This window comes from Adiantum capillus-veneris, chromosome 10 (genome assembly GCF_014529385.1).
Source record: "Adiantum capillus-veneris isolate H3 chromosome 10, ASM1452938v2, whole genome shotgun sequence".
NCBI lineage: Eukaryota > Viridiplantae > Streptophyta > Polypodiopsida > Polypodiales > Pteridaceae > Adiantum > Adiantum capillus-veneris.
The window spans coordinates 73,092,648-73,153,595 of NC_140940.1; the positions used below are offsets into that span (position 1 = coordinate 73,092,648).

The 60,948-nt window shown below is 41.2% G+C and overlaps 2 protein-coding genes across 2 annotated transcripts; one reads left to right on the plus strand and one right to left on the minus strand.

The window, feature by feature from the left end:
• Positions 1-27,282: 27,282 nt before the first annotated feature.
• Positions 27,283-29,317, plus strand: LOC147449058 (small ribosomal subunit protein uS12). The gene is made up of 4 exons (XM_086521556.1): positions 27,283-27,419; positions 28,555-28,710; positions 28,799-28,925; positions 29,018-29,317. Exons 1-4 carry the CDS (start codon positions 27,415-27,417, stop codon positions 29,156-29,158), a joined length of 429 nt encoding a protein of 142 aa, XP_086377682.1. The 5' UTR covers positions 27,283-27,414; the 3' UTR covers positions 29,159-29,317.
• Positions 29,318-56,025: 26,708 nt separating this feature from the next.
• Positions 56,026-59,500, minus strand: LOC147449059 (HMG1/2-like protein). The gene is made up of 9 exons (XM_086521557.1): positions 59,363-59,500; positions 59,032-59,089; positions 58,045-58,176; positions 57,901-57,958; positions 57,263-57,307; positions 57,104-57,184; positions 56,934-56,999; positions 56,307-56,369; positions 56,026-56,224 (listed from the first exon to the last, which is right to left on the minus strand). The coding sequence occupies exons 2-8, from the start codon at positions 59,079-59,081 to the stop codon at positions 56,349-56,351; spliced, it is 453 nt and encodes a 150-aa protein (XP_086377683.1). The 5' UTR covers positions 59,082-59,089; positions 59,363-59,500; the 3' UTR covers positions 56,026-56,224; positions 56,307-56,348.
• Between the last annotated feature and the right edge of the window lie 1,448 nt (positions 59,501-60,948).

A 60,948-nucleotide genomic window follows, 5' to 3' on the forward strand; every position in this document is an offset into this window, starting at 1 on the left:
TTCTTCTACTCAAGTTCTCTTATATGTCCTAAGAGCCCTTTTACATGTAAAACCTTTTCTTCAAGCATAAAATCTCTACGCTTAGGCCTTCATAACCACATAAAGCATACACTTTTAGGATCTCCTTGCTTGTTTTCGAGCCCTGGTTACTGCTCAATAAACGTGTGAGCTTCAAATAGACTTTTTCTGCTTCTCTTTACTCTTTTTTCCATCGTGGAAGCGGAGCAGCACGACATCCACCCCCTCTGAACCTGCACAGCCTCCGGTCTGTGCCAACCGTTCTTAAATCTATATCTGCTATAATCACCTTAAGCGGCTTGCCATCAAGATCACATAACTGGTAAGTATATGTAAAACAAAATAAGGCTTAAACCATATCATCAATGGTCTAGCTCAATTATTTGGTAGCTGTCCATCGCAAATCTTTGAACCATGTATGACGTGTTTCCAAAGCATTCAATTATGAAAAACTTGTTTAGTGAACCCTACCAGACTCAAGTGCTCTAGTTAATGATGCACACGACTTGACCATTAAGCTCACTTTAGGGAACCCTGTCAAGCTCAAGTATGCCTTACTCTGTCTGCACAAGGAATAGCGGTCAAGTCCATTACTTCAAGTTCTGGTAGCAGAACCAACTCAAAAGATGTGAAGATACTTTATCAATTGTCCAAAGATGTCAACTAGAAGCTAGCCATATATCATTACTGACCACAAAATCCAATACTCTTTTCTTGACAACATAAATCCAAAAACAAAACCTAGTGCCAGGTAACCTGCTATAGGAAAATAAATGATATCTCTGAATCTGCAAGTTGCTCTTCAATAGCTCCCAGGATCAAATGGGATAATAAGAAATTGCCCCAATAGTGGAGCAGCATAGTATCCACATAAGCACACACATCCTGTATCAATCAACTTCAAGAGTTTTTGCTCCAAATATGCTATTCCAGGATCTAGCAGAAAGATACCACAATATATACTCAAAAATACCACAATATATACCACAATATATACTAAAAAATACCCATCCATAATGAACCTGCCTTTGAAGATCTGTCGAATCTCCTGGATCAAATACCATTAAGATCACATAGCATTGTTGGCCTCCGCAATATACTAGAGCTTCTCCTGAAGCATAGTGCAGCAGCCATATCTCACAAACTTTTGATAACTTAAGGTCGTTACCAGCAAGAATTAAAGAATTTTGACTCCCTTTTACTGGTAGCCAGGACATCATTGACATAGTAATTACTAGGAATAGTATCCAAATCCAGCCACATTTGGCACATTGCCCAAGAAAACAAAAAATCCTGTGCACTTTATGTTGTATTAGGGATGATTTAGCAGTGTCACTCCCTCTAGCTTCATATCCATAACGAAAAACCTTAGGACTTCCTGGACTTGTATCATCAGAGAGATTTTTACATGGTTTTTGAGGTTGATAATGCATAATAGCTTTATCCTGAAGATCTTCATCCATAACATCCTTGGGAAAATCACCCTTGGAAGTCTCAACATTCAACAAAGCTTTAGGAGTTGGCTCCTCTTGCAGCCCGTGTATAAGCATAGATGTAAAATCCATGTCAATATCCTGTTCATAATCAACATAATCTAAGCAATCTTCATACTCATCCATATAATTCTCTGCTTCCTCATCTACATCCATGTTACTTATCAATACATCATAGCATTGCAAAGGCTCATCTGGCACCCCCTCTGAAGAGGTACACACATCAGAAAGCTCTTCTATACTGTCATAACCATCTCCTTTAGATCTAGACAAGAAATGCTCAATTATGGCATCTTCTTCCATGATACTAGCATCTACAAACATATGGTTAGTAGCAATCATAGGTTCATTGACATCCTCAGGCTCATCCTGTGCTGGGTCCACAATCTTGGTTACTTCATCAACTACTGTGTATATAATAGCTTTGTTTATGAACTCATCTGCGACAAACATGTTGTCCTGCTCAGCTATAGTGCAAATAGTTTCAGTAATATCCTGTAGAAGCTCATCTGCTTGACAAACTCCTTCGGAATAACCCATATCAAGGTCAGCAGCTTGTAAACCACTTGTTGTATAGTCTTTGTTTTCACCGAAACCATTATTGGAGGCAGCATCCATGCGAGCAATCTTTGAAAAAAATTCATATAATTTTGTTTCAACATTAAATTCATCGTTTACCTTTTCTTCGTTGCTCAAAATAAGTTCCTCTGAACCTGAATCTGCTACTTCGAGCTCAGCATTTTCTTTGGCTTTGCTTCTTGCAGAAATATGCTCCCAGAATTCATCATAGTTGAGAAACTGTATCTGATCCCCTTCACCTTTATAGAAAACAATCTGGCTTTGTTCGGTAATCTCCTTCATTGCCAACTCAATAATCCTTGAGCTTTCATGAACAAACCCATCTGCAAAATAGTCCCACTGTGTGGGACATGTTTCTGCAAGTTCTCGAACCTTACCTTTAAATTCGGAGGTTACCACTTCTTCAAAACTCGAAATCATCCGATCTTTTGAAATTCCTCTGCTCTTCATCTCCGCTTTATAGCATGCAAGGAGTCCATCTGGATCATGTCCTTGAAAATTTCCATACTGTTCATGTACGGCATCAAGTGCCATCTCCACTGCATCATCAATGTGCTCTTTCATCTTCATAGCTTTTACTTCTTGCAAACATCTCTGAACTAAGCCCAACATTTTTGACAAATCTGCTGCTACTAGATTTCTATCAAATCTATTGAGGTTGTAATCTTCAATAAATTGCTTCAACTCTGCTGGAATCTCCATCTTGTCCTCCCACCCCGGCTCGTTTCGCGTTGGATTCACTAAGAATGTCGGGGGATTTGTGTTCGAAAGGTGAGCCGGGAAGACGCGGGGCCTCTGGCTGTGAGAGGTGTGTGGAAGACAGTTGCAGCAGACACAATGAACGTAGACAAAGCTTGAAATTAACAGCTTGAACAAGACCCTGAAGCTTGATAATCATTAACAGTACCGCTACTTTAATTAAATGTTAATTGAGGAGTTTAAGCTCCATACATTTGTTTAACATGCCTTAATTGAGATTATAATAGAGAAAATAACACTTCAACCATCTTGATGATGGTAGTGTTGAGATCGATGATGATGTTGTTGTTATGCTTTTTCCTTTACCTCAATTGGCCTGCCAAGCTTGCCTTGATAATATTCCTCTCCTTCGTTCTTTCCGTGCTGCTTCAAGAGAGAGAGAGAGAGAGAGAGATGGTAGGATTAGAGTGGGCTATGGTGGCTTTGATTAGATTGGCTGTGGAAGTTTGGATTAGAGTGGGCTAGGGAAGCTTGGATTAGAGTGGCTATGGAAGCTTGGCTTAGGATTAGAGTGCTCAAAGATTATGGCTTCCTCCCTGCTAATACAACAGAGTACGAAAACTTGAATATCTCGTAATCGGTGCAGAATCAGCCTCTGTGCGTGAGACATAAAAATGTTTAAAACGCCCTTTTCTTTCTCCTTAGAGCAGCCCATTTTGTCTAGAAACCTGTTTTTCAAAAACATTCCAGAATAGGACCTTTTCGGCCTCCCTCATGCAGAGATGTGAAGTCTCTCACACACTTTCCTTTTTACCACTGACCACATATCTTCCTCTACTCAAGTTGTCTATATGTCCTAAGAGCCCTTTTACATGTAAAACCTTTTCTTCAAGCATAAAATCTCTACGCTTAGGCCTTCATAACCACATAAAGCATACACTTTTAGGATCTCCTTGCTTGTTTTCGAGCCCTGGTTACTGCTCAATAAATGTGTGAGCTTCAAATAGACTTTTTCTGCTTCTCTTTACTCTTTTTTCCATCGTGGAAGCGGAGCAGCACGACACCGTTGGGGAATTTTTTCCCTCTTTAGGAGGTTTTTCCCCCCGAGCATTATATATACGCCCATCACTCTAGGGCTATCTATCTTTCCATTGCACACTAAGTAACACACTCTCTATTGTGTGCCTTGAGCTTCCATCGTCTTCTCCAAGCTGTGTGTGTTTCTCTGCAACCCTAATTCCAACATAGACATCATACACGTATGATGTCTCTTGCCCTAATTTGGAGGTGAAAACTCACAATGAGCTTTTAGAAGTGTTAAGCACTGTAAAGTAAGCCTAGTGACCAAGTTTCAACAAATTTGGGTCACATTTGGCCAAGATACAAGCAAAAATCCTTGATCGTGAAACTGTTTTGAGTGCTGTTTCAAGTGCAGTTCACCAAACTGCTCTAACTTTTGATAGACAACTTCAAATTGAGCCAGGTATAGCAACTAGAAAATCTTGCGGGTAATAGGACACACCTAGAGCTGAATTTTTCCAAGTTTCCTAAATCCAAACTTTAGGGTACCCATAATTAGGTCCGAGAGACGGGTCACAAATTCCTAACTTCTGAGAGACCTGGCAAATGGCCAAAGGTGCTTATTAAGGACTATCTTGAGATTATTGAGTGGGCCTAACATTAAGAAAGCTAAGATCATCAGGATGGAAAGCCAATCTACCAATCCTCTTGTAGATATGACCAGAGGTATGGCAAGCCAAGTTAGAAATGCTGAAATGCCAATCTATCCACATTTTGACACAAGCCTAGCTACATTACCACCATGGTTGTACCCAGATGCAACCATAGAACATGACTTTTATAGAGGTGGACATTTGGTCAATGAAGGACCACATATATCTCCACCAAGCACGAGAATTCCTACAAGAATTCCAAAAAGGGAGCCATCTGAATGCCCTTCTAGAGCGATAACGAGAGATGAAATGATCACAGAAATGGCAGACATGCCTCCTCAAGTGAATCTGCCTAATGGACCATGGCTGTACCCAGATGCAACCATAGAACATGACTTTTATAGAGATGGAATTACGGTCACAACAGGACCATATGTACCATCACCACCCCCTATAACTTACTCCTATCCACATCATAGAAAAAACCTTGAGAAGATATGATATTGAGAGTGAGAGTGAGAGTGACACATCTTCTCAGAGAAATGATTCACCAAGAACCGAACCCACATTGAAGCCAGAGGTATCTAGTGAGCTTATAGAAGGATTAGCTCAGAGACTTGCTCCTCTAGTCAAATTTGACCTCCAGGAACCTCTATGGTGCGAAATTGAGAGAAAATGGACAAACCATACGAGGGAAGAGTGTTACTATAGCATGGAATATGATAAGGGGAGGTATGTACAACCTATTTCAGTAGCACCTCCTCCACCTAGATACGCTATGGGGAATGCGCCAGGTCCAATAGGAGTTTCAAGGACACAACCTGTCTTAGGACAACAACATCTACTGCCAAGTGCTAGAATGCCTATTGACATGAGATACATGCCAATGATGGAAGTATCTAATAAACAAGCACTAGTACTAGCTACAATGTATTATGACAACCAAAGCAGGTACTTTCCTTTGAAGCGACGAAAGATGAGAGAAACAAATGGAGTGGTGAGGCCAGTACAACCTTCACCTCCTGCGTTTCGACCTGAAGAAAGAAGGTATGAGATGGATGAAAGGACATTGCGGTTCATTGTGAATAGAGGCTTAGCTAGGTCAGATCCTGTTTATAGCCAAGAGGAATTGGAAGAAGAAGCTCCTCAACCAGAGGCAAATTGTCACAAAAGCAATGGAAACCACTTGGTCAAACAATGTCCTCAAACGGAGATAACCCAAGTGAATGCCTATTGTCTTGACTGTGGTGTCATTCATTTGATCCCTAACTGTCCAAAAAATCAAAACCGAGTCATAAATATCACAACGAATGTCTTAGAAATTGTTCAGCTACCCAGTAGCTCATAAAATGAAAATGTCATACCAGTTTAGGTAGCTAATAGAGCACAAGCTCAAAAGGAAGCTGATAAGGACCCAGAGATAGAGAAAATAGAAATTGACACAAGTCCAAAGATGAGTGATCCAAAGACCAATGCACCTAGTAAAAAAACCAAGAGCAAACGGAATAGCTGGAAAGCTAGAAAGGCCATGATGAAAGCACGTAGGGAACGAGAGAAGAAATCCCTGGCTGAGAAGCTTACCCAAGCTGAAGAGAAGATAAAACAACACGAGGAAATGGTTGCACCTTCTCTTAAACAGATCTCTCAACCTCCAAAAGAACCATCCACAGATGAGAAACCAAGAAGTGCAAGCTCAGGAGGATCAATGTTGATCGAAAAGGTTAATGAGCATTTAGACGGCCTCCTAAAAGCCTAAAAACATGGCTCAAAAACAACCAAACCCAAGAAGAGAGATGGATGACATATCCATATGCAGAACTAGAAAAGAACATGCTTGAAATATGCAAGAAAATGATTCAAACAGCCCAAGCTTTACTAGAAGCACAAGTTGGAAAACCTGAGGGTGTGATCTTTGTCCCACCTACACTAGTAATGTCACGAAGCCAAGAATGAAAAGATCCGGATTCTAGTCACGAGCACAGACAAAAGCTCAAGGACCCCACATTAGAGCCAAGATAGTGTTGAATACCACGGATAACTCTCCCAAGGGATTTCCCATAGCTATACCTGACAGCTGTAAAGAAATAGATGATCTTGATGAATTGTGAAAACATGTCAGAGAGGCCAATGAAGCCAGTGAGATAAGCAGACAAGTAAACCAAACGGGTGATGGAAGGAGAGTGTCTCTTCCACCAATAGAGGAATTTCAGGTTGGATCTCAAATAAATCTAGAAGTGGAATCGTATTGGGGAGACAAAGGATTTGTACAGTCCATGAACGATCAACCCCATTTGCTAAGAACAATACCGTCCTATATGGGAGAGTACGAGGCGAAGTCAGAGGTTGTTGCAGTCCCATCACAGAGACTGTCTCCCAACAAGGTCATCAATTTGAAAGGGTTGATAGATATTCTATCTATCCTAGTGACCTGTACGATAACGTTAGCCGAGTTGCTCAAAATACGACCAAACATGTGGGCTACTGCGGGAAAATGCTTAGAGAAAGTTGATGTCAAAAAACAAATGACTCAAATCGAGGAAGGGATTAAAGAGCTATAAATATCTCAGCTAAATACTAGACCACTGTCGTTAAATAAGGTCGGAGAGTATTATGAGGGAGAAGATGGGAACACCACTCTTTCCGTGGAATTCCAAGGTGTAAAAACCATGGCAATCCTTGATAGTGGAGCCGGTGTTTCCATTGCAACAAAAGAGGTTTGGAAAACATGGGAAAAACCAGTAGTGAGGGCTACAAGGATGAAAATGCAGCTTGCAGATGGACACATGGAAAGGCCCATAGGACTGTTAGAAAAAGCAGTTGTTACTTCTTATAGCATTGAATATGAGCAAACCTTTGCTGTTTTTTACTTTGGCAAGAAGAACAACTATGATATCATTCTAAGAAGACCATTCATGCGACAACTGAAAATGGTCCAGAATTGGGGTTATGACTATATCTACCTGAGACATATGGAAACCACGACAAGGATGAACTTGAAAAACCATAGTTACAGGGATGTGACAAGAACACCTATGGAGGAGTTTGATTCCACTACTGTAGCAGGATCAGAACTTCCAGCATGGTAGAGTAAGCCTAAGGAACTGTGGATGTGTGGAGCTTCACAATGCAAAAGCTTAAAGCGAGAGTAAGGCATCCTAGAAAGGGAAACCAAAGATGAAGATTATGTCGTAAAACCCTTTCTTGAGGAAGAATTAGAGCCGCTTGAATGGGAACACATCCTGGCTACTCTAGATGTGTACGCTATTTAAGACGATCCAACAACAAAGTTTTGTGATGAAAATGGCTATGATGTTATTCCTTACTTTGCAGTGAGTGTGATCCAGGAAAACGAAGACAAAGAAGAAGACGAGTTCTACGACTATGTAGAACACTTGGAGCTTCAAGAAGATGCAAACAACAGAAATCAAGACAACCTAGTAGGTGACATGAAAAACACTTTAACAAATGCACGGTTTTATGATTGTCCACATCAAAGACCTAGGAACCAATGTCACCACTATAAGAATAAAGTGCATCAAAAGTGGATTCCAAAATCCTCAGTGGAAATGCAACTGCAAAAAGCACCCTCATACATGGTTCCCATACATGAAGAAAAGACTCAATCGAGAAGAACACAACCATGTCAACGGGCTACCAACGCTCTAATCAAGTGGATACCAAAGTCATCCCAGAAACAACAAGCCAAGAGCAAGCAAACAGTAACTTTTCATAACCAGCCAACCCACAAAGGGAAAGTGCTAGAATGCAACCTTGCTGAGGACAGCAACAATAATGATGATCAGTACAACATCCCCTACCAACGACTCAGATCATCACGATCACTAGAAGCTTCAGTAACAACCAAGGAAGTGCAAAAGAGATGTACAACAAGTCAGAACCAAAAAGTTCGACAAATCTGGATACTAAAGAGCCAGCTTGGTCAAAAGAAAGTATGGATCAAGAAGCCAAAGATCTCTGATAAAAAATCACAAGATCTCAAAGCCTGCAAGAACGGCTAAGCAAATCCCAAAGTCGCAAGCTTCCACAACTCAGATTTGGGTTTCAAAGAAGCTGACTCAAACACAAAGAGGTCAGGAGTTCATTTGGATTCCAAAACGGTTAAATAGTCAACTCCCAAAGTCTAAATTTCGTCGCCAACCAAGTGTACAAGAGCTGAAGCAAAGACCACTGAAGACTCACACAAAGACAAGGTGGATCCCAAAGAAGTCTCTCCAAACACAAACGAGGCGGGGACAAGTATGGTTTCCCAAACAAGCAACATCAACAAAACAACCGGTAATCACAAAGAAGTGGGTGTCAAAGGAAACCAATAACACTACTGTTACTAGACCGCCACTTGAATTCTTTCAATTCCTCCTATGGTTACATTATAGTTAGAAGAGAATCCACTACTACAAAACAATGTCAAATATGAAAACCAACCACAAGGCTAAAATATATCCCAAAGAAGAATCAAGCAGATAAGTAAGCCTTCAACACAGCTCTACAACCTTCAATCAAGCAAAACGACACAGGAGCTTCAAAGGCCATCATATTGCTTAGAATAGGAAGCTTCGCCAGCAAATGCCAATAAGCACATTGCTTATACCCACATCTTGCACAACATAAATATTTTCCATGCATTGACTGTGTATGCATAATAGGGCTACATTACAAGGCCTGCATAGGCACAATTTTTGATTGCCCAAGCACAACACATACCCTTGGCGATACCCTGTCGGTCGTCAAGGAGGACTCGGGAGGCATTCTAAATGTGGACCTAATGTATGAATATTAGAGGGCAATGTTTTGTGAGTTGTATTGAATTTTTGTGTTTGATTGTGATGATTTTTTGACAAAGTTCAGAGTATATGCCCTCATATATAGAGTTACAAGAGGAGTAAGGGGACAAAATCCATATATGAGCCCCTAGGGACATGTGTATAGTGTACATAGCGATTAGATTTCCATTAACTTGATTTTGCTTTTTGAGTTGAGTTGATTTTTGGTTTTATTTTGGTCTTTTTGAGATTAAAAAAAAAAAGGCAAGAAAAATCCATAGTCGAGATGAAGAAAAGACTGAAGAGATGTCGAGCAGTACAAAGAGAAGAAGGTCCAAGAAAATGATGAAACTTCACGAGGTATGCCTCAAAAGTCATCCGCACAAGGCTAGAATGTCAGAGGTGAGAAAAGGATGCCGATCAGCCTTCAACAACAACATGAAGCCAAAAATGACTGGAATGGTCATAAAACTCTGGGTCAGACTACAAGGACAAGGAATGTGGGTGATGCGACCAAATGAAAGCACCCATCAAGTGTAAGGTTGCCGTTAGACACTTCATGTGACTACAAGGCCGTTTACAAGAAGTAGATCTTATACTGTAAATCTTCTATCTTGTATGTGACTTAACGAAGCCTAACAAACAAATAACAAACAAAAGGGACTAACCATACTGACAAAAACAAAAGGAGCAAAGATGAGAGTTCAATCATCTATTGTGATAGATGTCTGCAAGAGAAACCAATGATCAAGCCCAATTTTGATAATCATCATTGGTCCTACATGTGTTTGATAGCCTGAAGGTGCAAGGGATGCCCATCATCCTTTCTCGAGACTAAAATCCAAAAAGTTAGCTTGTAAAGACAAATCAAGCCAAACTTTGTCAGCAGGCTGTGAATAGAGAATACAAGCTAATGGTTTTTTTTTTTTTAAAAGTCTAACTCTTAGCCAAAAATGCATTTTTTTCAAATCTAAAGCCATGATAGACATCTACATACCCTGTACATCATGTAAATGAGTTTTGGAGACAAAGGGACAATGATAGCTCATCGATGATGAATGATGTTAGATGAAGCCCTTTTGGTAAAAATTACTAACTTGGGGAATTAACTGGGGTTTGTCAGGCTTTAATTAAGTCTTGTATAAAAAATACAAGCAATATAATGATTTACACATCACACAAAAGCTAACAATGGCAAATGCGGCTTTGATCACCTTGATGCAGGAACAAAGGAGTCACCAACAAAGAAGAGCAAACACAGAAGTAATCATTGGATCTCAAAAGATCGTACTTAATGAGGTGGATTGAATGTTGGACATGGGTTTTGAACCTCAAATCAAAAATATAATCTCCCAGCTTTGACCTGACAGACAGACTTAGTATTGAAGTGCAACTTGGCCTAAAGAAATTGAAGGTTTAGCTGAAAGCCAATCATTCAATTCTACAAATTGTAGAAGTTGTTTCATAAACTGAGAACGACATAAAATTGGCAGATGTTTGTCATCAATTATGATTTTTCTGAATCATATGAAGACTATGTATATCAGATTGGATGAACAGGATGAGCTTGTGCAAAGGCTACAACCTATACTTTCTTTACATCAGCAAAACAACAACAAAGATTGCACCGACATTGACAACCAGGTCATGTCAGGGACGACATGAATGCGGAGGGGAGGAGTGTTGGCGGTTGGGTCAACATCACGACATAACTCAACAAAGCCTTATTTTCTGAGAGTTATGGAAGGCTGCGGATTATGGTTAGAAACATCAATTCTAATAAGTAGGTAGTCTAGTTGCAGAAGCTGGGGTGCAATGGCACTTCCAGATTGTAAATACCAGGCCATTTGACCCCTCAAACTCTATTTTTGGTTAACCTAAGGTAACCTTAGTATATAAGGTACCTAGGTCACTTTTGTAAACAACTTTATCATAATCTAAGTTTTAAGCTACTGTCGATTGTGGGTGAGAGAGGAAGAGAGAGAGAGAGTGTGAGCTTCATCCTGGTGCTACTCCCCGCTCTCTCATCACATTGAAGAACCGACTACACCATTGCGCTAGCCTTCGTAAGAGCTTTGCGACCATGCCAAGCATTCCTCATGGAACGGAGCAAACACGCTCGTGCATCTACGAGCTATTTGCAATCATAAGTATACCAAACGATGTCTGTTTTTTGCCTATAAGTAGTTGTTAGAATCGTAGTGACATAAGCTACGCATAGGTACTCATAGTTTTCAGTTTCGGGCACTTTCAAAATACGGCTCTGTCTTTATACACGTTATTCGCAAATGGGTTTAGAGCTAGGGTTCCTAGTGAGGGGATGGTGTTCCTTAAGTTTTGTACGATTCTGGCATGATTTGATGGGTTTCCTTCCGTTTGTGTGTATGTGGGTAGGTGGTGTAGTTGAGAGTAGTGAGATTCTAGATTGTGGTTTAGTTGACCTTCCAGAGTGTTGTATGTGTAGGATGGTCTCAGCTTGACAAGCTAAAGAGATTTCCTCCGCGTGCCTATCATGTCATCTGTGTCCTCGATTGACATTATGTTGATCTAGGTTGTGTTGCATGCACTTTATGGGTGGTGTGATTCTCCTTTTTGCGGAGATTTCCTCTAACCAAGAAGACGATGAGATGCGTGGTCCATGGTGTGACCCTCCTGCTCAAGCCCCAAACACCTTAGCGGGGAGAAGGAATTGAGAGGACGGAGGTAGATGAGGGTGAAAAGAAGTATTTCGTAAGCAAAGAAATAATCTTGTATATGGTTACTCTATGAGAGAGCTCTTAGCAAAGCTAGAATAGTAGAAAAGAAGAATATGAATAAATTTAATGCAATCAATTGCCTAGATTTGCATAGATAGCCAAGTTCTTGCGTAAGGAAACCCACTCTTGAGCTTCCATGTGAGAACACTTGCTTAGACACCTTGAGCTCTTGGGAATGGGAGAAAATGAGAGGGAAAGTGAAAAAATATCCCCACGAGCCCCCTTTTTTGCCTTTCTTATACTTGCCAGAAATCTCAAATAGAATAATAGCTATATGGACCAACGAGAAGTGAAAATTTTAAAAGTAACTATATGCATAAGCTTACATATGTTTCCATCCCTTGTACTATTCTTGAAAGAGCTTGACCTCCCCTCCTTTGACTTGTATTTGGCAATTGATCACATGCACACACACACCCTCAACCCATTAAGCATATGCAGGCTACTTTGGACATGTTGCCAAATCAAATTTAGAAGAGAAGGACTGCATTCAACTTTCTAGATATGGTGGACATATCTAACCTTAGGATTTTAATTTCCCCTACCCATCAATTAAAAACCATAGACTCACTTTTAATTTACTAGCTTGAGTGTAAGACCTTTGCACTTTCCTTTGGAGGCTTTATGAAGCTGACTTGAACTAGAGTCCACCTATTGATTTAGAACTTGCTAAATTAGGATGAACTTTGGTAAAGATTAAACCCACTCTTGGGCATTGGACTTCACCTCCTCTGCAAAACCTTAGCAAAGTGCTTTGGAGGTATTACAAAGCTGGTCTCGACACGTGATAAATTTAGACTACCTTTAGCAAGCTAAAAATTTACCCTAAGGTTTTTCAGACTTCATACTTGGAGTCTTATGAGTAAATTTAATTACTTAAAATTTACACATCTAGTTTCTTATCTTCAAACTCCTATGATTTCTCTAATTAGTCCCCTTTGTCTTGTACCTTTGATCTAGGTTGCTCGGGACAATTATCCCTTGCTTTTTATAGACTTCTTTCCTTTTATCTCAATCCAACCTAAATAAGTCTAAGCACTTAATCAATTTCTCCTATTATTTTTTATTTTCCCTAAACTTAAGTGGACAATTCAAGATGAAAAATAATTTTTAAGGTTAGAAATTAATTTTCATAACATTACCTATCTCTTGAAATCATAGTTGTCCTCGAGTATGGAGTAGGGAAAACAAAGTTATAGCTAGTCCTTTTACTTTGGGTAGAGAATCCCTTTTTACTCGTCAACATCCTTCCACAATGGTGATTGTTAACCCTCACGCACATTCCTATCACCTACGACGGACGCTGTATTATTTATTTGGTAGAGTCAGGTACCGGGCTTGTCGGTCCAATAGGAAAAGGGCAAGAGATGAAAGGCGCACTCTAACTGGAACATTCAAGGGATTAGTTGGCTAAGCATGAGCGCCCAAGTGTGAATGGGGCGAGCTCATATAAAAGTCAACTAAACCTAAAATTCACTCATTCTCTCATTTGTGCAATTGAAGAGTGCTCTTGCTCCATCTCCATCTTCTTCTTCTTCATCTCCTTGTGTGTGTGTGTGTGTGTGTGTGTGTGTGTGTATGCGTGAGAGAGAGAGAGAGAGAGTGTGACGGAGCATTGCGGTGGCATGAGGGTGGAGAGGCAATTGAGCGCGGCGTAGCGGCGGCTCCTTCTTCTTTGTGGCAAGGATTCCTCCACGACAGCAAGCGTAGAGCGGTGAGTGACACACCATCGCCGTCTTTGAGCTTACTAGTTTAGGCTAGGTGCGTGCTTGGAGCCATTTGTGGCTCGCACACAGTGTATCGGCAAGTTCCTTGCATTGACACGTGCGAAATACGCGCACATTTTTGGCTGCCGGGGAATGCCATACACTAAGCTTGGTTGGCACTCTGTGTTTCTTTTGTGGTGCAATTTCAATTGTAGGAAAGGTAGGGAAGGAAGGTGTGTGTGTGTTGAGAAAAAGGATTTTGTGTTGCTACTGTGTATTTCTTTGTTAATGAAGTTTTGAAAGGTTACTGTGTTTTCTCTGTGATAAGGTCTTAGTATTAAGGTTGTTAGTTCTGTGTAATGTAAAGTACAGTAAGTAGGAAGTAGATCTGTGAGAGCTAATGAAGTGTGTTAGTGTGTAACAGTAGGTGTATTAGTTGTAAGTAGGTAGGTGGAGTGTGTGTGTGCTCGCGCGCAGGCCACGGCGACCTTATCCAAAAAAGAAAAGAAAAAGGTAGGACTGGGATCGAGAATATCTCCCAGATCCAAGCCCAAGCTCAGGCTCAGGCTCAGGCTCAGGCCTCAATCGCCCTTTAAAATTACGTATTTTAGCTTCACACGTAGCTAAAAATCGACTTTTTTGAGGACCAACGGAGCTTCAGGTGACCGAACGTTGTTCTGTAAAGCACACCGCGACCCTCTAAGTAATACGCTCATTTTGAGCTATCACACACTTTAATCAAAAAATCTATCATTAAAAAATATTAAAAAACATAAAAAAACGAGTGAAAACGGACGCCTGAAAAAGTAAGCGATTAACCTTCGAAGTTATTCGTCGACGCTTGTAGGGTGCCAAAGGCACATGCATCTGCGCTCTGGTCCTATGCTAGAGACGGAGCAACTAGAGAGAATTTCGACTTACACGAGTTCTCAATATCCACCTACCTCAGGTTCCGGGCCCTCGACGGGGACCCAAGGTAGTACAAACCAAGACCCGAACATAGCGGCTAGTGACTCTTCCTCTGACTACGACATCATGGAGGGTTTCCCAATGGCTAATCACGATAGCTCATGCATGCCATGGGCCTGCGGTCCGGGCCGAGCGTGCTTAGCCGCTTGAAGGAAACCTTTAGTAGAGCCACTCGCTCCGAACATGGAGTTAATGATGTGAATGAGGGGGGTGGGGAAGTAAATTCTCCATTCATGACCAACGTAGACCCTATACCCTTAGAGAATGTGCACGTGAATACTCCATTTACTGCACCCTCTGACTCTTCAGAACTATTCCCCTCTGAGGTTATATTACCTGATGGTAGAAGCCTTGCCAAAGTGCAAGAGTTTGAGCGATATATCATTGCGGCTAGGGAAAAGGAAGTCGAGAGCTTACGCAAGGCGGAGCAACGAAGAGAGTTAAAAGCAAAATCCCCTATGTCAATATTGTTGCTAGGAGAGCAATCGAGTGCTCTTGACTTAGCAACCGCTAAGGGCCAACCCTTAGAAAGCAACATTGCATCTAGTTCAAAGGACACCCCTAGCACCTCAATCCTAGATGGAGTGTTCTTAAATGAGAACTGGGAGTACGAACTACAAACGGAAACTCTAACCGACCTATGCACAGGTCACACCTATCACGTGGGTTGGTTAGATGTTCTACAATCCACAATGGGTGCTACTAGTGTGGAGGATCAACAACAAAGAGTTTGTGAGGTCATCCATAGGGTCATCGAGTTAGAGAGACAGAACAAGGGGATCAACATGCCTTCAACGGGTCTCATGAGATTCTTGGATACAGGAAAGACTAAACAACCGACCTTATCGCAAATGGAGACTCCCTCGGTAAGTCCGATGGATCCTCCATATGTTGTTTCGCCAGGGGTCTCGGTGTAATCTGAGCCCACAAGTGATAGCTTTACCTTTCCAAGTCTAGCTCATCTTTCCTTTGATGACACCACTGCTACCATGCCTACCCCAATGATGGGCATGCCGAGAAACACGCCATGGACCTCATTTGTTAGTAAAGCTGCCTGCAACAATACCTACAAGTGTGTACCAATCGTATGCACCTATGGGTCATCGCACTCATGTAGTCCCTACCCCTCCCATTGTTTCAACTACCTATGCTCCGCAACCACAACACCCAAGGTCTTATTTCCATGGGACTATACCGGCTAGCATTAGCATGTCACATCCGATGTCTGCTATGCCTAGGGCCACCCATATGAACTTTGGGCCACCACATGGCACAACATCGTACACAACGTGGAACCCAAGGGCTTCCTATGCGCCAAGCCCAATGCCAATATCTACTCCACATGTAGTCTCTGGAGCGCCTTCACCCACGGTGCCTGTTCACTTAGGTGACTTGGCAACATTTGGTCAAGCTATCGATCGATCTATTGCTGAGAATATGTGTAACACGCCTGATAGAGAGCCTAGAACTAAAGCAGTACAAATAGCCAAGCTCACACAAAAATTTAGTGGAGACGGGGATGTAAGAAAGCATATCGAAGTGTTTGAACAAATATGCGATTCTCTAGGAGAACGCAATGACCTACATAAGAGTAATGCTTTAAGCATAACCTTAAGTGGGAAGGCAGGGGATTGGTATAGAACCCTAAGGGTGGAAGAAAAAACGATTTACCCTACTCTTAGGAGACTGTTCTTGAAAGAATACATACGAGAGGGAGTGCTTTGGGATATAGCTTCTCAGCTCCAGAGAGCCCAACGAGAGGAAGGAGAGTCGGTGAGAGACTTTATTAGTCGCTTAAAGCATTTCAATTCTCGTTGTAATCCAAATGAGCGCTTCAATAATAATCAATTTCTCGATAGATTCATTCGGGGATTACAACATGAGGATATCTACAATGGCCTAGTCATTAGAGGTATCACCACTTGGGAAGCAGTCACCACCAATGCGATCCAATTGGAATATAATTTAATGATTCAAGGAGAAAGAGTGTCTGTTGAGCCTAAATCTACTAGCTCGCAAGCATCGGGGCATCAACCAATGACCCTAAAGCCTATTGCTAAGGATCCAAAGATATATGAGATGACTTTAGCAGATCTTACCAAGGTTATTCAAGAGAGTCTTAGAGATAATCGTGCTCCGCAAAACAATCATATGTATCCAGGATGGGAGCAACAATGGTGCTCAGTACGCTATGGACCGCATAGTACTAGTAAATGCTCTACTTTTAGAGTAAAATTCAATGGGAATTGCAATGCCTCTGGAAGGTATGGTCATCAAGCTAAGGATTGCATAGTATTTAAGCGCGCGATGGCCAATAGACCAACCTTAGCATGGACAGACACACCTCGAGTGCCTGCATTGATGCCGACCCCACCTCTTGAACAAATAGCACAACACATGGTCCCTAGGGCCCAAAATGTTGTTCAAAAAACACCCTTACCACCTCCAGTGCTAGGACCGCAACCACCACATCCGAGAATCACTTCTGTGAATCAAGTGGGTTGTGAGTCATCTATTGCTTGTTTGGAAGGTTGTGAGGAAGATATAGACCCTAATATTGCCTATGGAATGGATGTGCTTGAAGAAAGTCCACAATACTACATGGAGGACTATTGGGGACAAGTCAAACCTGCCTATCAAGTAGCTTCTCTTGCGGCAAGAGGCCAAAATATCAATTACACTTCTAAGAGACAACCTCTTCAATGCTGTGAGTGTAGAGGTCCACATCGTGTAGCCGAGTGTCCTACTAGGCTACAAAAGAACGCCAAGCGAGCACGTCTACAATGCCGATACTCATGTGTAATCGGTATGGCATAGATCATTTGATCGCCCAATGTCCAAATAATCCAAATGTATCGAAGATCACGCCATTAAACTTGATTGAGGTTACCGAGGAGCCATCACAAAGTACATCTGTGGTACCAGTAAACGTACTCACACAATCGATGCTCCAAAAACAAAATTATATTCTTGAGGAAAGAGACACGACATCAATTGCCCAATCTCAGAAGAAGAGAACACGAAGGAAGAGATTGCAAAAAGCAGTGAAGTCAGACCCCAGTTCGAAGACCAACATAGGGACTGGTGACGACCCCGTATATATGAATGACGTTGAAGAGGATTCCGATTCAGGCGAAACCATGGAGATCAAAATGACCATTAGGAAAGAGACCAACAAGGAAGATCTTCATGAGCCACAATGGCAAGGATCCAAGAAGAAGATAGGAAGTTATCCAAACCCTACAAAAGAGATTGAGCGAGTCAAGCAATTAATGAGTTTGGTAGAAGATACCCAAAGGGATCTAGAACCAGCACCTAGGCAGATCCAGATTACAGACACAATGTTCCCTACGCAACAACAACCTCACCAAGTCCATAGACCATTAGCCATACCTAATGTCATCCAAGAAGAAAGTGACTTGAAGTCATGGAAAAGTGGGCGTACTCACTTCTTGATGGAAAGAATGTTTACAAAGGGACTACTTGATCCTATCGAAGAAATGGAGATCCCATCTTCCCCACGTCAAGGGACTGAAGCCCAAAAGGTGCCGTTAAACCACACTAATTCACGAATTTCATGTCTTCAGAAGTTAGAACCACCATCATGTCCAAATTATATAAAGACCCTGAGCTAATCTCAGCTCTTCGAGCCTTCCTCAATGGAGAACTAAAGTTTGGGCTACCACAATTTGCACAGATGGATGGAGTTGGGGAGATGCCACTAGAGGAGGAACACTTAGATCCACAACCCAACATAGATGAGAACCTTGTTATAGAAATGCCTGTTAACAAGTTGGGACAATACTTTGAGGGTGATGAATCCAATGCAACCATGCCAATCACTACTAAGGGATTAACTATGAAGGGAATCCTTGATGGTGGCGCTGGGGTTAGCATTGTGACTAAAAATTGCTGGGAAACTATGGCAAGACCTCACCTTGCGACCACAACCATAGTAATGAAGATGGCCAATGGGTCTATTGTTAAACCTATTGGGATGCTAGAAGATCTCAAGATCAAGGTCTTTGGACATAAAATAAGAATTACCTGCATTGTTATGGATTTCTCCAGACACACTATGGCATCGGAGATGATCTTAGGACGTCCTTTCATGAGGGAAGCAAAAATGGTGCATGACTGGTCTAAAAACTATGTCTACTTGCAGTTCCAAGACTCTGTCATTCGAGTGGATCTTGTAATTGGTTGAGCACATTCTCTAGGAAACAGGTTTATAATTGATCATAGATCTGACACCACAGTTCACTCGGCCCCATTGCAGTATTGTTACACGTGTAAAGCGGACACTGATGTTGGGGAAGATTCTCCTTATATGGATGTACTAACTGGGATGATTGAGTCAAACAATGTGGATTGGGTCCACCTAGCAGCAACCATAGACACTTGGGGAAATAGGGGGACGACCTGGGTAACACCTGAGGGGGATGAAATGTCCGTACCCTTAAATATGCTACAAGCAATGCATATAGCTTCTGACAAGACTCATCCTAATACAATTAAGAAAACATACAAGTGGGTCCCTAAAGCTTATTTAGAAACCATAGCTAGTGCTAAAAAACAGAAGCCTTGTAAGAAACGTCCCACTCGCTCCAAAAAATGTAGGAAAACATTGCGTTGGATTCCTATAAAACTATTGGAAGCCCAAGGCTACCATCAAGGAAATGATCAAATATGGGTGCCAAAACGTAGATTGTGTTCTTACTTGTCACTGGGCCCATGTGAGCTCAATCTTGTGGCTCCAAAACAAATTGAAGATCGCGAAAAGGAAAAAATCACGGAATGCTACACACCTGCTCCAGAGCTAGTTTGGGTACCGAAGAAAGAACAATTTGTTCCACGTAACTCAGGAACGGGGGAGTCCCATGAAGCTTCTAGATCCTCATGTAATGTATCCATAGAGGTAAAAGCTTCTCCACAGCCTCCACCTACAATAGTGGACCTCCATAAAGCTACAAAGGAATCCACACCTCCGAATGTTCAAGAATCACCTGATGAACCACTTCAAGTTCGATCTTGGGAGAGTACCTTACCACCCTTGCAACTCGATGAGACACCTAAGGTAATAGAAAACTGTTGGCAAAAATCCTCACCTATTACCAGCTAGAACAATTGGTTTCAAAGGGTGACGAGCACATTTCAAACAATATGATCTACCCAAGGAAGGGGGGAGTGTTTGCTGACATCCATCATTCACTTGCTTCCCTCTCAACCTTCCTCCCTGACATCTCAATCTCCAATCTTAGGGAATGTATATATAAAGCCTTATACTAACAAAAACAAGACAAAAATAATAAAGTGCAAGAGAAATTAGCAAACGAGTATGCACAATAAAAGTCAAAACATTGACCCAGACCTACACATTTACATCCGGTACACTGAAACAAAGACCTATGTCATTAAACACCTTTGATCCTCATCACTCGAGTGATGGAGGGTAGGTAAGATTAGTACGATAGGAATGTTTCTGTTTTAGAGTTTAGTGATTAGCAAAGTTCTTCTTCCCACTGATGTGCCTCCTAGAGGTATTCTTTGTGTTTCCTCGTGTGTACAGGAATGTGTTGCTGTGGTTAGGATTTGAATCTTCATGGAATATTTCTCTCGTCCACACTTCAAATCAAGCGCGACCATGAACACAAACAGGTGTTTCTTGTCCATTAGCATTGCCCCTTATCTTTTTGTATCCATATTTGTCTGCTTTAATTGTGATTGGTAGCATAATATTCAACACATTTGCTTAGTATCAAACATTAAATTTGATGTAATTTTTTGTCATAATCACTTGTCTAGGTTTAAAAATCAAGTAGTCTGACTAAGTTAGTTTGACCAAGCTAGGCGTTAGAGATCTTCTCTTAATACCATGGGGAATGCCTTCCTAATTATCAATGGTTACTTAGGTTCTTAATCCGATTTAGACAGCACTGTGTGAAATGTACTAGGGCTTTCTAGTGGGCTTAGTCCCTATTGACCTTTAGCTTAAGTATTATAAAGGGAGTTTACTAGTGTGATGAGCTTGGGGAGGGTAACAGTATTATATGACCCCCCAAAGTTACAAAATTAAAATGCTGAAAACGAACAAAAAAAATTTCAAAGTGCCATGATGTAAAATCTTAAGCTGGAAGAGAAACCTCGGCTTGATTTGGTACTCCACTCACATGTATCGCCTATGGTACTAGAGCCCTAGAGGTTCCCAGTGTAGGCGCTTTTCCTTGAAAAGCAAAAAACCCAAGGCATACAAAATAAGCACACACATCAAAATTGAATCACTGTGAAAAGATTTTGGGGGGTCAAAGAAAAGGTAATTAGTCAGGCGATGATTTCATGAGAAATTCCTTTTATCGTAGCTTAACTACAAGGTCTTCTAGGTATAGCCTCTAGTCAGCCCTCGAACATGATATACTTGGCTCTCGCAATTAAACAACTTAATTGACCAAAGAAAATTAAGAAGCTTACCCATGGTATTAATAGTCGATCTTTAGTACCTTTCGACCGTTAAATTAGCGATCCCATACTTGTTTAGTTTTTTACCTTCCCAACTGTTTATGCATTTGATTATATTGCAATTTAATGTTTATTACCGATAAATGGTTTCGAATTATGCTACCAATCAATTTGTCTGCCTAAAACTGCATATGCTTTTTAATTGTATATGAGAATGCAATTACTGTGCCAATGTTGTTTGATTTTGCAATGACTGAAGAAGGCTAAGGACATTCATCTCAAATGCTCTTCCACCTCAATGAACGAGCTTCAACTCAATAGCTTCCGAGGATGGAATCTACATCAGGAAGGGGGGCATGTTAACCCTCACGCACATTCCTATCACCTACGACAGATGCTGTATTATTTATTTGGTAGAGTCAGGTACCGGGCTTGTCGGTCTAATAGGAAAAGGACAAGAGTGATCGCCGATGAGAGGTGCACTCTAACTGGAACATTCAAGGGATTAGTTGGATAAGCATGGGCGCCCAAGTGTGAATGGGGAGAGCTCATATAAAAGTCAACTAAACCTAAAATTTACTCATTCTCTCATTTGTGCAATTGAAGAGTGCTCTTGCTCCATCTCCATCTTTTTCTTCTTCATCTCCTTGTGTGTGTGTATATGCGAGAGAGAGAGAGAGAGAGAGAGAGAGAGAGAGAGAGAGAGAGAGAGAGAGAGAGAGAGAGAGAGAGCATTGCGGTGGCACAATGGCGGAGAGGCTGTTGAGCACGGCGTAGCGGCGGCTCCTTCTTCTTCGTGGCGATGAATCCTCCACGACAGCAAGCGTAGAGCAGTGAGTGACACACCATCGCCATCTTTGAGCTTACTAGTTTAGGCTAGGCACGTGCTTGGAGCCATTTGTGGCTCGCACACACTATATCGGCAAGTTACTTGCATTGACACGTGCGACATACATGCACAGTGATTAATTTCACTTGGTGCTTGGAAGACTTAGTTTTCACAAGCATGTCTTTACTTAGCCCTTACATCTTCCAGAGTAGATTGACAAAGTCTACTTAGCGCTTGAGAGAAAAATGTCTATTGCAAGCACGATTCACTGTATGCATACACTTTAAAAAAAACTTCTGAACATTTAAAAGAAATCTTAGAGTTGAAATAAGACAAAATTCTATAAATTTGTACTTGGTTCTTACTTTGACATACAATACATTACATTTCTACTCCGTTGAGAGTAGCTCGAATCCCTTTATGTCCCACATAAGGGGACTATGAGACTCGTACATGACTTTTTCACGCAATTTATGTGTAACACATAACCTACATGCTACTGGCTCCTCTTTAAATAAATTACAATGATACCTTCAAAGATTCATGCATTCTTACCCCAGCTAAAACCCCATGCGAGTGCTTCTCCTACTCTCGCTCCTTCCTCCTCACAGTGCCCTACCGTTGTTGCCTCCTTTCTCAGTAGAAGAACCCTTTGTCCACCTATAGGACTTCAATGTATCCCCCCCCCCTGCGGTTCCTACAGTTGCAGCCCATGGCAAATCACAAAGATCATGCCTATGGATAACCATGATGAGATCTCAGACCAAGGATTGATGACAGCAGGAGAAAGTTGCATGTGCAATTTAACTGCGAGAGAGAGAGAGAGAGAGAGAGAGAGAGAGAGAGAGAGAGAGAGAGAGAGAGAGAGAGAGAGAGAGAGAGAGAGAGAGGAGACAATGTGAGTTTGCGAAGGAGGATATGGGTTAGAAGAGCGACTCTCTCTCTCTCTCTCTCTCTCTCTCTCTCTCTCTCTCTCTCTCTCTCTCTTCGTTTTGCTCGAGTCCCTGATTCGAGTGTGCATGTCTACGTGGTTGGAGCAAAAGAGAGAGAACCTCCCAAAATGGCAGCTCATGCAGAGCTTGAATAAATGGCATCGCTTTTTATTTAAGAGTGAAATATAAGAGGGAATCTATGTTGATTCTGTGGTTTTTTTCTTTTTTAAAATGGGTAGCACCTACTGCCATAGAGAAGATAATTAACTTGCACATTGTATGGATCCTCTTTCCTCCCTAGCACAATAGTTAACATTACATCTTTGAAGTATGGATCTATAGCATACTCATCTATCATAGAAGATATATCATTGTGAGTTTCTATTGATACAACATTCACCTTTGGTCTACGTGAAAGAGCATCGGCCATTGTTGTGCTTACCAAGTAACCGTGAAAGAAATTTGAGCTTCCTAGGTATGTGAGCAAGTTAAACCATGAAAGAAAATTTTTCCACCTCGTTTACTTATCACTCAACTTAGTTTGTACCATAAAGTAAAGACTTTGGTGATTTGTGCACAAAATAAATGGAGTACCTATGAAATAATGCTTCCATGTATCTAAGGCATGCAATATAGTTAATAGCTCTTTTTCATATATGCCTATATTCTTTTCTTGGTCATTCAATCTCCTACTTTCATATGCTATCACATGCCCTTCTTGAAGCAGCACACCCCCAAGGCAATCTCGACGAGCATCACATTGAACTTAAAAAGGTCTTGAGAGGTTCGATAATACTAATACGGGTTGAGAGATAAGCTTTGCTTTAATTTCAAAAGATTCCTTCTCTTTTGTAGTCCATACATATTTAACGTTCTTTTTACTTAAATCATGCAATGGCCTTGCTATGAATGGAAAATTTTATAGGAAGTGTCCATAATATGCATGCTTGCCCATAAAGCTTCTTAACTCATAAAGATTTTGGTATAGGTCATCCTTTTATGATCCATTCAGAACCTTGCTTAGGAGATAATATGACCTAGATATTGAATCTCTCTTAAGAAAAATCACTTTTCTTTTGATTAATATGAAGCTTATTATCTCTCAAAACTTGAAATATTACCTTAAGATGTTGCGTGTGCTGTTCCATAAACTTGGAGTAGATGATAATGTCATCAAAGAACACTCTTGTGAATCTTTGATGAGGCCAAAAGAGCTTCTCTTGATTAAAGATGGATGGTGCATTAGTAAGCCCAAAAGTGATTACTAGATACGCATATAGGCCAAATGTTGTGCGAAAGACTGTCTTATGAATATCTTCAGACACAATCCTTATCTGCTGATAATAAACAATTTTAAGATCGTTTCTAGTAAATTAGGTAGATCTTTGTAGCTTATTAACAAATAGATCCTCTATCTTGGGTATATGAAATCTAATCTTTATGGTTATCCTACTCAGTGCATGATAGTCCACACATTTTCTATAAGTACCATCTTCCTTTTTTACTAGTGAGAAAAATGGAGACGATCTAGGCCTTACCATCCCTTTTTCCACAAGCTCATTCACTTGCCTCATAATCTCCCCTTGCTGAGCCTGTGAGCCTCAATAAGGAGGTTTATTAGGAGGTGAACTGGCAAGTAGAAGTTCTATGGTATTATCATCTTGTCCTCTTGTGGGAGGTAGCTCCCTAGGAAGACCATCCTTAAACACATAATGAAACCCATTCAGGAAATTAGACAATTCTAGCTCCTCTTTAGTTTCATTTCCTACCTCTTTAAGAACACATGTATCCTCCTTATACTCTTTGACAAAAAACATGTAAAAAGAAAGAGAAATTTTCATTACTTTGTCAAAATCTTGAGTATGTACAAATGGTACGGTGCTACCCGCACTATTTACATCAAGTGCAACATCCTTATCTCTAGAGGAAAAGAGGACTTTTCTTTCAGGAAACTTCATAGTGGTAGCCATGCAATCAAATCATGGTGCCCCTAGCTTGAGTGGGGAGATAAAGAAATCTTCTTCGTTTACATAGCTTTTCACACGGAGCCTTAGTTTCCCAATCAATGGAGTGACATGCTCAGATGTTTGGCTAATGTCAATTGGACTCCAAGTTTGAGCTTGAATGTGAAAAATTGATTCCGCGTGAAGACTAAGAAAACTTTGAATTTTCTGGTTTCCTACGTTTTTTGCAAGTTATAGACCCTTGTGTCCTTCCTAGCTTGATCGAAGCTTTGATGCTTGCAAGCTTCGGCACTTTCCAAAGCTCACAATAATAAATTTACCCTTCTTGTGTGGGAGGGTGCCCTTAAGGTGGCCCCTTGGGAGCTGTTGACACTTTGGGCATCCTCTTATGTCTTTTGTATTGAATGAAGCTTATTCAGTGGCAATGTAGCCAACAAAGTGAGTGAGAAAGATAATGATAGTGTCCACTATGGGCCTCTTCCGGCCACAATATTATGTCTCTTTTGTTCCCGTCATTTGCATAGCCTTGCCAAGCCCATCAGCTCCCCATTTCATGTAGAGTTTTTTTTTTCATTTTTGGGAAAGGCCAAGTCCCCTTCTCTCCTAAGACTTTCTTGGCTGTTTTGCTCCCACTTGTTTTTTGACTAACATTCATGGCATTTTCTCATTGGCAACTCATATTGGTTGGAATGTACATCCGTTGGACATGAAGACTCCGAACTTGAATGGTGATTCACATGAGGAAGTTTTTATCTTGCAACCTCGTGGTTTTGTTCAAAAAGAGCAAGAAAACAAGGTGTGCATCCTTAAGAAGGTGTTGTATGGTTTAAAGCAAGTTCCACTAGCTTGGTATGAAAAAAATTATGCTTGTTTGGTTGCACATGATTTTTACATTAGTCCAATTCAAAGCACTTTGTATGTCAAGCTATGGATGGTGTAATTTTTTATCATTGTGCTATATGTTGATGACATGTTGCTTACTAGACCAAACAAGGGACATACTGCCAATTTTAAGGTAGATTTGAATGCCTCTTTTGAGATGTCAGACTTGGAGCTTTTGCATCATTATTTGGGCATACAACTTAAGTAGGTTGATGTAGGTATTGCTTTGTGTCAGACATAGTAAATTAAACATTGTTGCATTGATGAGTGATGGCTCATGTTCACCGCATCACTCCCAAGGGGAATTTACCATTTTATGGGAATGATGTATGTGAACACACGTAGGAATGAAGGGCATTTTTTTCTTCTATTTTTGAGGTTTTTTCCCCTGGCTTGTATATGCACGCATCACTCTTCTCTCATTGTATTGGCACACTCAGAAATATTACTTCAAGTGTTGTGTGCTCTTGAGCTTTTCCTTCTTCTTCTCCATCTACACATGCATTCGTGCAGTTGTGTTTCCAACAAGGAGAAGAAGTTTTAATGTCGTAGGAACAATCCCAAGAGGCATCATGGATCTATGTGGCAGGTGCTGAATTCAAGATGTGTTACTCAAGAAGCAACTACGATAACCAATCTACCTACACTTGGGTGATAAACATGTTATTCAAATCTCTCTCTCTCTCTCTCTCTCTCTCTCTCTCTCAATCTTGAGAAGTTATAACGTTATAGGAACAATCCACTCATCTCTCTCTGTCCTCCCTTTGGATAGGTGCTCTCGACGACCAGCGAATGTGCGCCCTCTGGCTCACTATTATCTATACTATTATAAAAGGGGGAGGGACCCCCCCCCCCCCCCACACACACACACACACGGCGCGAGCTCCTTGATCCGGCTTGTGTGCCTTGCAGCCCCCGACCACAGAGCAACACTGTGTGTGTGTGTGTGTGTGTGTGTGTGTGTGAGAGAGAGAGAGAGAGAGAGAGAGAGAGAGAGAGAGAGAGAGAGAGAGAGAGAGAAGGCCGCCTCTCCGGACTCTCTTAATGTTAAAAGGATTTTGGGAAAATTCCCAAAATACCCCTCTAATCTGTGGAAATTCCCAAAATACCCCTCAAATTTGAAAAATTCCCAAAATACCCCTAATATTTTGTCATAAATTCCCAAAATGCCCTTCAAATTTTCCAAATTTCCCAAAATACCCCTGGTTGTGAGAGTAAATTTCTCCAAAAATAATTTTTTTTGTAGGTCTTCATAAGAAGAGTGATTGTCTATCTTACAAGATGGTAAAACTACATGGTTATGTAGGCTTTGGAGATGAATTGCTTCATTATTTTTAGACATAATTGCCTTTTTTGTGATGGTAACTGGTCATGCTTAGCACTCAAAAACGGATCTCAATTGTCAAAAAAGAATGAAGAGTAGAAAATCTTGAACAATCCAACCAAAATAGATACAAGGGTATTTTGGGAATTTTTGAAATTTGAGGGGTATTTAGGGAATTTCCTCAAATTAGAGGGATATTTTGGTAGGATTTTCTGGTTTCACAGATTTGACCTCAAGTCGGGCCCTATGTCACGAAAGGTAGAAATTGAACCCGTCTCTTAACAGTGAAACCCTATTCCCGTCTGCTCTGCGTGTTCAATTCTCTACCCGGCAGCAGGACCTTCTTCGCCATCATGGGGTATGCCTGTTTTGTGCCTGTCGCTTGCTTCTTTAGCCGCCGTTCTGCCTGTGCCTTGCGTGCGTGCGTGTGTGTGTGTGTGTGTGTGTGTGTGTGTGTGTGTGTGAGAGAGAGAGAGAGAGAGAGAGAGAGAGAGAGAGAGAGAGGTTCAATCAGAGCACGATCTGAGAGTAGTTCTACTGTACTTGATCATTTTGAATCACGATGGGCGGTAAGCCTGCATTTTAATGCAAGGAGCAGGGTTGATCGATTTCAATTTGAGGACCTTATGATCTTCACGTGAACGCGAATGAGGTTGCTGTAGGTGATGCTTAGCCTTGGACAGAGCAGGTTATCTCAAGAATGTGGTGACCAGTCAGCGTGGGTTTAGAAATTGAGCTGTGAAATCTATGATGGAAGGGGCAGGAATCTTGCAACGGAGCTCTTCATTGCTAATAATGGATTTTGGCATCCTGCATTGACCTTGGCTAGTCTCACAGACACTTTTGCTCACTTTATCATGTGATAGTACCAATGAGGGGTTAGAATAGGCGATGAATGATAGCATTTCATGTGAGGACTACAGCACACTGCTTGATCTTTCACTTGGTTTTCAGGAATTAGGAACACGCAATGAAAAACCCAAAAGCTTGTGTGTTTAGGTTGTAGCAATCATAGTAGGCAGGGGGTCAGTGGTGAATGCAATGTGGTAACAAACGATTTGGTAGTTGAACGAAGAGGACTAGCTAAGTTTGATGCTATGAAGAAATCTGCTCAGGCAATCAAACGAGCTGTGCTGTGCTTGAACAATAGAAGAGGTAACCTGCTTATGCTTCCTCCATAGCGTGTTTGTGAGAGGAGCTAGAGTTTCGATGAGTTCTTGCCACTAACCACGCCACGAAATCAGAAACATGAAACCAGGTAGCCCACACGAGTTGCCCTAACAAAAACATCAGTATCTGAGAACAGCTACAGAAGCAGGGCTATGGAAGTGATTTGGCTTATTGGACCAGGTTTTTTTTTGGGCTTTAGAAACAGCTGCACTGTTCAATGCTTTCATGACTCTCCGATGTTAAAAGTAATGTCATTATGACTTGCTAGAATTGTTCATTTGAAGTCGAGTTGGCTGTCTGCTTGACTTGCTCTGATGTTTCAGGAAGACAAGGGGAATGGGAGCTGGGCGCAAGCTCAAGAACCACCGCAGAGCCCAATTGTGGGCAGACAAGGCTTACAAAAAGAGAAACCTTGGCAATGAATGGAAGAAGCCATTTGCAGGCTCTTCTCATGCAAAAGGGATTGTGCTTGAGAAGATGTATGTGGTCATTTCTTCAAATTGTGTCTTTTTGTCAAGAAAGCTGAGTAGGTTTTAATTTCTGCTAGCCGATTTCTTCTTATTTCAGTGGCATAGAAGCCAAACAACCCAACTCTGCTATTCGAAAGTGTGCCCGAGTACAGCTGATAAAAAATGGAAAGAAGATCGCTGCATTTGTCCCCAATGATGGATGTCTCAACTATATTGAAGAGAATGTATGTTCTTGATTGAGATGAATCATGATAATTGTACAGATTTAACTCTGTTTTATTGCTCATGATCTAAAATCTTATTTTTTTATAACCAGGATGAAGTTCTGATTGCTGGGTTTGGAAGAAAAGGACATGCTGTGGGTGATATTCCCGGGGTTAGGTTCAAAGTTGTGAAAGTGTCGGGTGTGTCGTTGCTTGCTCTCTTCAAGGAGAAGAAAGAGAAGCCCAGGTCTTGATTTTGTGAATGCGAAGAGTGAGATTGGATCAGGTTTTGGTCCGAGTTTTGTTGAGGTGTATTTTGGTGTGAGCTTTTCGCAAAAGCATGGCAAGCTTATCCTGATTCCGATGAACTTTCTGACACTTGTTTGGAAATATAGTTGTTAAATTCTTGAGGATTTGGTGCTCTCTTCTTTATCTGAAGTGTCACATTTATTAAGAAAGCTTCATGTGATGATATAATTTAATTTCTTGCTGTTTTTTGCTCCTTGATTGCACCTTACAGAACAACTGTGGCAATTTATTTAAAACGTTTTAGTAACTTAAAAGTTGTCATAAGAATTGAATCTGAGCCTTAAGCCAAAGGGAGACTTTTTGTGTTAGGTGAGATGATTTTTAGTGCACTCTCGTGCATACTGGATCTAACTGGACTCTTTGTAAAGTTTGCTGTGCCCATATGAATAGTGTGGAGTATTGAGAGGTTGTGTGGGGATGAGTTGTATTCTGCTTTGCTCTTCATTGGAAATTTTGTGGGGAAGAGGAAGGGTGCGTCATTGCTGGGTGTGAGTTCTATCTCAGAGAATGGACATTGAAGTTTTCAAAGGGCCTTGAATGTGTTCTACTTCCATGTGTTGCCAAGGCCGGTGGTTGCAGAGGTGGTGAGGTTAAGTTATTAAGGAATTGCAGCCATGGAAATAATGCAAAATTCTTATAGCTAGGGCTGTAGACCATTTTACTAACAGAACAGAAAATGCATAAGCGAACTTCTTGTTGTGTACTATGAATTTTGAGGGGGGCAGAGGAAGTGGAAAATAGGAGATATATTATTTGTATGTTGAGGTGTTCAGCAAGAATGCTGTTGCTCGAGTTCAGCTTTATAGTGTTCCTTACTGAGCATGCATGTATGTTGAGGTGTTCAGCAAGAATGCTGTTGCTCGAGTTCAGCTTTATAGTGTTCCTTACTGAGCATGCACAGACCTGGAGAAACTTCATTTGAGTGGGGGTGTATATGGTTGGGTCCAGACGGGTGCGGAGGAAATCAACCAAAAAGAAAAAAATAAGATGTCTCTTCACATTTGCTTACGCTCAATTTTTACTGAAGAGAAGATTATTCTAATAAATGATCGATATGTTAAGTCTCTGAAAACACCGGATGGTTTCTCAGAGTAATTATCTACCTTGATAAAGAACTAAAGACAAAGCCTATATGAATTGAAGTTATAGCCAGCTCCCCAACTATAGTTAGTGGTTAATGTCTTTAACAAATAGAAGAACCTTTGTACTCTTGACAAGAACAAACCACATTATGAAAAACTTCAAACTGAAATGACTCAATTCTTATCAACAATCTTTTGGAAAAATCCAACATACTGAGATTTGCCCGTTTATGGAGAATGGACATGCATCCTACATCTTCCCTAGATGTGAGGGAGATTTGTAGTATCTTCAATTAGTGATGTAGCTACACCTCTCACCATATATGATTCCTCATCATTCTCCTAAAATTTATTGCCACACCTCTGTATCCAGGAGTATATGCATTTATTGCAAAGCAATGTTAAAAATTCTTTCCTTGGTTAGAAGCTGAATCCTCGATACTTGGGTAGCCTAGTGAGGTTGTCCAAAACTTCTTAAAGGTGGGTGCTTATGTGGATGCCAACTAGAGGATTAATGATGTGCACTTTGTTAACATGGTAGCGCTCAAATCTTGTGTGAACATGGTATTGGCATATTTTTCTTTGTGAAATGGCTCCAGTAGTGTCACAAGAAGATTTAGAAATTTTCTCATGTAGGGAAAGGGAGCCTTTTTCAATGCTTTTCATACAATGCATAACCTCATGAGCTTCTGTTCGTGAGGCACCGCGTACCTAGCTAGGTATGCCGTTCCTCCCTCACACAAGCTCATGATGTTGAGGTAAGTCATAATGTGGGAATTATTGTGAGAATCTGTCCAAAACTTCTTGTGTGGCGTGTCTAAGTTCATTGTAAGCTGGGGAATTAAGTATGGGCGTAGCTATATTACACACTTGTCATAGATCCGAGCTTCCCTCGATGGTTGTGCTTGTGATTCAAGCTATATTTTGCAAACATTGAGCAAATTACGTGAGATAAATCATAATTTTGTCTCATCATTCTTTATATATGACCGTTGGTAACGACTGTTGGTAACGATTGTACTAGTTACATAGACCAAACGCCTTATTTTTTAGCCCGCTAGACCCATGCATTCCTTTCTAAGCAGTTCAACTCTCGACCACAACAAAAAGAGAACAAACCTAACTCTATCTCATAAAAGAATGTGACTACCATTAGTCCTAGTTACATCATAGTCCTAATCTTCTTAAGAAAAAGGAAAATAGTCTACTCAAAAAACCGATGCTTTTTTCCGATGTTTAAGAGGCACAATCACTGATTACTTTTGCAAACTGAACTTGCCCTAGACTCTCGCATTTAAAAGTTACCCGACTCGTTGGGTCCACTCATCCATGATGATGCTTTAGAGCAATAGTCCCACCCACTAATACCACCAATAGCTACAAACTTTACATCCATTGTGTGTGACCTCAATTTCCGCATATTTAGAATGATAGTCTTCCATCCAACACTTGGACCTCATGGACCATACATAGGTAGACAAGAGAGCTTGGCCATCGTGTCACCTCTGCATGTGAGGCAACATTTAAACACATCACAACTATAAAAGGATGCCAAAAAACCCCAAAAATGTGGGAGAGAAAACGAAGACGCCTTGGGCATGCTCCTGGTCCTAGCGCTATCCCAGCCAACTTGGAAGGGTCAACCAAGAGAGAGACAAGAGTACTTGTTCAAAGTTCATAAGCAAACCAAGTGTTCACTTTATCTCGTTTATTCCCATTCCTTGATATTTTAGCTCAATTGCAACTTTATTTTGTTCCAAAATGCGTCTTTCTCCACCTATGGTGTTTTTTTTAATACAATCGATGAAACTACATATCAAATGACTCCATTTCTTAACAATCTAGCATTGCACATTCAGTTGGTAGGGGAGTGGCTTTTGGTTGGAGACTTTATAAAAGAAAAGACAGAATTGGAACATCAAACATGCTTGTTGGATCTGAGAGATCCAAATGGAGAAGTCTCTGTGAGAAATTGGCCTTTATGGACTTGTGGGAGGCAGGACCATGGAGCAACATACCTGGGTTCACATACACTAGCCTGCAATATGCTGGTACGACTTCTCGGCTAGACCGATGCTATTGTTCTCATCAAGCCCACTGGCTACCCCCATGGTTTGATGTCATAATAACTAATATCTAATTCTCCTAAATGATTTTCTCATGTTAAACTGATCATTTAATATGGGGAAGTGCCAGGGGAGAAAAAGCTAGAATATTGGTTAAGCTGGCAGACCGGTCACAATAGGGATCCAAGGGAGGGAAAACAGGGATCCAAAGGGGGGCCATCTGCAAACGAGCAATGTGCAAACAATGGGCTTCAAAGACCCTAAGGTTTAAGACTTCCAAAATGCTAAGGTTCCAAAATTCAAAGGTTAGGTCCAATGGTCAAAACATAGGGCAAATTGGATGCTTGTGGGAAGACTCAAAAGTCTTCCCACATCCCTATCTTGGAGGGGGCGAGCCTTTCTTGTAGGGGATGAGAGAGGAACACACACACACACACACACACACACACACACACACACACACACACACACACACACACACACACTCTAGCGGGCTCCCTTTACACAAAGGGAATAGGGGACACATGTCAGCTCCTTAGCCCAGTTGCCCCCAAGATGCATTCAATTCCTATTGGATGGCCATAGAGGTGGACCAATGAGAATTAAGCTAGAGTATATTCAATTCTTATTGGATGGCCATAGAGGTGGACCAATGAGAATTAAGCTAGAGTATATTTAGTTTAATTAATTTAAAAACACTTGATAAAAGAACCAATAGAAATTAAGCTCTCTAGAAGACTATTGGACAGTCCCCCAAAGGGTCCAATGAGCATTCATCAACCCAATGGCTTCCCTGATTCCTATTGGCTAGAAGACTAAGGGGTCCAATGAGAGTTTAACTGAATTAATTAAATACCTAAAGCTCTTACAAAAGGGGGACACATGTCACAAGGCTATCACTTATGCTTCTTAATTATCATTGGCTAAGCTTTGCAGGGTCCAATGGGGTGCCAGCATGAGTAAACATCATGAGGGGTCGACCAAGAGAGAGAGAGGGGGCTGATTCTGGAAAGGCATTATCACACACACACACACTCACACAATCTCATGTGTGAATCAAAGAAGACTCTCTCTCCTTCTCAAGCTTTAATGGAAAGCTCATCATCTACTCCAAGCTCGTGAGAAAGGAGGCCTACACAACCCAACTCTTAGCTTTGTGATGCAAATCTAACTAGGAGCAAAATGCATGCTCATCTCCTCTACCATGCTAATTACTAAGCTATGCTTAGCTTTTAAGAATACTCCTTCTTTCTCTCAATCTACTCTCATACCCCGCTAGCTCTCACCATCTTCGAAGGTGTGTGAGGTCTTGAGTTTGAGACAGTGAGGGAATTGATGTTGTTTTTTATAAGTGTGTTCATGGTGCTTGAAGCTTCCATCTTCATTGCACCAACAAGTTATTGAAAGAACACAAAGTATTGTATTGTAAATGTCTCCCTTGATGGGGGAAACCTATAATACAAAGCCTTTTGGAGGGGGGACCGGCTCCATGTAAATATGGTCCTCAACTGTTGTCAATAGCTTAATTTCTCTCTCTTTGGAAGTATTGTTCATGCCTATCTAACTAGATGTTATGCTTTTTGTTGCTCTCTCCATCCAAGCACTCTTGCTATTCTCATTAGGAATCTATTCTAATGAAATGCTCACTATGTTTATGCTATTTCCCGCTACACACAAGTTATTAGGCCATTAAATGTTACATTGGTATTAGAGCACAAGGTTTCTCTTTTCTTGCTCAAGAAGGAAGGTCCTCAAGCTAGCTATATATGGTTGGTATTATTAATTGAAATTGAGTAAGTAGAATATGTTCTGAATAGTGGAATCCTACCGGGCTTGCCTACGGCTTAGCCACTATTGAGCTGTTAGAAGCTTAACAGGATCCGATACTATTTTGGTGTTGAAAGACCCTCTCTTCTATTCCTTTCAATTAATGATATTCGAGCCACAAGTACAAGAGCTTGAGTGCTTTTTCTAAAGGGGTAAAGAGGAGTAGCAACTAGGGATTGAAGTGCCAAAGTACACCTAAAAAAGTTTACACCTAAAAGTTGTTAGAATAGCTGACAATAGTAAAGAGAGTGAAATTAATGTTGATAGCTTTGATTTTGCTAATGAGAAGGCTACTAATGATGCCCCTATGCTTGTTAACTACCCGGAAATCCTGAAGGAGTACGAGCGGAAGTGCGACGCGAGAGAGAGTGCGAGAAGAAGAGCACAACGATATGGTGAACTCGCTCTACTGTAATGTGTAGAGCATAGTGAGTTCTTATTAGGTTTTTACAAAAGAATATGTGTACATACCTGGCGGCCCGCCCACTTACCTGGGCGACCACATTGGGCTTTATACCCCAACAACCTCCCACTTAAAGTCCAATGTGGTACTTTAAGTGTGAGAGAAGCTAATATACAAAAGATGTCGAGAAGGGATGTACTACCCTACACCTAACTGCTTGCGAAAATGCGCAAAGCTTTCTGAGGGAAGTCCTTTTGTAAGTAGATCAACAGGATTTTCTGTGGTGTGAACTTTGACAAGCTGAAGTTGCTTATCCTCGAGCATTTCCCTGATGAAATGATACTTCACATCCACATGCTTTGTCTTTGAGTGATAAACTGGATTGCGAGCCAATTGTATAGCACTTTGACTATCACAATATAACACATGCATCTCTTCTTTGATTCCCAAATCTGTTACTAGTCGATTAAGCCAAATTGATTCTTTGCATGCCTCTGATGCTGCAACATATTCAGCCTCTATAGTAGACTGAGTAACACAATGTTGTAATCTAGAATGCCATGATACTGCTCCACCAGCCAATGTAAAGACATACCCTGACGTAGACCTTCGGTTGTCTAAGTCACCTGCATAATCTGAGTGTGTAAAACCCTTTACACTTAGCTCCTGACTCCCATAGCATATACGCATACTCTTTGTAGCTTTCAGGTATCTCAATATTCCTTTCACTGCCTCCCAATGTTTCTTGCCTGGGTTTGACATGTATCGACTTACTACTCCCACTGCAAATGCAATGTCTGGGCGAGTAGCAATCATTGCATACATCAAACTACCCACTGCAGACGCATATGGAATCTTATCCATTTCAGCCTTTTCTTCCTCAGACACAGGACAATCTTGTTTGCTAAGTTTCACATATGGTGGCAATGGAACACTCAGTGCCTTTCCCTTCTCCATATTGAAACGTTGCAAAACCTTGTCAATATACTCTGTTTGAGATAACCAAATCAACTTCTTTGATCTGTCTCTCTCAATGCGCATACCAAGTATATGACTTGCCTCACCCATGTCTTTCATGTCAAACGATTTTGCCATCTTTGACTTCAAAGCTGAAATTTCTTCCAAGTGCTTGCCAACAATCTACATGTCGTCCACATACAAAATAAGGATCAGCCAACTGCCATCCTTAGCCTTCTTTGTATATAGACAGTGATCGAACTCACTACGTTTGTAGCCTTGAGAAAGCATAAACTTGTGGAATTTATGGTACCATGCCCTCGGTGATTGTTTTAAGCCATAAAGACTCTTTAACAACTGGCATACCCAATCTTCCTTGCCTTTCTCAACAAACCCTTCTGGCTGCTGCATGTAAATTTCCACATCTAAATCACCATGCAAGAACACTGTCTTGACATCCATTTGGTGCAACACCAAATCTAATATGGCAACCAATGCAAGAAAGCATCTCAATGTAGTCATCTTGACCACCGGAGAGAAGACTTCATCACAGTCAATGCTTTGTTCTTGCTTAAAGCCCTTGGCAACAAGCCTTGCTTTGTACTTTGGCTGACTATCATGAGCGGTGATCTTATACCTATAAACCCATTTACAGGGTAGAGCCTTTTTGCCCCGTGGTAATTTAACTAGCTTCCATGTCTGGTTTTTATGCAGAGCTGTTATCTCTGACTGCATGGCCAATTGCCAATTCCTGGAGTCCTTCATTTGCATTGCTTCCTTGTAACATGAAGGCTCATTGCAATCAGTCAACATGACATAATTCATAGATGGAACAAACCTATCAGAAGGTCGTGTGACACGTCCAGATCTACGCACAATAGGTGGCTCAGGCTCAGCCACAACTTGTGGTTCCACTCTATCCTGTCCTTGCTCCTCTTGAGCCCTGACATTTTGTCTTGCACGTGCAGGTCCATCTTCTTGGAAGACAACTCTTCTAATCTCCTCAACCCTCTCTGGTTTAGAATGATATTTGGATTCATTAAAGTGAACATCATTGCTACGGACAACCTTTCTGGATTCGGGATCCCAAAGTCTGTACCCCATCTCACTAGAATTACCATAGCCTAGAAAGATGCACTTTCTACTCTTTAGCTCAAGTTTGTTCCTAAATTCCTTTGGAACGTGAGTATATGCCTCACAGCCAAAGACTCTGAGATGCTTGTATGAGGGCATTTTGCCTGACCATACCATCTCTGGCACTGAATCCTTCTGCAAAACCTTGCTAGGAGATCTATTTACAAGATGAACAGCTGTTGATACAGCTTCAGCCCAAAACCCATTTGGCAGCTGTGCATTAGACAACATACTTCTGACCTTCTCTTGTATGGTCCTATTCATCCTCTCAGCAACACCATTTTGAGGAGGATTTTAAGGAGCAGTAAGTTCATGTTTTATACCTTTTGACTCACAAAAGTCCTGAAAGGCCTTTGAAACATACTCTCCACCATTGTCTGTGCGTAAGCATTTAAGCTTCTTGCCATTCTGATTCTCCACAAGTGTCACAAACGTTTTGAAAACACTAAACGCTTCATCCTTGTGCTTGAGAAAGTAAACCCATACTTTCCTCGAGTAATCATCTATAAATTTCATAAAGTAAGAAGCTCCCCCTAGAGATAGGTTAGGCATAGGTCCACACAAATCACTATGAACAAGTGCCAACTGTGTATCTCTTCTACTGCTTCTATGCTTATGTGGCTGCTGTGTTTGCTTACCATACAGACAATGTTCACAGAATTCAAAATCATTAAATGAAAAGCCAGGCAAATAACCAGAACGAGACAAGATTTCCATTCCCTTCTTGGACATATGTCCTAACTGGCTATGCCACAAAGAAACGTTCGGCTGCTCGGTTACATTGATTACATTTTTAGAGACATTTGATACGTAAATCATGTAAAGTCCTCCAGACTTTACTCCATGTGCTACTGTCATAGAACCCTTGGATATCTTCCACATGTTCTGTCCAAAAGTGGTGACGTAGCTAGCATCATCAAGTAAACCTGTGCTGATCAAGCTCTTTGTAATTGCGGGAACATGTCTCACATTCTTCAGCGTGAAAGAAGAGCCATTCTGAAACTTCAATTGAACATCTCCAACACCTAAGATCTCACATGTCTGCCCATTGCCTAGCCGAACATGATCTTTAGTGGTCACATAAGAAGTAAACCACTCCTTGTTTGGAGACACATGAAGTGATGCTCCTGAGTCTATAATCCAGTCACTCAGTGCATTTCCATCAGATGCTGTAAGAAGAGCTGAGTCCATTGTATTCTTCAAGAAGTAGATGTCTCCTGACACTAGATTGTCATCTTCTGCAACAGTGTTTGTCACATTTATTTCTTGAATCTTCACTGAGGACTTGTTCTTCTCACCATGGTCTTCAGCTTTCTCTTTGCCTTTTTCTGCTTTCCATTCTCTGCAGTCTCTTTTCATGCGACCCTTCTTGCCACAATGGTAGCATTCTATGTCACTCTTGCCTTTAGCACTGCGGCACTTGCTGCGAGACTGATTCCTCTTTCCACCTTTGTACTTTTCTTTGGTCCTTCCCCTGACAACTAAGGCTGTTCCTTTGCCTTTGTCCATTGTCTTTCTATTGGTTTCTTTAGTAAGCAGACTTCCTTCTACACCTGCTATGTTCAAACCATCTGGAGGTGGAGAATTACTCAAAGCTGTGCGAAAAGTGTCCCAACTTTCCGGCAATGTGATCAACAGGAACATAGCTCTAACAGGTTCATCAAACTTGACACCTTGAGCTGACAACTGACTATAGATTGTGTTGAATTCATTCTGATGATTGGACATAGGTGTCCCTTCTTTCATCTTCAAGTCAACAAGCTTCTTAAGCCACTATACCTGTGAAGCTGCACTCTGCTTCTCATAAAGATCACTCAGCTTTAACCATGCTTGATAAGCCGACATCTCGTCTGCTACATTGAAGTAAACACTTTCTGCCAAAGTCAGCATAATGGTAGAAAGTGCCAATTCATCCATTTCGCTCCATTCATCTTCGTCCATATCTTCTGGTTTTATCCCCTTGAGTTTTATAGGTTTTATCTGCTTCTTTTGTACCAACACGTGCCAAATCTGCTTCTTCCACAATGGAAAATTGGTTCCATCCATCTTCTTGATATTGTAAAGAGGAGTGTCCTGTGATCCAGCCATAGCTACGCTTCACAGTGGTTTACTTTCCTGGGAAAAATTCAGTAGAGTTTCCCTTGTAAATTGACCTATGAACCAATATCAACCTGTCAAATGAACCAAGAAAGCTTCAGATTCTGCATAAATTTCGGCACAGTCTCCTTTGTAAAATGGCTCTGGTGTACTCAAAAAACAGACCAAAAAAAAAAAAAGCTCAAAAAACACTGTCTCTCTGACACTATAAGCTGCGGGTAAACTTGTCCTGCACCTGTACTGTCTCTCACTGTCCTATCACTGTCCTGTAAGCATAGACTGTGACAATGCCTCAACGGCAGTAAAGCAAAGATGCAATCCCAACTGTCTAACTCACAGTCAATACATCCTAGCTGCCTATCTAAGGGTGCTTGAGGGATCGCTCCAAGACCTGTATCACCGAAAGGATCTCAACATTCGAGAATCCCCCAGCTCAATAAAACCTCACTCTACCCTAAACAAAGGCTGCAGTAAATCTGACAGTACATAGACTTCCCACAAAGTCATACATCCACAAATTTCCCACTGTATGCTGTAACCGCTGCGGCGGTTGTTTGCTGCGTGACTCACAACCAGCAAACCCTCAACATACATACATCATCTCTGACAATACATCCCATGTGGAAGTTCCTGCAATGTCAGGATGAAATCTGGAATATCAAGCAGCAAACACAACCTACCTGACGAACTAGTGCCTGTCGCCTACAGTCTGTGTGTAGATGCGCTCGTGTCATATGTGACACACCTCCAAGAACTGTGAGCCGTCCTTCGATGTGTAGACAGCCACAAATCAACACTCTGGAAGTGTCGATATCCTCAGCACCTGCAGTCGTAGGCCGAAAACCCCAAATTTGCAGAGTCGGATCTGCACCCGCCGAGACCACGTAGTCGAAAATGGCCTGCGCAGTCCTTTGTCGAAGCCGAACGGTGACCGAGATGACCTCAGAATGAAATTCTGAGCACACCGAGCCCTTCGGCCACACCCACGAGATTTGGGGCCGTGTCTTCGCCTGTCTAATTTCACTCCAATCTGAGTTGGGGACTCTAGCCTCCTGCAGTGCTGCCCCGAGCCTCGATCTGAGCTCTGATACCAGTTGAAGGAGTACGAGCGGAAGTGCGACGCGAGAGAGAGTGCGAGAAGAAGAGCACGACGATATGGTGAACTCGCTCTACTGTAATGTGTAGAGCATAGTGAGTTCTTATTAGGTTTTTACAAAAGAATATGTGTACATACCTGGCGGCCCGCCCACTTACCTAGGCGACCACATTGGGCTTTATACCCCAACAAATCCATCCCTCCAGAGTGAAGTGCAACGGCAGCTTCGTGCTCATGGGATTCTCTAAACTCTCCACCAAGAAAAGAGAGTACCTAGGAAGCCTCCTTATGAGACTTCCAAAGGAGACCTCTCTTCGATTCGGGAAGAAGAAGAGGATCCGTACAAAGGGCTCAAAAATCTACTACTTGATGACGCATCTCCTTCCCAAAGGAGAACTCAAGACCCCCCACCAAAAGAACGAAAAGAAGTGAGTCTCCTGCCACCTCAGCGGAGATGGCTCCACGAAGACGGTGGGCAAAGCACCCCCTAAACAGAGAAGACCATCGCACACTTCTCCACACCATAATTCAAAGAGGGATGACAGAAAACAAGAGAAGAAAAAGTCGAGAAAGAGGTCACCCTCTTCTCAATCTTCTTCATCCTCTTCCTCTTATGAAGAAAGTGATGGTGCAGACAAGGAAGACCAAGGAAAGAAAAAGGCAAGAAAGAGGTCACCCTCTTCTCCATCCTCCTCAAATTCTTCCTCCTCTGAAGAAAGTGATGGTGTAACTTTCGAACCATAAAAAAGAAGAGGCCATAGGAAATCCTATGCCGCGTGGAGAGATTGTCCAAACTCAAGAAGTTCAAAGAGGGAGGAAAGAACATCTCTTTCCTTACCTACGATGGCACCTTTGGTGCTATGGACAAAGTCTTCGCTTTCATCCAACAATTCTATGCGGTGTTCGGAGATGAGGGCTTCACGGAGTCCTCTAAGCTATGCCATGTAGCTATGCATTTTCAAAAGTCCGCCAGGCAATGGTGGTCTAGCCTACGAGCAAACGGTGAAGCTCCACGAACATGGAAAGCTTTAAGAGCTTCCATCATGAAGCAGTTTTTGGCTACCGATGCCAAAGAAAAAGTACTCACCGAATGGTGAAGCTTGAAGCTCTCTCTCTACGAATCTATTCACAAATATGTAGACAAGTTTTGGGACATACATCTCAAAGCCACTGTCTTCAAAAAGATGGATTTTGGAGAGCAAAAACAACAATTTTGTGCGGGCTTAACTGAAGATATGGCGGAGTATGTCAACTTCCAAAGGCCACGCACCATATCTGCGGTCATACACCATACCATGGTGGTTTCACGAATCAATTTCCAACCAGGGGCTAAGAGAAATCTTAAGCCCATAGAGAACAAGGACCGTAACAATGAGAGTAAGGGGAAGGACAATGCCCAAAAGTCTCCTAAAGGCAACGCCAACAACAACAAAGCTAAGGAGAAGGGAGTTTATAAAAGCAAAAATAAACTCCCTGAACAAGGCAATGATGACCATGCAATTGAACTTCTTCCAGGAAGTTCGCCGCCTAGTAAACCTCCTTATAGAATTTCACAAGCTCAATAAGAGGAGATTATGCGGCAAGTGCACGAGCTAGTTGAGAAGGGCATGGTTAGGCCTAGCTCATCTCCATTTTGTTCACCCGTGTTATTAGTACAAAAGAAAGACGGCACATATCGTATGTGTGTCGACTATAGAGCACTAAATAGGATCACTATCAAAAATAGGTTTCCCGTACCATGGGTAGAAGACCTATTTGATAAGCTGCAAGGGTCGACCTACTTCAGTAGGATTGACCTAAAAAGTGGCTACCATCAAATAAGGATAGTTGATCAAGACATTGTAAAGACCGCATTTCGCACTACGTTTGGTCTTTACAAATACATTGTCATGCCTTTGGCTTGACCAATTCACCAGCTACATTCAACCGCTTGATGGAGAAGCTATTCAGGCCTCACCAAACCTTTATTGGAGTGTTCTTTGATGATATCATCATGTACTCTAATTCACTAGACGAACACAAGCAACACCTCCAGGTAATATTTCAAGTCTTACGAGAGAATAAACATTAATAAAAAGAAAAGTGAGTTTTTCTTACAAGAGATTTAGTATTTAGGTCACATTAACTCTCAAGATGGCATCCAAATGGATCCATCAAAGCTAGAGGTAATAAAAGGATGGCATAATCTAAGGAATCTTCATGAATTAAGAAAGCTTTATAGGTATGTGTGCATACTATAGAAGCTCCATAGAAAAGTTCTCACAAATTGTGGGAACATTACATGACCTAACAAAGAAAAACGTTAGGTATACATGGTCCGCCAAGGAGAACAATGCTTTTGAAAAGCTTATCTCTCAACCCTATGCTTACACTGTCGGATCTCTCAAAGCCATCTGAGGTCCATTGTGACGCTTGTGGTGATTGCCTTGGAGCTGTTTTGCTCCAAGAAGGGCACGCCAGAGCCTATGAAAGTCGAAGACTCGACCCTGTTGAGCAAGCTCTAGGCATAAATGAAAAGGAACTCCTCGCAGTTCTACGTGCCTTAGACTCGTGGAAGCACTATTTATTGGGGACTCCTTTCATTCTGCGGACGGATCACCAAAGCCTTAAGTACTTCATGACGCGGACCAAGCTCGACACACAAATGAGGTGGGCAAATTTCCTTTCGCAATTTCATTTTCATATTGCTCACATTGCTGGCAAGCATAATCATGTAGTCGATGCACTCTCAAGACGACCAAGAGTGAATGCGGTTTCCATAGCAACTCACAATGATCTATCTTCTATGATAGATGAGTACGCTATTGATCCCGATTTTAGAGATGTTATTTCAGCCCTTGCACTAGGGAAGAAAGAGGAACCATTTACTTTACAAGATGGTTATCTTCTTTATGGCAATAGACTATGCGTTACTAACTCACTACGTGAGAAAGTAATGTATGAATCTCATGCTCCTCCTTATGCGGGGCATAGAGGGATTCGGTCTACCCTAAAAGGGACTGAAACATATTTCTATTGGCCTCCCATGAAAGCAAACATACAAGAGTATGTTTCTAAATTGTGGTATGCCAAAAGATGAAGTTCGATAGAGGGAAGCAACCTGGATTGCTTCAACCTTTGCCAATCCCTAATTCACCATGGAGAGCATATCCATGGATTTTATCTTTGGATTGCCTAAGTCTATCCATGGAAATACGGGAATATGGACAATAGTAGACAAGTTCAACAAACAAGCTCATTTTATACCTGTCAAAAAGACTATCAAAGCCCATCAAATGGCAACCCTCTTCATATCACAAAAATTTCAAGTACCATGGCTTGCCGACGTCCATAGTGTCGGATAGAGATCCTAGAATGACCAATAATTTCTGGAAGGGTCTCTTTGAGAATTTAGGCAGAAGGCTAAACTTCTCTTCGGCCTATCACCCGCAAACGGATGGCCAAAGTGAAATAGATAACCTAACAATTCTTGATCTACTAAAAGACTACGTAACGGAAGTAGATCAAAGGTCTCAATGGGAGAAGTACTTAGCCTTAGTGGAGTATGCCTACAATAATACTGTACGTACCTCCACGAGAAAGGCACCTTTTGAGGTAATTGAAGGAAGATCCAAAAGTCCCCTGCTACTTAAAGTACACGGGAAGATCTTCGTTGTAGATGAGTATAGCCGAGACCTACAAGAATCTTTCCAAAAGATTAAGGATGCTATCTCTATTTCACGGCAAAGGCAAAAGGCTGCTGTTGATAAGCATAGAAGAGCCCAAGCCTTTAAAGAAAATGATTGGGTCTTGCTTAAATTTCCCAAGACTCGATTAAGGTACACGACGGGCAAGAATCCTACGGGACACCAAAAGTACTATGCTAAGTTAGCAAAAGGGTACTATGGTCCCTTCCACGTTCTTAGACCAATCAATGAGATGACCTATCAGCTCAAGTTGCTCAGTCATTGGCTCATACACAATGCTTTTCATGTGAGCCTACTAAAACCTTACAAAGGAGAGCCACCTCAAGGACCAACTATTGAAGACCCACCGGAGATCGAGAACCAAGAAGAGGTGCTGCAATTCGAGTTCATTCTCCGACATGAAGACAAGGTATTAAGAGGTGGTAAGATTATTCGACGGTATCTTATTATGTTTAAGAACTATCCTTTTGACGATGCTAGATGGATGCAAGGCATACAATCAAAGGATAACCTAGACCTTGTCAATGCTCACAATGTTTCCCTAAAGTAAGCAAATGTACAAATGTATAAAATGAACAAAGTTTTTGTCTTATAAGACTCTCTTTTCTTTATTGTGCACAAATGTTAAGTAGTATGCATGCTTAGGATCAAGTTTACGGAGACGACGTCTTCCAAACACCAAGTAGAGCTTGTCACTCTACTATGGAAGATTGATAGGACTAATGCGCAGACATGCTTGCGGCAGCTTAGGCTCTCAAGCACCGAATGGTTAGTCATCCATTCTGGAACGATGTTGTAGGGTAAGATAGGGATCCTCTATCCGCTAGAAAAAGGACTAATGAATAGGCTTTATCTTCTCTACCCTATAGTCGAGGACGACTATGATTTCAAGAGAGAGGGTATGTCATAATAACTAATATCTAATTCTCCTAAATGATTTTCTCATGTTAAAGTGATCATTGAATATGGGAAAGTACCAAGGGAGAAAAAGCTAGAATATTGGTTAAGCTGGCAGACCGATCACATTAGGGATCCAAAGGAGGGAAAATAGGGATCCAAAGGGGGGGGCATCTGCAAAAGAGCAATGTGCAAACAATGGGCTTCACAGACTCTAAGGTTCATCCCATTAAGACTTCCAAAATGCTAAGGTTCCAAAATTCAAAGGTTAGGTCCAATGGTCAAAACATAGGGCAAATTGGATGCTTGTGGGAAGACTCAAAAATCTTCCTACATCCCTATCTCGGAGGGGGCGAGCCTTTCTTGTAGGGGATGAGAGAGAAACACACACACACACACACACTCTCTCTCTCTCTCTAGCAGGCTCCCTTTACACAAAGGGAATAGGGGACACATGTCAGCTCCCTAGCCCAGTTGCCCCCAAGATGCATTCAATTCCTATTGGATGGCCATAAAGGTGGACCAATGAGAATTAAGCTAGAGTATATTTAGTTTAATTCATTTAAAAACACTTGATAAAAGAACCAATAGAAATTAAGCTCTCTAGAAGACTATTGGATAGTCTCCCAAGGGGTCCAATGAGCATTCAGCAGCCCAATGGCTTGCCTAATTCCTATCAGCCAGAAGACTAAGGGGTCCAATGATATTTTAATTGCATTAATTAAATACCTAAAGCTCTCACAAAAGAGGAAAGGGAGACACATATCACAAGGCTATCACTTATGCTTCTTAATTATCATTGGCTAAGCTTTGCAGGGTCCAATGGGATGCCAACATGAGTAAAAATCATGAAGGTCGACCAAGAGAGAGAGGGGGCTGATTTTGGCAAGGCATTATCACACACACACTCACACAATCTCATGTGTGAAGCAAAGAAGACTCTCTCTCCTTCTCAAGCTTTAATGGAAAGCTCATCATCTACTCCAAGCTTGTGAGAAGGGAGGCCTACACCAACAACTCTTGGCTTTGTGATGCAAATCCAACCAAGAGCCAAGCTTCAATGCATGCTCATCTCCTCTAACATGCTAATTACTAAGCTATGCTAAGCTTTTATAAGTGATTTTGTGAGGAGATATACTTCTTTCTCGTAAGAATACTCCTTCTTCCTCTCAATCTACTCTCATACCCCGCTAGCTCTCACCATCTTTGAAGGTGTGTGAGGTCTCGGGTCTGAGACCGTGAGGGAATTTATGTTGTGTTTTATAAGTGTGTGCATGGTGCTTGAAGCTTCCATCTTCATTGCACTAGCAAGTTATTGAAGGAACCTAAAGTATTGTATTGTAAAATGTCTCCCTTGATGGGGGAAACCTATAATACAAAGCCTTTTGGAGGGGGGACCAGCTCCATGTAAATCCGGTCCTCAACTGTTGTCTTCTCTCTCTTTTGAAGTATTGTTAATGCCTATCTAACTAGGTGTTATGCTTTCTGTTGCTCTCTCCATCCAAGCACTCTTGCTATGCTCATTAGGAATCTATTCTAATGAAATGCTCACTATGTTTATGCTATTTTCCGCTACACACAAGTTACTAGGCCATTAAATGTTACAGTTTGAACTAAAGGTAGTTAATTCACAGTGTCTTTCGAATCATTTGCCATTAAGTATCAATTTTTAAAAATCTAAACGGGATGATCAGTGCCCCCAGGGGACAAAGAGATTACTATCATCTGGGGCTCACCTCTTCAAGGACCCGCTCTTCAAAAGCTTCACTCACAAAGCTTTGGGTAAGCTTCGGAAAGATGTGGAGTCAGGAAGCCCTAGGGCTTGGGACATATTCACCAAGAAGATGAAAAAAGAAATTAAAACTACATGCCCAAGAAGAAAGGAGTATATCGAAGGGCACCTTAAACAGCTCGCAGATGCAATAGAGCTTCTAACCACCAAAAAGCAAGAAGGTAAGGAAGGTAAGGAAGCTTCTAACCACCAACTGGAGGAGGTAAGGAAGGCCAGAATCCTTTCAAGAGAAACCTTTCTCCATCTGGAGGAGGAAAATGAGGCTCACTTCTTTAGGGCCCTCAAAGTCAAAAGGAATAGGGGCCTGGTCCACTCGCTCATAGATGGGAATGGAAAGGAGGTTAAGAATCCAGATGAAATGGCGCAACTAATGCTTAGCCACTTACAACTGGTTATAGGCCAGTTCGAGGAATGCTCTTGTGAGGCTAACCTTGCCACAATTACTCTTCTTAGGAGAGTCAAAAGAAGGATTCCCCTCTCCGAAGCCAACCCTCTAGAAAGCCATTGAGCGAGGATAAATGCTCTCTTGCATTGCAAGCTCTTGGCAAGGAGAGGTCCCCTGGCTGGGACGAGTTGACAACTGAATTCTTCCTGGATTTTTGGGATGATTTAAAGTCCCCTGTCATGAATGGCTAACCAAGCCCTCAATAATGGAGTCTTAGACTTGAGCATTAAAAGGGGCCTCATCAAGCCCAAACAAGTATGTTGCTCCCATTTGAAGCATTGGCGCCCCATAACAATGATGTCAGTTGCTTACAAAATTATAGCCAAAACCATAGCGCTCAGGCTTTTCCCTATCCTAGACAAAGTCCTCACACCCCACCAACATGGTTTTATCAAGGGAAGGACCATATATGATAACATTTTGGCAGTAATGGTCGGTATTGGATATGCTGCTTTCACTAAGCAAGAGTGTATCCTGCTACAACTAGATCTAGATAAGACCTACGACAGAATCACTTGGTCATTCTTTGAGGACGTCATGTTGGCACTTGGTTTTGGACCCCGCATGTGCCAACTCGTTAGTACCCTGTGTGTTGGTAACCATTCGAAGCTTCTTTTTAATGAAAGGATTGTGGGAGACTTTGAGGTTAAAAGATCCATTAAGCAAGGCTGCCCTCTTGCCCCTCTATTATTTTCCATTGGTTCCCATCCTCTAGTAACACTACTTGAAGATAGTGTTGCTAAAGGGCAGATTCAAGGACTAACTCTTCCTGACAACGACCAGCTGTTGGCTAAGCTTTTTGCGGATGACTCCCTAATTTTCCTCAAAGCGTGCCCTCAAGTCATCAGGAAGGCACTAGAAATTGTGCAAACATACGCCCTTGCCTCAGGGTGCAAGTGTAACATTGAAAAGTCAAGATTGATCTCTCTCTCTCTTAGGACGACGCATTTGATTCATCTTTGTGGACCAGGGAGATTGTATCAAAAGGTGAGATCTTCCGGCACTTGGGAGCGCCTTTAGGGGTGGATTTCACCCACAAGCAAATATTTCTCTGGGTTATGGAGAAATTAAGGACCAAGATGAGAAGGTGGGAATTTGTGCTTCTCCCCTTTCCGAGTAGAATTAAAGTCATCAACTCTTTTATGCTCCCGTATATAGCCTTCAACGATCCGCTTCTTAAGCTTTTCAAATGCAACTGGAAAGAGTCCTTGAAACCTGTGAAGAGATTCCTATGGAAAAACAACACAAAAGACTCTACACCTTGGCAGTGGGCTAGTTGGGAGACAATTGCAAGACCTGTGGAGCAAGGTGGTCTAGGGATTCTCAACCCTAGCATCCATGCAAAGGCCCAATGTGCTAAGTTTGTGATGAATTTAACAAAGCAAGACCAGGCTTGGGCCAGTATGGCAAGGGCCATGATGGAAAAATCTAAATTATGCTCGAAAGGTGGTCTGTGGAAAGGGTTGGAGATACATGATAAGCTTCTCTGCCCTCATTGGGCCATCCTTAAACTTGGAGGATCTACAGGCGAGCTCTTTCGAAAATGGAACAAGGAAACGGAGTCTTTGGGATGGGGAGAGCTGGCAAGGTACTTCTACAACTCCTTGTCTCATTGGTCCCCTTGGCTCTCTAAGGTTGTAAACATTTCTATGATGCCTTTCTAGAGGGAAATTTCCAGACAAATTAATAATAAAGGTATCAAGCGTATTGGCCAGCTTTGGGACTACAACAGTTTTTATTGGAAAGATACATACCAACTAGCTAGTCAGTTTAACCTGAACGGGATTGAAAGCTTGCTAATCATCAAAGCCTTGGAACAACTAAACAAGTGGTATATGCCAGATTGTGATTCCAAGTTTGAGTGGAAAGCCTGGCAGTGATCGAAGAACAAACACTTTCTGAAGCCACAAACCAAGGGAGTGTACTTCTCACTTAGTATTCAAAGGAATTTTTCTTTCCACTCAATAAATTATGGGGCAAGCAATGGTCAGAATCAAGATGGGAAACAGTTTTGAAGAACATATGGCACCTGTATTGGCGTATAGGATGAAGGTATTTGTTTGGAAGGTGTTGTGGGGAGCCCTACCGACTGGCATGAAGGTTATCACAAGGGGAATTGGTCCGGATCGCTGCCCGCAATGCAGATCAGCTAGGGAAGACCTCACTCATCTTTTCAAGGAATGCCCAAAAGTTAGTGGCCTCGCAGGAAAAATCTGCAATGGGTTCAAAAAACCTGGAAAATTGGTTTCTACAAGAATGATCTCTTCTTGGGAGGGAAAGTATATAAAAGTCAAGTGCTTCTTATCATAACACAAGTAGTGAGATTTTACTACTTTAAACATGTATGGAAAGCAAGAAATTGCTGCATCTTTGAGAACACCGTTATAACAACTAAATTCGTAGAGATAATCCAAGAAAGCAGGGGGACGATCATCGCAATTGAGAAGCAAACGAGTTCTGGTAAATGGAAGAAGACCTTGACTAACATACTTGGGTGAAGAGGCAGACTCCTTCCTTTCCTTGGGGTGGCTCTCCTGTCAACAACCGATGTTGTTATGTCCGGTATAGTTGTCATGGCTCGTCTCGAGCATGACAGGAAATTGTAATTTTGGTTGTGTTAATATAAACCACTCACAATTGTGAGTTTTGAAAAAAAAAAACAATCTAGCATTGCTACTTATTGTACAATGTTGATTGCACACTTGGTTTGCTACATCCTCCCCCCCTTAAAGAAATCGAGATGTCCTCATCTCGACATGAATTCAACGTCCAAATCGTAGCCATGTTCAACCGTTGGAGCAATTCAGAGGAATGAAGCTTGTCGTCCACAAAAGGACCTGCTTCAGGAGTTGAACTTGTCAATCGAATGAGGCAAGGAGGGACAGGAGATTTGAGAAGTGCATGCGTGTACTTTGATCACACTCACCGGATCGAAGGATGGGAAACTATGTCATGCTCAATTTATGATCCCAAATTAGTGAGCTTATAAAAATATATTAGATAGCATATTTTGATATGAGTCACCTATTTATAGTTATTTGTATTTTGTATACAGCATGAGAGCATTGCAGGTGATTACAATATGTGAATGTAAAGAGGAAGATGAGGAGACACAAATCCTTTTTTGGAAAAATTTCAACACAATGATGGAGAGTTGCGAGCATGAACCACCAGAATTTGTTGGATTCATGTCTAACGAAGCTGGAACTAATTGGGTTAATACCATTGAAAGCAAATGCCAAACCAGTACGGCTGCAGAGATATCAAATGAACCCCAACTATGCAAAGAAATTTAAGAAAGAAATCAACAATCTACTGAAAGGAGGGTTCATTAGAGTGATTGGCTTTTTCCAATTGTAGTGGTTCCAATGAAGAATGGGAAGTTATGAGTATGTGTGGATTACCGATAGTTGAATGCCCAAGCCATTCCCGGGGCAGTCACTTATCAAAAGACCCTATATCACATGCGTTCAAGAGGTAATTAATAATACCCCAATATACATACTATACTTACACTGTGAGCCTATTTAAAAAACCCCCACCCCCCTCTGTATGTATACATTTTTATACATTTTGGTCTTTTAATAATCCTCTCCGGTTAACTCACGCGATATCATACACATTCTAAAAAGTGACCGTCCCGGGAAGCCATTAAGGATCTATTTTCACTCCCATTTACGGATATGTTACTGGACGAGATTGCTAGCCACAAAATATATAGCTTTATGGATGGTTATAGTGGCTACAATCAATTGAAGATTGCACCAGAAGATCGAGCCAAAACAACATTCATCACTCAACGGGGAACATTCATGTATTTGGTAATGCCATTTGGATTATGCAATGTTCTAGCCACCTTTTAGCGATGCACGATAGAGATCTTCAGTGAGTTTTTGCACAAATTCCTATCCATTCTTATGGACAACTTCACTTTCTTCTCAACAAAGAAAATGTATCTATTATTTTTGGAGATGGTTTTTTAGGGATCCAAGGAGAAGAGAATATGTCTGAATCCATTCAAGTCGGTATCATAGTGTGGAAAGGCCAGCTTATGGGACACATCTTCTCTAGAAATGGTATTGGAATGGCAAAAGGCAAGGTGAAATGTGTTTAGCAAGCCCGACACCTACTAATGTATCTGAATTGAGTTCCTTCTTGGGGTACGTCAATTTTTACATACAATTTATTTATATGTTTGCGCAACGAAATCCCTTCCTCTAGATGAGTTGACTCAGAAGGGGAAGAAGTTTATATGGACCCCGAAATGTGAAGTCAGTTGATGGAGGCTATCAGCAGGAAGCCAATACTTTGCCAACTAGATTGGAATGTGATTTTCCATGTTCATGTAGATGCATCTGCTATGGCGATGGAGCAATATTGGCCCGGTCTGATGGCAAGACGGACTACCCAGTCTACTTTGCCAGTTGTCGGTTTAGCACAGCTAAGCAGGGATATTGGGCTACATAGCGTGAGGCATTGGGAATGGTTTTTAGCCATACAAAGTTCAAATATTATTTTTTGGGCAACATGTTTCACTTGTATCTCGATCATCAGGCTCTCCTATTTTTTATCACAGCAAAGTTATTATCTAAGGGAGACTAATTAGATGGATGATGTTCCTGATGGAGTTTAAATTCAAGATATTTCATAAGCCGCAAAAATTTATTGTGGTGTAGATTTTTTGTCAAGAAGCACCAAAGGGTACTCTGAAATTTCATTGAGCCTTAATCCAGTGGATGCTGAATTATTACAAAATTTAGCAGAGGAACGACCAAATCCTGAGTGGCAGGACATCTACGATTTCCTTCAATATGGAGCATTTTCAGAGGATTGGTCCCAGGCGAACAAAAAAGGCATTGATTTTGAAAAGTTTAAAGTTCACCATCATTGAGAAGCTTTGTACATACTCGACATTGATGGAGTTCTTAGAAGATGTGTGCCTATGTAGGGTAGGATGCAGGTCATTACATAACCTCACATTGGGAGCTATGGAGGACACTTCTCCATTGATATCACACACAGGAAGATCTTACAAGCAAGCCTATGGTGGCCGACAATGATGGTTGATGTAAGAGCTTTCTGCAAAACTTGTGATATTTGTCAAAGGATGGACGGCAATAAACATGACTCCTTTGAGACCAATTCAACCATTGGGAGTATTCATGAAGTGGGGGTTGGACTTTATGGGTCCATTCAAGAAAGTCACCTGTAGAAATAATAAGTATATTGTGATGGCCACCTGTTATGTCAGCAAGTGGGTAGATACCAAGGCACTACCAAAGAATTCTACAAAGTCTACAGCGTGGTTTTTATATGAACATGTCATTTGCAGATTTGGTTGTCCGATAGAAATTGTGTCAGATCAGGGAACCTATTTTATTTAGATCCCAATTGACATTTTCTCGATCAAGCACAGGAAACCAACTCCATATTATCCTCGCTATGATGGACAAGCTGAAAGCGGCAACAAGACTATAAAAATCATACTGACAAAGATTGTGTAGAAGGAGCCTCATAGTTGGGTGAGAAGTTGCAGACTACGTTATGGGCGTATCACACTACTTATAAGGTTACCATTGGAATGACACCTTTCAAGATGGTCCATGGCACAAACGCAATGGTACCTATGAAGTTCGTCATTCCCAGTCTCAAATTAGCAATTGAGCATGATATGGACTTCAATGCAAATCTAAAGCAACGACTGGATGAGTTGCTGAGATTGGATGATATCAAGTAGCGAGCCATGCTAGAACAAGAGGTGGTTCAGTAGAGAAGGAAGAACTAGCATGACAACAAGATCAAAGTTAGAGAGTTCAAAAAAGGAGACTTAATGTTGCTATATCTATCTAAGTTAGGCCCGAAGAAACCTAATCTGAAAGTGGCTTGGTCAAGTCCTTAAGAGGTTGATTGGGTTTTCTCGAATGGCACAATGAGTTGAAGAACTTATCAGGGTTATTGTTGCCAGGGGTCTACGATGGAGTCAAGATCAAGTTGTATTATGCCATATCATATGAAACCCCACCGACACCAATCTCGGACGCTAGTTCAGAATATGAAGAGGAACCTTTGAATTTGTTTCAGATTGTCATATTTCAGCCACGTTGAAAATTTTGGAAATATTTCCAAAATTCAAAGAAAGGGGGGGGGGAAGGAAATGTAGACAGTGGGAACAACCCCCAAACAAAAATTCTAATTGGGGATTGAACTAATAATTATCAAGCCAATTACTTTGATAACTGCACAATGGACAATCAATCAGAGGTCCAATCCAACAACTATTAATAGATCTCATTACTTCATTTGACAAGATCATTGTATGCCATTATATTGTGCTCTTGTGTTTAGTATCATTCTTGGAGCTCATCTCGCTCTTGTACTCATTTGACTATTAAGCTCATAGCAATCCTTTGGCTCAAATTGTTGTACTCCATTCCAGTTGTATTGATCTAAGTACACAATCAAATTCCACTTCCAGTCTGTGTGTCATTTCCATTTCAGTATTATTGTCTCTATCTGATATGTTGTCTGAAGTTTGTCTACCTAAATTGGTTTAGCTTACTCTACTAACTCAACCTGGAATAGCCATCAAAAGAGACGAGCTCATTCCAAGGAGCTACTAGATAAGGAAAAATCACAGTCTCCTACTTATGAGTCGTACAACCCCTTTTTGCAAATGTTGTCCCCTCAAGGCACATGTTGAGCTTGAGGTGCCTTGTACATTCTTTACTAAATTAATGTAACATCTCCACTCACAATTGTGAGTATGGCCAAAATAGAATCTTTAAACTATGTCAATTTTTGAGATTGGGGGTAATAGCATTAGAACACTCAATGAACCATACAACGAATTTTACTAAGTCACACTATAGCAACGTTCAACAATGGACACAATTCACTTCTCTCATATACTCCATCAATTTTTTCCCTTCCCATCTAAGCTTTTCATCACATAGCCAAGATTTATATTTTATTTAAAAGTTAAATTAATAGATATAGTAAATTTATTTTAAGCATTCACAGACCTTGCAATCATCCATGCAAGGGAAGGCCTCATAATTTTCTCTTCTTTATGTTTGGCAAGTGGAAAGAGAAAGGGGAGGTATGTTAATGCTAGACCACCACTTCTCCTCTACTCAGAAATGGGGAGAGAGAGAGAGAGAGAGAGAGAGAAGTTAACATTCAACTATGCTTGTATTAGCTTTTAATGAAAGCCTAGCATAGGAAAAAGTAGTCCTAATGATGGCTTTAAGTCAAGTTAAAAATCGTCACCTTTACCTTGCTAAGGATCACAAGAGGGTCTATCCTACGAATAGCTTTGTAAGTCATCCACCTACCCCTATAGCCCCTCTGACAAGTCAACAATGGAAACAGAGTCGTCCACATAAATAATAAGGGTATCCAAGTGCCTCAAAATTGTGCACTTCTGTCTCCCTCTCTATCAATAAAGATTATCTCCCTCTCTAACAATAAAGACTAGCACCTTTCAATAGACATACCAAAAGTTTAGGAAAGGACATCCTTGCTTCGCTACACCACCCCTATTATTCAATTGCGTGTACCAACATCAATCTCGTAACTACTATTTCTAGGAGCATTGAGATTATGCAGTCAATGAATAAGGTGACAATCAAAAATCAGGTTCCAATTGTTGATGATTTTGCAAAAGCTTTTGCAAGGAGGGCCATTTGCTCTATGGGGATTACATTCTGAAAATGGTCAATTCTAATTAGCCATGGAAAGCAAGAATTTGAAATGAATTTTCATACTCTTGTTCCAGATGAAGGATGCACAAAGAAGCAATCCTAGTGACTAGTCGAGACGCACCTCCCCTCTTCCCTCTAGCATGTCTTCCTTTGGTAGTACTTGGAAGAGTCTCCATGGCTCTAAACTCGTGACTCAAGAATAGCTAGTATTGCTCACACTATAGTCAGATTAAAAACGCTCCCTTCTTTTACCTCAAAAGCCATGCAATAAGCTGCTCATGGAAGAGCCTTCATGCTACTCAAGAATAGCTAGCATAAATGACACGCAAGCCAGATTACAACATTCTCCTCTCTTACTTCACAAGCCATAAAGGTAACATGTGCCTATGAATTATTGGAGCACCTATTACTACCTCTCTGTAATCTAGCTCTAGCATCTCCACCAAATATGTTAGGGATAGTGCCACTACATACTTCCCCAATACCACAGAAGGAAGGTTAGGTCTAAGTTACAACTACACAGTAGCATCTGTATTCTAGTATGCAAGATTGATCTTTGAAGTCTAGACATCATCTGGTTCTGGAGTTCATACCAAATATGTCGGGGCATAGTGCCACTACATACTTCCCCACACCACAAGAGGAAGGTTAGGCTTTAGTTGCAACTATATGAATAGCATCTGCATTCTAGTATGCAAGTTGTATCGAGCTATTTCTTATGTGCCATATATTCTCCTTTGAGATTTGCATCATAGATATTGCATCCATTACCCAAACAAACTCTCTTTGGCAATGGCTATTTCTTATGTGCCATATATTCTCCTTTGAGATTTGCATCATAGATATCGCATCCATTACCCAAACAAACTCACTCTTTGGCACTGGCAGTAAAAAAGCACAGATGTTCATACACTAGAGTAGAGGCATGTGAATGATGAAATGACCTAACCAACTGTATCCATTGCATGTGCAAGTGCCAAACCTGCAGAAGCATGGTGCTATGGCAACACAATCAATGCTTGGAGAGTCTACAACAGAAACTAGAGAAGTTTACTTGGTGCTCAACAGTCAATAAAGCAAGCCAAAAGACAACAGCAAAGCTTTAGCTCACTTGCTGGAGGGAATGCTTCGGCAAAACAAAAAAGAACATGCAGATATCTTGGGTGACCATCACCTAATTCGACTCTTACATCCACAGACAGAAAAAACAAGTTTGTAACAGTAAGTACCCAAAACTCCTCCTTGTTATTATGCAGGCAAACACATGAGTACAAAGATGAAGAGCATGCAATGCAAGTATCCAGTAGCCTCCTTCATTGCCAAACAACGCAGTCACAACCTATGGTAGTCATCACTCATTGAAAAGCAGCACAGTAGAAAAAATGTCCCCTTGCAGTGTATAAGCTCAGCTTTCATGCGAGCTCAGTGATCAACTTGAGACCGAAACCAAACCATTTCTTCAACAATTCATATTAGAACACTTAAAATCTTGATAACAAGGTAGCAACCATGATCCATTATGCATAAACTTAAAAGACTAACACACTAGATTTCAAACCATTAGATGTCCTCTCCCTAGAACAGGCATACGAAGGCATGATCACGGAGAGAGAAAGAGAGACAGGGAGAGCATCAAAAGACTTCAGTTTTGAAAGTGGGCAGAAGTTCAGGTCCTTAACACGAGAGGACTGTTACATGTTACAAAGCCATTGATAAAAAGGTAGACTTACACGCTTATATATTTGCAACTTCTACAAAGCTAAATGCAAATTAGGTCCCGGAGGTCAATTTAAAGGTAACTTCCCTCTTCAAAGTCGGGACAAGGTCTGTAAAATCAGGAAAATATACAAGTAAACAAGACCTGGCTTATTTCTCAAAATGAAAATCCATCAAAGCAATTTTGCAAACCTTTGGTGTCGCGCATGCACCAAGTTTTGCAGTTCCTGCTTATCACTCATCATCGTCTTCCTCCTGGGCACAATGCATAGCAATCACCGAGTTATCAATAACAGGCTAGCAGCATTAAAAAATTTATGATGTGTGCGACCATTTTCCCAATTGCTTGTGATCTTCAGGAGAAACCTATGTTGTCATACTCAGTTTATAAATGTTCTCTTATCTTAAACATCCCTTATCTCTAACTTTTCAATACATTGACTAAGAGGGGGCCTTCATTTGTTTGCATGTCACTTACAATGCACACATAATGTCTCAAGTTCCAAGTACTTTTTGACACTGAATGGACAGCCCTTTATTTAATTAGCTCCTTTATCTATAATGTACCCAATGTATTTAATACATAACAGGCTTTAGAGCAAAACCTTCCATTAATACAGGTCCAAAACTCGCTGGGCAGCTGTGGCTCTTTTCAGGCATACATCACATTGAGACATAAGGAAAGGCACTACTATCAAAACTGTGATCTATCATCTATCAGGATTCAGACCAAACCCTCCAGCCATACAATATTGCTTCATATACTAAACTTACGCAAAACTTTGACCTAAACAATCCACGAATCAACAATACACATACTTCTTCGCTCCCCTCCTCCTCGTTAGCATCAGACTCCTCCTCTTCAGCATCATCTGAAGCTTTGTCCTTCATCAAAAAAAAATTGATTTCAGACAATGAGAGCTGATTGAAACAACCACAAAAGTACTCAATAAAGACGAGTACGCCACTATTTCCGATAAACTGTACACCTGTTTCGCATTATAAGCCTTCATGTTCTTCTCATACTCCACCTTCCTTGCATTGGCCTTAGTAACATAAGGAGCTTTCTCCTGTATTAGAGACATACTGAATGAGTTACATATCCAAATAGTCTTTTTGTTTGGCATCTCATACTAAAATAAGCATACCGCATCACTCAGTGATTTCCATTTGTCTCCCCCAGCTTTTCCAACCTGTCAGCACATAAAAGAACAGTATAATGCAGGCTCACAACAGGAAAGACTATTCCATGTATAGAGAAAAGCGTACTGGCAAATGCTAATTGTGACAATAACTCACACTTCCTACTACAAAAGCGAGGTGTTAGTAAAATTCATGTTTCACTTGGTTCAAACAACACACCCTGGGGGAGCAACTCAATGCAGCTACATTTGACCATGACAACAAAGACGACTTACAATGAAAGAACAGCCTTATAGTTAAGAAGAGAGAATACAATTTATTTACATTTTGCCACAACAGCCAAAAAGTTGCATTTACAAACGAGACAACAGCCGTAAAGTAAAGAGGTAAAGTAAAGGGATAAAGTAAAGAGATAAAGAAGAGAAAGTATACATTAGAATTCACTAAACTAAAAATAAGTATCCACCAGACAGAGCAGAACATTCAGTATGCATGGCCTGAGTACTCACCCACGCACAATCTGGAAGCTCAAATGAGGAGCTGCCAATTTAGGGAAAGAAAAGAGAACAACCTTCTAAGCGCTGCCAATTTGTGAGAACAGAGAAAAAAAAAAGCAACTTCTAGAAGTATATGAGAAAATTACAGCAGAGACTGCTTTGACATTTGGGTTGTTAGCACTGAAGGTTTTTCGAAACTCTTCCCTGCAATGAAGTCGGTAATAAACATGGATAAGCTGAAATTGTTATCAAAACTCAAACTATGAAGTGTACAGTGTATTGTTTCTTACAAGAACACAAAAAAAGGCGTTGGAGGTCTTTTCGGCTTGTTAGGATCCTTCTTCTCTTTCTTACTTTTGCTCACAGGCTGCTTTTTGGCCTTACCCTCCTTGCTGGCAGTCTGCTTTCTCTTCTTCAAGTTGCTACAAGATCAAAAAAACAAATGTCATGCATAAATCCGTTGACATTTAACTGGAACATGCAGTTTCACATCTGTGCAAGCATAACAAAAAATCCTATTGGAAAAACTACATATATGAAGGACAAATGTGCATAACTGACAAAGGATGATGCAAAAGTCCACTGCAATCAATCTTCTCAATAAATTGTAACTGGGTCTTGAAGTTACTCATGAATTTGTGAAATTGGGACACTAAGGTACATAAATTCTTGCAAAGTCCGGTATTTCCAAAGGAAGCCAGAGTCATGTCATATGGTTTCTTTCTGTCTCATCCCTGATGTAAACAATTTTGTTCTAGAGGGAAGGTGGAGGCAATTTCAAAACCACAAAGCACTCGGGAGTTCTCCTTGCTCATTCTCAAAAAATGTGAGCCTTCCATTAGAGCTATCATACATGCCGACTGGTGGCTGAGGTTCTCCAACTTCCCGCAAATAAAATTAGTGTATATTGCCACATTAAGGTCGCCTCACACGAAAGAAAGAAAAACCAGTCATAAGATGTTCATTGACGATTGCACAATTTTCATGTGCATCCAAACTGCACGTACTCTGGAAAAAATGATGCTGCTGTTCTTCCCACATGACATCTACTCTACTGGAAAGATGTCCAGCTAAGTATCAAGACGTTTGCATCTCTCAAATCATATTATGTACAAATTCTGTGTGAGAACTTCAGCAAATTGAGAATGTGCATATAAAATTGTTCTGTATGCACTGGAACGGCTTTTTGTGAGGCATACTGACAGACAGAGAAATTTACTAAACAACTCTGCGTGCTAGAGCTACGAAAACGGGAGAGTGAATTCAGAAACACATACGTTTCGTCCGCCTGTTTGGAGAGCCCGCTCTTCCCCTTGGCTCCTTTCATCTCACGACCTGCAGAGACAACCCACAGAACGAGATCAAACGAGAGAAAGCAGCCAACTGTAAGCAGAAAGTAAGTAGAAGAGAGCGAAGCAGGAAGAACGCCATGGGAGCTTGCAAAGCAGCAGAAGGGAAACAGGGGATGCGAGAAAACAGAGGTGGGCGGTGCGAATTGAGAGCCAAATCGAGCAGGGGAAGACACAGAGAAGAGCAGAAGAGCGAGCTCGCGAGATGAAGAAGGAACTTTTGAAAATGGTGGGTTTTAAAATTTGAAGAGAGACTCACCAGCAAGCTTTGTATGTGCGTTGTTTTGTAACACCCACCAACAACACGAAGACAAAGCAAAGAGGCTGCAACGAAGAAGCGAAGCCCAAGCTCTTCACACAAACACACAACACACGTTTCACAAACAAGGGTTTGCAAAGGGGATCCCCTTCTTCTACCGCCTCGGCCGGTTCCTCCCGGTCACCCCCTTCTCCCATCCCTTTTCCTTACATTACCCACATATCATTTATCTAAGTGCCACCACGTTAAAGGAAAGGGAGCCATCTAAAGAACAGAGCAAGCCAACATAATCCCGAGAGGTAGATCTGTATGCATGGTGGAGTTGGCACCCACATGACAATTGCGAATAAATGCTGAGTCAGGGTAAGAGTGCAAGAAATATGCACTAGTTATGAGCATGTTTGCACTCGCCAAGTCTTCTACCGCTCTATACCTATTATTCACAACAACGAGAACAATCCAGCAAGTTGTACATTCAACTCCAATGTTAACACTATATAGATCCTTATGCATGGTAGAGTTGGCACCCACATAAAAGTTGCCATTAAATTTTGGGTTGTGTCAACTTAATCTTGTGCTTCTAATAGATCTTCTTTGTCACATGGTACAGTGGTGCAATGTCAACAATAAGCGCCTCATGTGAACCTTGTATTTATAATAGATCTTTTGCTATGTATTTTTCTTTAACCTAGAATAGAAGAGACCCTCTTCTCCTTTACAAAATTCACCATTGGCGACGAGGGATGATACTTTTTTAAGTTACAAAACCAAGAGGTGCTCTTCACCATCCAAAAGATTTGTGTCCTACTCAAAGTAGCTCTATGTATGTTCCTCGAGCATCTCCAAATTGCATCCCTATAAATCAGCTCTTAAAGCTTCTATTGCAAAGTTCTTTTTGACCCATTTGAGCTACCCAAAACAACCTATCTTATTGTCATGACCAATTGCAACCTGACTTACTATGGCCTTTCATGATCTTTATGCATCGCCAAACAAGTTTTTCATGACTTCCATGTGATCCATAATGTCTCTGGACATGTTTACAAAATATATTTATTGAATGTTTCTCAGCATAGTAGATGGTACATGAAGCCAACGCTTTGACTATGGAAGATAAATGCTATGAACTTAGCATCTCATCAGCCTTTCTATGCTCTACACTGCTTGAAAGCTTGCATGTCTACTTGAGTTTAAAGCTTGAGCCAAGTGCATTTGATTTCATTGTCTCTTGGTAACTACAAAGAATATAGAGAGACTACCTTGGAGCATTTTTAAGGTGGCAGAGTCCAATCACTTGGCTTTATAGCACAACATCCAATTTGAGATTCTTGTTTAATGTAGTCTCAATCTTGTGCATATTTTTGGAAGAGATATCGAATAAGATCATGGCCTAGCTCCAAGCAAGTTTTTGAGGCAAATTGAGGGCCTTCATCCATGTACATTCACTTTTGCTTGCATGTTTCAAGCTTATGGAATTACATGAGAACATGGCATGACAAAACTTATGTGTGGTGAGATTATTTGTGAGAGAGAGTTGGGGAAAAGAAATGAACAATATAATCTCACATTTGATTCACATGTTCCTT

What these genes read in the sequence shown, in the direction of transcription:
- LOC147449058 (XM_086521556.1), top strand. An exon ending in GGGATTGTGCTTGAGAAGAT is followed by an intron (nt 28,711 to 28,798) that starts GTATGTGGTCAT and finishes TTCTTATTTCAG; the next exon opens with TGGCATAGAAGCCAAACAAC. An exon ending in TCAACTATATTGAAGAGAAT is followed by an intron (nt 28,926 to 29,017) that starts GTATGTTCTTGA and finishes TTTTATAACCAG; the next exon opens with GATGAAGTTCTGATTGCTGG.
- LOC147449059 (XM_086521557.1), bottom strand. Translation starts at nt 59,081, where the DNA reads ATGAAAGGAGCCAAGGGGAAGAGCGGGCTCTCCAAACAGGCGGACGAA. An exon ending in ACGCCTTTTTTTGTGTTCTT is followed by an intron (nt 57,959 to 58,044) that starts GTAAGAAACAAT and finishes ACTTCATTGCAG; the next exon opens with GGAAGAGTTTCGAAAAACCT. An exon ending in ATGTCAAAGCAGTCTCTGCT is followed by an intron (nt 57,308 to 57,900) that starts GTAATTTTCTCA and finishes ATGTGCTGACAG; the next exon opens with GTTGGAAAAGCTGGGGGAGA.